General features: G+C 37.6%; 1 protein-coding gene and 2 non-coding genes across 3 annotated transcripts; 2 read left to right on the top strand and 1 right to left on the bottom strand.

Annotated features, from left to right (window-relative positions):
- The first annotated feature begins 12,605 nt into the window (after window positions 1-12,605).
- Window positions 12,606-12,712, top strand: LOC141679636 (small nucleolar RNA R71). The gene has a single exon (XR_012558148.1). It is a non-coding gene; the product is annotated as a small nucleolar RNA R71 (small nucleolar RNA).
- Window positions 12,713-43,505: 30,793 nt separating this feature from the next.
- On the bottom strand, window positions 43,506-43,970 carry LOC141707278 (uncharacterized). The gene has a single exon (XM_074510344.1). It carries the CDS (start codon window positions 43,968-43,970, stop codon window positions 43,506-43,508), a length of 465 nt encoding a protein of 154 aa, XP_074366445.1.
- A 6,942-nt stretch (window positions 43,971-50,912) lies between these two features.
- Window positions 50,913-51,019, top strand: LOC141682547 (small nucleolar RNA R71). Its single transcript, XR_012559822.1, has one exon. It is a non-coding gene; the product is annotated as a small nucleolar RNA R71 (small nucleolar RNA).
- Window positions 51,020-72,089: the final 21,070 nt, after the last annotated feature.

Below are 72,089 nucleotides of genomic sequence, written 5' to 3'. Positions count from 1 at the left end.
CACTATTCATAAGGGTTTCAAAAATTTCCAAAAACTGGGGTTATTACAGTCTCCCCTCCTTAAAAGGATTCCGTCCCGGAATCAGATAGAAAACAGTTCAGGATGTTTTTCTAGCATTGTGCCTTCTAACTCTCTAGTCAATTTTCCACATTATGGTTCTACCACCAAACTCTGACTAGTTTGATAACCCTTCTCCTAAGCACTTGTCCCTTTTCGATCTATAACCCTTCCTGGTTGCTCCATATAGGTTACGTCTGGTTGCATGTCTATGCGCTCATATGCCCCTATTTATCTGGCATCCGAATTACATTTTCTTAACATTGATACGTGGAACACGTTATGAACTTGCTACATATTCGGGGGTAGGGCTAGCTCATATGCTATCTTCCCAATATGTCTTAATATATCCAAGGGTCTAACAATTCGTGGACTTAGCTTCCCTTTCTTTCCGAACCTCATCCTTCATTTCCAAGGGAATACCTATAACAACACTAGGTCCCCCACTTCCTATTCCTTGTCCTTTCGTGTCAAATCAACATACTTCGAGTTCCCATCTTGGGCTACTACCAGCCGTCCTCTGATTAAAATCTATTATATCCTTGATCCTTTGGACTACTGCGGGTCCGAGCATCTTGCGCTCTACAACTTCATCCTAACATAAGGGAGATCGACATTGTCTTCCCTCAAGGATCTCATAAGGCGATATCTCAATACTGACATATGATCTATTATCGTAAGAAAAATCAATCTGTGTTAAGTGATCATTCCAAATTCTTTCAAGTCTATTGCACAGACTCTCATTATAGCTTTTAACATTAGAGCTTTTGCTTCTCAATACCCATTCTTTTCCAGTTCGTAATCGCTACTACCTTCCGTTCCTAATATTATACTGGTTATACTTTTGCTCGTTAGCGTTTTATAACCTTTTAATAACCATGCCAGCCTTAGTATCACGAATGTGTTTCCATTCCGAATACTACCACAACTTTATTACTCCTTTTTCAGCTGTTTCTATTTTCGAAAGCTTAATCCTTCATATAGAAGTAAAAGAATTTATTGAGAGATCACTATGATCATGAACACTTGTTATATCGCATAGTTAATACAGAAGGTGGCCAGCCTTTAGTACTTGACAAGCAATTAAACAATAGATGGTATCCTACTAGGCTTCTATCACACAGATAGATAGTCATTCGGCAATACCTCCCCTTTCTGGAAGGGTTGTTCTTCTCAGCTTACATGAAATGAAAAGAAGAGAAAAGAACGAATTGAAGAGAATTGTATATATGAAAAAATATACTGCCACAAAATATCTGGCTTGGAACCTACCTCTGAACTATAGAGGTTTGTCATAGGAGAACAAAATATATATGTATTTATATCAACATCAAGTATTATAGCATCGCATTTCACATGCCTAAATATTTTCGCCATTCCGTCCATCATTCTATGGACCCATGCTCTTCCTCGAGCTTATACACAATCACCTTTGAAACTCCCTCGACATCGAAAATCGAATCTGGGATCTCATTCTAGACATCATCGTTACTAGAATTCTATGCTTGCACCGCAACCTTCCTCATATAGTAATACGACTCTCTTTTCATAAGAAGGAATAAATATTCAATAGGTAGATACTCTACTTAATTAGTCTATCAATGATAACTTATACATTACCACGACCCGATTAGTGGTACTCAATCTCAACATCCATTCCAATACAACTCTCATGGTTGTAATCAGCTCATTACTCGCAGAATCATTGCTGCATTACTATGGTCCACCACTGACCTACTGTCGTCATTCACTTTCCATGAAATCTTAATATCTAACCATACGGAGTCCATACATGTCGTATCAAATCCTTCTAAGGAGGTAACATAATCACCATTCATGATTCATGAAGAACACTCCTTATCCTGCCATACATACATGACATGAAGCAGATAAAATTGCAGAAGAGTTTCAATCAAAGCAACGATAGCAGGTTAATACCATTCTTAATCATATGCCTTCGATAGAAGACTTAACTCAAAGGTTCGTCTAGTCCTTTTTGAAATATTGTCCTGGATTATTCTCAAGATAGTACCTTCTGAGATAGATAGCCCGCTCATGGCGATTACACGAATTAAACCTTTACCAACTACTATTACGGTTGGGTATTGCACAGTCATCAGAAGGAATGTCAATCTTTCAAACCATAATACAACCTGCATAGCTTTAACCATCATCACTGTATTCCTTTGGCACAAGCGCCTATAATTATCCTCTTACCTTTAAAGTGTCGGCCACCTCTTTGGCCTTTCCTGATAGTAAAATTTCCTTACAGTCAATGTCATTTTAACCACCTCCAAATAAATTTTCTACCTTATTTCAATCACAGCTTATGTGAAGATGTTTTCCTTAAAATCTGATGAGTAAAAAAAATATTACCATTTTTCTATAAGTTATTGCCTCAGTCTTTAGAGGTTAATCACTGTCATGACTGACTCTCAATCATAATTAGAACATCTTTTATCTTAAGTCCTAATTGCCCTGAATAATTTCGACCATTACTGGTTCGATCCATACTTTCTCGTGGTTTAACACGTGCCCCACTTGGCAACATTATAATTATGTCATATTTCCTTTATCAACATTTCTATTCTTGAAAATTTTGAATATTACCTTTCTCATTATAAAACCTCTAAGGTTATCCTTCAATCGTTCCTCCTGTATTCCCTAGATACAGGGCATATTAAAATACCATTTACTATTACTAGAACCATTGTCTATATACTTCTGAAAAATTTCTCCACTAATTCTTAAAGGTTGTTGCTACATTAACCCTTTCCAAATCATAATGTCAAAACTCATACTGTCCCTATTAAGGGTGAAATTCCAACCTTTATGCATTCCCCTAGGATTCATTTTAAGTTACCGATGTTCTATCCTTAATTCCACCTTTAAAAGGTACCTGCATTCTTCCATGGATAAATCAAGTCATATATCCCTGATAAGGGTGTCTTATTCAATCATTCCCACCTCGATAGTCTATACCTAACTTCATAATAGCATCCTTATTCAAATTGAGGTCAATCCATATGGCCTCCAAAAGATAACAATGGTCATCCACTTTTCTTTCTTGATTTGGTAATGATAACATGGATGTTCTGGAAGATATTGGTCATGTTCAACGTGAACTTCTTCTTAATAATTCCTTATTTACTTTTGTTATTTATCTCAACAGTCATCTCAATGTTGGGATATCTTTCATATCTGGCGTCTCCCTTTCTGGGTATCATGCCACCGGTCTTACACTTTACCTTCTTGAAAGTCACTTCCTTCACCCAATTTTCTTAATTTCTTACTTTCTTGTCTCCTCAGTCTATCCGCGTCTCATTATTTATCCTTCGAATTATCTCAAGGTTTCCTCGAATCTTCCCAACTTACAGGGGATAAAATATATGTATCTCTTATACCTTCAACCATCAATTTAACTCATGGTGAATCACTCTCATCCGGACGATTACCTACTTTTCTATTTCTATTTCTACGAGTCTTTAGGGTTTCCTCATACCCAACTCCCTTATCATTCCTCAAACTCTCTTGCCTTTATATTCCTTTCTCTTATCGTTATTTCATGAACCAACACAACATAAGCATTGATTTCAAACATCCCGTCATTCTGGATTCGTGTCTTCAGAATGAATCTTGATAACTTTTACAACTTAGATTCATAATTCATCATACTCGTCTGCCTTTGTTCTGGCTCTTAAGCTTTTACACTATCTCCATAACCTTGGGAAGTACTTTCCTGAAAACAATTGACTGAACTTAAATCAGTTTATTATAATCTCTTGCTCCGTGCCTTCCTTGGCCTTTCACCAGCGGGTGGTCTCTCTCTTAGGAGGGTAAGTGACAAAACAGTCTTTTGTGGTTCGTCAATCATTTAGAATCTCAAATGATTCATCTATTTCCTTTATCCAGGCTCTTGCCTCGACTGGGTCAGCTTGTTCCTTGGAAGTCTGAGAGCTTAGCGACTTAAAGGTCATGAAAAAATTTCCCACCGCACTGTCTCCTCAGGGTGGTGGTTGGGGATAATAGTCTAAGTTCTCTTTAGACAGGTCCATGAATTGCCGTATAGGGGTACCATCTCGGGTCTCCTGTCCTTACTCGACTTTTGTTTCCTCAATCTAAATATTTCTTCCTACTCCCCATAATTGGGGTCATCTTACATAATTTAAATCCTCATTTTCCACTTCATCATGTTATGGGTTCCTTTTGTCTTGGTGGCAACCTCCCTGACTATCACGTTCAGGGTTTGCTCTAACTCTTATTCCTCAAACTAGCTTTCATCTAAGATTTCATCTTTAAGCTCTTAAACCTTTGGAACCCAAATTCTATAGGAATACCTCATTATTCCCTTATCATCACTCTCGGTATTAATCTCATACCTATTTGTTGGCTCTCTGCCTTCATTCATCACTTTTACTGGCACAATATGTTCTTTTCCAATACTTCGGGCTGTATTGCTATCTCAAACAGCTTTTCGGTACCGGCTCCGGTTACCTTCACTACTATTTCCATTTTCTCAAAATCTCTTATAAACTCTCCAAAAGACATTATCATCTTGAGTCTCTCCTTTTTACTAAGGGCATCAGCCACCATATTGGCTTTCCCCGAATGATAAAGAATCTCCCAATCATATTTCTTGATTAGCTCTAACCGCCTCCTCTGGCGTATGTTGAGCTCTTTCTACGTAAGAATGTACTAGAGCTCCTATGGTTTGTGAATCTCACACTTCTCTCCATACAAGTAGTGCCTCAAATCTTTAGGGCAAAACTATTGCCACGAGCCCAAGCTCATGGGTGGGGATATCGAATTTTAAATTCCCTTAATTGTCTTGACGCAGACGCGATTATCTTGCTGTGCTATATAAGAAGCACCCTAATTCCTTATGCGAAGCGTCACTTACAAATCACAAAATCTCATTTTCCATCCGGCAACGCCAACATAGGGAACGTCACCAACCTTTGCTTCGGTTCTTAAAAGTTGTTCTCACATTTCTCTGTCCATTCGAACTTCTCAGTCTTACGAGTAAGCCGCGTTAAAGGGGCTACTATCTTTACAAACTTGAACGAACCTCTGGTAGTGACCGGCCAATCCTACCTCTAGTAGTCGACCCAACCAGGGTCATCAATTCATCAGTGGTCCTTTATCCAATCTCGTCAGGATCCTTCATGGGATCCTCCTCAGCAACTATCCCTTCTAGGACAACATCCTCAACCGCTACATCCTCAATATCAACATCATCCGGTCCTGCGTTAGGACGCTCTATCGGATCCATAATCTGATCTCCAATAAGAAATAAAACATCATCGCGTTGTTGCTCCTCAACCTCAGGGTTCGGAGTCCCGCTACCATACACGATAACGAACTACGCTTCTATCACGATATTTATAAGGGTTCACATAAGGGTTTTAACTGTCAGTACTACGTTAGGTAGCCCGACTAGGAACTTGGCAAGAGTTCTTATTATCTTAGTGAACTTATTATCTTAACGTCACATCATCTCTGAGGTTTATAACGCTTAGCTCTGATACCACTTCTGTAACACCCCCAAATCCGGGGTCGGGGATCCGGGTTGTCACGAGTTCCATTTCCCTTAATAACACCCAATCTTAATAAATAATCAACTACTCTGTACTGTGACCCCACAATAAACACACACACCACACGTTATAGTCTCAGAGATGAACACTCAAAAATAACACAAGTCCTTATATTCCACAATTATAAACCGTTACACCTTAAAAAGGTTCTGAATAAATTTACATATTCCTTGCCATTATTACAATTCATATTATACATAAGTCTGGTTTATCAATAGTTGAAAACCTAGCCTATTGGTAGCTCCTACCTCAGCTACGGCGGCATCAACGCTTTCAGAAGACTGCATAACGTTTTCTAACCGCTTGCGAATCGGGAGCTTGGTCCTGTTCATCTTTTCTATCTGTTGTTGTGTGATGAAAGAAGAAAGCAAGGGTGAGCAGCAAGCCCACCAAAATAATATGTATAATGATTAACAATATATGAGCCTTCTCATAGTACTCATGAAAGTCTTGGTCAAAAGAAATGAACCAAGTTTAATATCTTAATGCGATAAAGTCGCAAAATATTCAGTATATATACATATATACTTTTCAAAATCTTGGAAGTCCTCTTCCATGCATAATATACACAGAGTTCCAGTTTATAACTGTATAAAAATATCGTTGCAAGGTGATCTCATATATCTACCCTTGTCTCAACGTTTTTCTGAAAATCTTTGTCATTCATAAGACAATTATTAATTAGATATAAGTTTAAAAGATCAAGTTACAAGATACCCCAATATACTTATATCTTTCCCAAATACTACTTGAACTACCACCGTTCAAGTTATAATTAGCTTCAAAAGTTCATCACATAGATGAGACTATAAGGCAAGATTTGAATAGATTAAATCTTTAAAATATTATCAAAATAAAATGAAGTTACGAGATACTTCATTTGATGTAAACATCATTTTGAAAACTTGACCCTGCCAACACTCAACAATCGCCCAACCGTAGCCTTTCTATCGAAGTGCTCTGGGTAGTGTTGCAGAAATTATCCAATTGGATGATGAACTCATTACGGGAGTTTGCCGCGCCAGGAAGACCACTTACGATGATCAGTCGTAGTAGTACAACCCCACCATTTTCTACATGTAGAGGAGAACCTGTCGGATTTACTTGTCAACCGAACACTGAACTCCTAAGGAATGGACCGCCTTAGCGGAACTTCCAGGCCATTTGGGCCAATATAATAAGGATGGGCCGGCGCTACTCGGCCACTTACGCCACTCCTAGTTCAGATGAAATCCATGACTCTGAAACGTAAAGCTTGTCCCCACTTTCCCCAAGTAGAAACTTGTTGATACGGCTCCACCAAGAAGTCGTATCTATTTGGAAAGGAGAACTCACCGATATTTCCCAGGCGATGCCTGTTAATGGATTAACTTGTTCCAAGAATTTTACTTCCCGAGTGTTGGGTAAGTAATCAATTCATTTATCAAAACAGCAACCTTGTTACGAATATAAAACACACCACAGAGCCGGATCCCTCAGGTTTTGAGCGAGTATTTAAATCCCCTTCGAAAGGAGGATCTTAAAAAAAATGAGTTTTGGGATCCGCTCTAACTTTTAAAAAAATCATTTTGAAGACTCGCAAAACATTTTTAAGAATGTTTGGAGTGAAGCTGATTTAATGAAGTAAATCAGTCCCCAGAATATTTAGAAAATGTCTGAATATTATTATTTAAATAATATTCCCATAAAGAATAATCTTTATAAAATAATTGAAGTAGAAGTATTAAAACTTATACTTGAAATGAATAGCAAATAATCAAAGATATACTTATACGAAAGTAATATCTTTATTTGAATAATCAAAAGTAAGTTTGATTATCGACACCTTATTCTTTAATACAATAAAGAATATTATTAAGTAATAAGCGGAGTCATAATACCTCGAATGAATACTATAAATAATATTCATAAAATAAAGGAGTCATACATCCTCAAATGAATATCCAAGTAATATTCAATAATAATATAAACTGAGTCATAAGCCCTCGAATGAATATTCAAATAATATTCAAATAATAAAATAAACTGAGTCATAAGCCCTCGAATGAATACTCAAATTAATATTCAATTAAGTAAAATAAAGGTATTGAATAAACCTTATTCGATCCATAGTTTTAAAAACTATATCCATATATATATAAATATATATATATATATATAATATACTCGGGAACATCGACTCCCGGTTTAGAAATATGTTCACCTTTTATCCCCTATACTAAGGGTATACGCAACTACTTGCTTATTTCTAGCATAGGTATTATGCAACTATAAGCATTGAAATCAACAGATAGATAACCAGATTATGAAACAGACATGCATATATACCATATCAGCATGCTCCAATATATCGCAAAATTTGCTAATAACAATCATGCACTATCACAAGATAATGCATATACATATATTTATATCACAACAACAGTATATCGGGTAGAAAACTTGCCTGAGCGACTGGGGGTTACGAATGGCTCGGGACGAGTCTGGTAACCTATAAACAACAAGTAAGTTGGAATTAAACCAAAGTCACTTGTAAATCTATACTCTAACCAACTCAGACTCTAACGCTCATTTTGCGCTTACTGATTCTCTTAAGTGACTCGAGTACCCTCGGCTCCACCATTTTTTATAATTTAACCATTACAAGTTTTAATGCGATTCCTTCACGAGTGTCTTACCAACTGCCTAACACTCTTACCATAATTGTTTCATACACTAATTAACCCTTTTTGGTCTTTAACCTATGTTTCAAACTAAGGTGAGAGGAAAAGTTTCGTTCGCGAAATGCCGTTACTTAAAACGGTCGTTTCTCCTAAACCGTACATCAGAATCAAACGAACTACATATCAAAACGAAGCTCGTAACATGAGCTATCTAAACATGGCAGTGGTCATAATCTAGCAGGGGGTTCTCGGGTCCTAATGTTATGCACAAAAACAGTCCAAAGAAAATCGGACGTTACGACGGCTATGTTTACGCGATTACCAATGTTTAAACTACTCCAATTAACCACCAACCAACTCATAACCATCAATACAACAAAACTTCACCTAAACCATACCACATCAGTCCATAATCTCCAAGGTTTTCAACTCAAACAACCACAATCACGACCTATGAACTATAATCAAGCTTCAATTACCAAAAACACTTCCAAATCAAACCAAACTACTAATAATCACAATCCATGCTTCTCATTTCACAACACCAACCATTAAACTTACTAACAAATAAAGTAAAGGCTAGGGTTTGAAGTTTATACCTTCCTTGGGAGGTGTTAAGTTGCTAGGAAGCCTTAGGGAGCCTCCTACAAGCTTGATCTTTCCAAAGAAATCAAGAACACAAAGTTAGGCTTTGAAGTTTCTAAAAGTCCGATTTAAAGAACTGTAAAAATGAGGATCTTACCATGATTATTTTGATGAGACTTGTGAACAAAAGTTGTAGGCCATCTCAATACCTTTCCAATGAGATATAGAACACAATATTTGAGTGAGAAATGAAGGAGATACAGCAGTTTTAGTGTTCTGGTTCTGTTTTGGCCGAGAGCATGAAGAACAATGCCTTGGTTTCTTTTTGATTTTGATGAAAAATGATTTGCTTGGCTTGGTTGTTTTGATTTTTGTGTTTGTTTTAGTAAATTACCTAGTTGCCCTTGATTTTGTGTGGTTAAAAAGCCACCACATCTCCTTCCTTCCCATGTCATGCTTGTGTCATCCTCATGATGTCATCCTCCCCTCCTTGTCCTCTTCTCATTGGTTGGGTGACATCATCCTCTCTAATCCCTTTGATTAACTTCCTAATTGTTTGCCTAATGACCGCTAATCTGTTATACGGTTCGCTTAACTTTCATTTTCGTTTATCGTTTGAAGGATCATACCCGGGATCTTATTACTTAGGTTCCCTTAACCTTTCTCAATATATTATATTCCTTTTATGATCCTCTCCTATAATCCTTTAATTTAAATCCTTTTTATCCTGTTACCTTTTTCTCAAATCTTTCCGTATCTAGTGTATTTCCGGGAAAAATCAAAGTGTTCGGATTTGGATTCTGACGATCTTTACATACACTTATATCCCATATAAAGTACTAATAAAATCTCAGAATATCCATATCAGAACCCCTACATAGTGTGGCATGAAAAGTTTTCTCATTCAGCAAAAACACTATTCATAAGGGTTTCAAAAATTTCCAAAAATTGGGGTTATTACATCCAGACCCTTGCTAGAGACCTTATGCCCAAGGATAATGCCTTCACGCACCATAAAATGACATTTCTCCCAATTAAGCACCAAATTAGTTTCCACGCATCTTTTGAGTACGGCGCGCAGATTATTCAAACATTCATCATATGAGTGTCCAAAGACGGAGAAGTCATCCATGAACACTTCGACGTTATTTCCAATCATGTCAGAGAATATAGCCATCATACATCTCTGAAAAGTGGTCGGGCGCCACATAACCCAAACGAAACTCTGCGAAAAGCAAATATGCCTAATGGACAAGTGAAGGTAGTCTTTTCCTGATCCTCTGGTGCAATACAAATCTGATTATACCCGGAATAACCATCCAGAAGACAAAAATACTCATGTCCCGCCAATCTGTCAAGCATCTGATCAATAAATGGAAGAGGGAAGTGATCCTTCCTTGTGGCTTTGTTCAATTTTCTATAATCCATGCATACTCTCCATCCTGTAACTGTTCGAGTAGGGATGAGCTCATTCTTTTCATTTGCGACCACAGTGATACCTCCCTTCTTAGGTACACATTGTACGGGGCTCACTTACGAGCTGTCAGAAATAGGATAAATGATGCCTGCATCTAGCCATTTCAGAATTTCTTTCTTCACCACGTCCTTCATGATGGGATTCAGTCTTCGCTGCTGTTCCACAGTTGGCTTACTACCTTCCTCTAGCAGAATTTTATGCATACAATATGAAGGACTTATCCCCTTGATGTCTGCTATGGTCCATCCTATAGCCGATTTGAATTCTCTCAAAATCCTTAAGAGCTTGTCTTCCTCACTACCTGAAAGGTCAGATGAAATAATAACAGGTAACGTAGATGAATCACCTAAAAAAGCATACCTCAAGTGTTCAGGTAATGGTTTGAGCTCCAAGGTAGGTGCTTCCTCTATTGATGGTTTGAGCTTTCCATCAGCATTCTTAAGGTCAGAAGTACCAAGAGATTCAAATGGTATGTCCAGCTTTCGCTTCCATGGAGAAGCGTTTAGATATTGTAATTGCTCATTGCTATCTTCATCATCGCTGTCAAAATCCCCTACTAAGGCCTTTTCCAATGCATCAGACATTAGCATGTGATCGAGTTCCGAAGTAACCGCAGAATCAATCACATCCAGTTTTAAGCACTCCTCATCTTCTGTAGGGAATTTCATTGCCTTGAATACGTTGAAGGTCACATCCTGATCTTGGACCCGCATAGTAAGTTCACCTTTTTGCACATCTATCAAGGTACGGCCAGTAGCCAAGAAAGGCCTTCCCAAGATTACGGGAATCTTCTTATCTTCCTCAAAATCCAGAATAACAAAATCTGCTGGAAAGAAGAGCTTATCCACCTTGACGAGCACATCCTCAACTATGCCCCTTGGGTAAGTAATGGAACGGTCAGCCAATTGTAGCGACATGTATGTGGGTTTTGGATCAGGCAGATCCAGCTTTTTAAAGATCGACAACGGCATGAGATTAATGCTTGCTCCCAAATCACAAAGGCACTTGTCAAAAGTTAGATTGCCAATGGTGCAAGGAATGGTGAAGCTTCCTGGATCTTTCAGTTTTGGTGGTAACTTTTGCTGCAGAACAGCGCTGCATTCTTCCGTGAGAGCAACGGTTTCAAGGTCATCCAGTTTCACCTTCCTTGCAAGAATAGTCTTCATAAACTTCGCATAACTAGGCATTTGTTTCAGAGCCTCAGCGAAAGGTATATTGATGTGAAGTTTCTTGAACACCTCCAGAAACTTCCCGAACTGTCTATCCAGCTTTTGTTGCTGCAATCTCTTAGGAAAAGGTGGTGGAGGATAGAGCTGTTTCTCCCCTGTATTAGCCTCAGGCAGAGTGTGTTCAACAGTAGTCTTCCTTGGTTCCGCCGCTTTCTCCTTTTGCTTAGATTCTTCATCTCTAACTTCAGCTTCGACTTCCTTTGCCTTTTCAGCATCAGCCACTTTTCCAGACCTTAAGGTAATAGCCTTGACTTGCTCTTTAGCTTCCTTCCTTCCTGGTACTTCCGTGTCACTGGGAAGAGTGCCAGGTTGACGATTGAGCACTGCATTGGCTAATTGACCGATTTGATTTTCCAAGGTCTTGATAGAAACCGCCTGACTCTTGCACAACAGCTTAAGTTCCTCAAAATCAGCACTAGTGGGTGCAGCTGTACTTCCCTGTTGAGGATATGATTGCCTTGTAGCATACTGCTGTGGTTGCTGGAATCCAGGTGGGTTAAACTGTTTACTCATTCCTTGCTGATATGGTGGTTGAATAGCATTCTGATTATTCCCCCAGCTAAAATTTGGATGATTTCTATTATTAGGATGATAGGTCGCTGGCACAGGCTGCTGTTGTCGCTGGTAATTATTCACATACTGAACAGATTCGTTGACAAGAGAACACTGATCCGTAGCATGAGAACCTGCACAAAGCTCACAGACCATAGCTATTTGATTAACTCCATACGTAGCCAGAGAATCAACCTTCATTGATAGCGCTTGGAGCTGGGCTGCAATAGCGGTGGCTGCATCAACTTCCAGAATACCTGCTACCTTGCCTGACGTCATCCTCTGAGTTGGGTTTTGATGCTCATTTGCAGCCATCGTCTCTATAAGATTATACGCCTCAGTATAGCTTTTAGCCCATAAGGCTCCTCCAGCTGCTACATTGAGCATGGGCCGAGATTGGGCCCCCAAACCATTATAGAAACCAGTGATCACCATCCAATCCGGCATTCCATGATGTGGACATTTTCTCAACATTTCCTTGTAGCGTTCCCAAGCCTCGCACATAGATTCTGTAGGTTGCTGCGCAAACTGAGTAAGAGCACTCCTCATAGCAGCAGTCTTTGCCATTGGATAAAACTTCACCAGAAATTTTTGCGCAAGATCTTGCCACGTAGTGATGGACCCAGCTGGTTCAGAATGTAACCAGTCTTTAGCCTTATCCCTCAGTGAGAATGGGAAAAGCCTCAACTTGATAGCCTCATCAGTCACGCCATTATACTTAAAAGTGCTGCAGATCTCGACAAAATTCCTTATGTGCATGTTGGGGTCTTCAGTTGCCGCTCCTCCAAAAGAAACAGAATTCTGCACCATCTGAATAGTGCCCGGCTTGATTTCAAAGGTGTTAGCTTGAATAGCCGGATGAAGGATGCTTGACTAAATGTCATCAATTTTAGGCCGAGAAAAATCCATAAGAGCTGGATCAGCTTGAACAATACGATCTCCCATGTTTACTGGTTCTTTCTGCTCAGTTCCTGAATCCGAATCCTCAAAATCTAACTTCTCCAGAATATCAAGAACTTCGTCTGTCTCCTCAGCTGTATCTAAAGTCCTCTTGCGAGCACGAGAACGAGTTTGCATAAACGCTTGCTAAAGTACCTGAAACACAACCGAAAAGAGTAAGTAACTACTACGTCCTAATCACTGAGTCCTAATGACCAATGATGGTAAGTACATAAACTAAACAAATACGCCGAGTCCCCGGTAGCGGCACCAAAAACTTGTTAGGGCGAAAACACGCGCTAATATTCACGCAAGTATACGCGTTCGCAAGTAATATAGAATATTTTCTAGTTCGTTCCCTCAGAGACTCAGACTAAATTATTGTCTAATTAAACTCACTCACCAATGTATGATTACTTCTCAATGTTAAGATAATAACACTTAAAATTGTTGATTAACTATTAACTATAATTAACTACTTAATTAACCACTTAACTAACACTTCAATTTATCAATAATAAAACACTCATGAGATCACAACTTCATTATTACTTCCTTCTATAGCCATTGTGATTACCTTTAGCATGTGACAGTGATGATATTAATCGAATAACACTAAACTGATAAAAGCCAACTTTCATTGTACTAATACCATTCTACCAAGCATCCACAATTAAGATAGAAGTTGAATAGTCATCAATTATGTTGAGTTCCTATATGTCTACAGAAATTGACAACACAACGATTTAAGCTCAAGTTATTCCTTTTGATTACATAGGGCAAATAAAACTGTTAGAGTTACCCACTAATCATGCTCAACGTACATGAACCTATGCTAGCATGGCAAGTTCTAAATCTCAAGATCCACCGTCGCTTCACAAGAGATTAACACCCTATCTTATATGTTCGCGACGCACATAAGACGAATACGCACAACCAATACTAGATATCATGCAATCATCATACACTAAAGTATTAAACAATTAACTAAAGAATTCCATAATAAATCCGTTACAACCCCATGATCACGATTAGCCCATAATAGAACTTATCGCCATCATGGGTTCATATGAAATCATGATAAACAAACACAAGAAAATAATAACTAAACTAATTATATTAAAACAGAGTACGTCACAAGAGTAAATAAGTCAAAGCAAGAAAACTAGCATCCAACGTTACAACGAAACAAGAATCATAAGAAAATATGCTTCCTCTTCGTTGCGGTGTGCTAAATCGGTCTTCTTCCTTATCTCTTTCGCTTCTTGCGTAAAACACAATCTAAAACATAATCCCCTTAATACTCTCCGTGAAAACGTCTCAAATCTACCTATATAATAGTCCCATAAAACTCAGATTACATAGAAGTTGGAAGCTAAACAGAAGTAGAAGTCTAAAATAATTTATCTTTTTCCCCGACCCTGCGCGGCCGCTCAGCATAGCTGCGCGGGCGCGCAGGTTGCTGCGCGGCCGCTCAGCATTGCTGCGCGGGCGCGCAGGCCTCTACTGGAAAAAATCCAGGTTTGCTCCGTTTCTTCGCCGTAATCTGCCCATTCCTTTCCTCTCGCAATGGTGAACACATGCCAAGGCTTATTCTTGATGATTCCTCCCCCGAAATGCAACTAATACCCTGAAATGCATAAACACTAGAAACACGCATCAAATACACAAAATACTTGATTTCAAGACACCAATTTAAGCCATTTTAAGATGTTCTAAGTGGTATAAAATGCCACTTATCACACGCTGCTTCAGCGCGGGCATGCCGTCCTTCTGGATAAAATTCTGTTTTCTTTTCTTATTGTTAATTTGAGATGGTATTTTCACAAGACCTTATTCTAGACACCATCTTAACACCGAATTAGCACTGAAACCATGCTAATTCACCTGATTACCTGGAAAATGCCTGCAATGTAAAAACACTACAAAAATATGTTAAAAATATAACAACTTGAGTACAAAACAATAATTCAAAGTTTTACGGAGCGTAATAAAGTGTCATAAATTCCACTCAACGTACCCCGAAACTTGAACCAATGCTTGTCCTCAAGCATAAACAGACTCAAAGAACAAGAAATAAAAATGCATGAATGTAAAATATATGAATGCAACGATCTCCATAGAATAACTAAACCAATTAACAAGCAACATCTCAACAAATGCAGTTATTCGCACAAAGATCAATCAACCCCACAAATCAACTTACAAGCCAAAAACGTGCATGTGTGCAAATGCTTACAAATATACTATCGCAACTAGATCAATAATCATGACTCACTACTCATCAAAGCAATCGCAAGGTTATAAATAGAATGAAGCTAGACTAAAAATAACTTATAACACTTCAATTCTTATATCAGAGGTTTACATGGATTCATGCTTTTCACAACACAAAATATCACAAATATGCTTATTTGATTGTGCAATGAGTGAGGTCCAAAAAAGACTTATACAATATTACCCATGTAGTGAGCGTTAGGTTAGTGGATCCCAGACTATAAAAAGCCTTAGGTCACTAGGCATAAAAGTCCCCTAAGAACTTAGTAACTCGAGTATTAAAGCGCCCACTCATGATCAATTATGCATAAACACATATTTTTTTCTTTTTTTTCTTTTTATCTTTTTTTATATCTTTTTTTCCACAAATTTCTGAACGAGTGCGTTTCGCTCCATCTCGTTCAACCCTAGACTACTCATATAAAATGAGCTGGCTACTAGCCATTTGACACCTAGCCACAACAACTAGCAATGAAATCCAATTTTCTCTAATTTTTAAATATCCATGTTAATTTATTATCAAGAGAATATCCTAAATTCTAAATATAAACAAGCAAATAAAAATCGATAAATAAATAAACCATGACCATGATCTAGCCCTCAAGCAACCTATAAGACTTAGTGAAATACAATTGTCTCTAGCATGCAAATCAACTCGATAAGACTTAATATCACTAAATACGACATCACTACACTAGCATCAATATCACAAATCAATCGGAAAAATCATCTAAGGGATCATGTTATTATGCAAATGCATGAACTATATGAACAATATATCATAAAAACTACAAAAATAAAAAAACTACTATATGGCAAATATGCAAATATATGAACTAAACTAGCATGAATATGTAAACTACATGCGACTCACACAAAACACATACTCCTTAACAACTATCCTCAAACTTAAAATATTCACTGTCCTCAGTGAAGGTAATAGCAAGGAATCAAGCATACCTAATCCGAACCAGGATCATCACCCTCAAGGGGTAGAGTGTCAGGAGTGTCTGGAGGTGGATACACCGAATACTAGCCACTGGATGTCAACTTCTGTGGCTCTGAAAGTAGTCCCCAACACCTCGGTGAGGTCATGTGCAAACCTGCTATGAATGTCAAGCATAACATCCATCCTCCTAGCTAGACGCCTATATTGTGTCGAACTCAAACCAGCACTGCCCTGTGCTTCCTCCTGCTGCTACTGTTGCGATCCCGAAGGACCAACCTCCTCTCCCAATTGAGCTCTCCAAGCTGCTCTCCTTGCCTATTGCGTCCCACCAACAAAAGTCTGATCCGCTGGCCTACCACCTGGTAGATGATCATATGAATAATAAAGCCCCTTAGTGTCTGGCTTCCCACCATACCACTCAGTCATGTTTAACAGCATTGAACTATCAATCGGAGCACTAGGCAGCTGTATCTGCTCATGTGCGGGCCAACAAACTCCAACCTCCACGCACAACTTCATCACAATGGACGTATAGGGTATCGAACCCATAGTACTCCCTCGCAAGAACCTCAGAATACCCTTATGGATAACCATCCCAAGATCAATATAGTCTCCTTGTAAAATACCCCATAGTAAACGAGCATGCTCCACAATGATCTCATGCATGTGAGAAGATGGCATGATGTTAGCACAAATAAAAGCATTCCATGTAGGTGCAAACCTATTCATGCACGATGCCGGAAACGTGGTATACTCATCCCTGCCCTTCTTGAACTTCCAATGAGTCTCAGGCACAAAAAGGGTCGCAACAATGAAATCCAAGTTAAACTCCTCCGGAGTCTTCTCATTCCGGTTCTCTTGATCCGCCCTCCTCTCAGGCTGCTCAATCACCCTACAAATCGCCTCCGCACTATAATCCACTGTCATTCCCCTCTCCACCGTGAAACCGTTCTTCTCCGCCTTAGCATTAGCATAGAACTCACGGACCACACTCACGGGCATAACAGCGGGTGCCTCGCAGAAAACCACCTAACCCATCTCCAAGATCATCTCCAATAACTTACCATCTTTCCCCAATGGAAGAAAACCATGCTCCTTGGCTATAGGCTTCGAAAGAAGCCTCAAATACTCCGCCTCTGCATCAGGAATTGAAAACCTTGGCCTCAAACAACCCGTACTCAAAGAATCGGTGGTACTGCTGCTAACTTGAGTTCGTTGTCTTTTTGGTGCCATTGAGATTGAAAGAGATTGAGAGAATATGAGTTTGTAAGAGAAATTGTATGTTTGAGAGTTTTGAGAAGTGATGGAGAAGTTTGTGAATAATTGTGTATACATATAGGAGATTGGGAAATAATTAGTTATAGAAAAGGAGTGGGCATTGATTATGGGAATAATGGGTTTGATTTGGAGAGGGAAATTTGGGATGTGGAAGAGTAAAAATCGGGCGGGAATTGATTTTGTATTAAAACCCCGATTTTCTCTTCAAAATCTGCCTTATATTTTTTTTTCTGAATACGGACCCCAGCGCGGGCGCGCGCTGTCTTGGCGCGGGTGCGCCCAGTTTCTGGAGTTTCAGCGCGGGCGCGCCCAGTTATTGGAAAACAGCGCGGCTGCCCCACTTTTCAGCGCGGGCGCGCCGTGCTACCAAAGTTGACCCTGAATTTTTTTTGTTTTTCTATTTTTTTTATGTTTTTCTCTTTTCTTTTAGCTTCCTCTACCTACTAATATACAACAAACTTGGGTTGCCTCCCAAGAAGCACTTAGTTTAGGTTGTTAGCTCGACATAGAATACCGAGATCAAGTAGTCAATAAAAAGGCACTAACCACCTCACGGTTTGCCGTATCCCCATAGTAGTGCTTCAACCTCTGCCCATTTACTTTAAATGTCTGGCCTGGATTATTCTCAAAAATCTCCAGAGCTGCATGCGGAAACACAATTTTGATTATGAAAGGCCCTGAACATCTCGACTTCAATTTTCCAGGAAAAAGACGGAGATGAGAGTTAAACAATAGAACTTGTTGTCCCGACACAAATGACTTAAGCACTAAACCTATATCATGCCACTTCTTAACTATCTCCTTGTACATTTTGTTGTTTTAATACGCTTGAAGCCGAAACTCGTCGAGTTCATTCAATTGAAGCATTCTCTTCTTACCAGTTGCATCCAAATCAAGGTTCAACTTCTTCAAAGCCCAATATGCTTTATGCTCGAGTTCCACGTGCAAATGACACCCCTTACCATAGACCAACTGAAATGGCAACATTCCCAATGGAGTCTTGTATGTTGTTCTATATGCCCAGACAGTTTCATCCAGCTTCAAAGACCAATCCTTCCTTGATGGACACACAACTTTCTGTAAGATACGCTTGATCTCGCTGTTAGACACCTCTGCTTGACCATTAGTCTACGGATGGTAGGTTGTTGCAATGTGATGATTCACATTATACCTTTACATCATGGCAGTGAATTTGTGATTATAAAAATGCGATCCCTCATCACTGATTATGACTCTTGGAGTCCCAAATCTTGTGAAAATCTTCTTATGAAGAAAATTAAGCACCAACTTTGCATCATTTGTCGGCAAATCCTTGAATTCCACCCATTTCGACACATAATCGACCATCAACAAGATATACTAATTATTGCAAGATGAGACAAATGGCCCCATGAAGTTTATTCCCCACACATCGAAGACTTCAACCTCGAGAAGCACATTAAGAGACATCTCATCCCTTTTAGACATATTACCCACACGCTGGCATTGATCACACTTCAAAACAAAGTGATGCTCATCCTTAAACAATGTAGGCCAGAAGAATCCCGCTTGAAGGACACGAGATGATGTCTTCTCTCCACCATAGTGGCCTCCATAAACAGTTGAATGACAGTCTCGCAAGATCCCCCTGTTTCACTATACGGAATACATCTCCTAATGATTTGGTCAGCTCCTTGCCTAAACAGATATGGTTCATCCCACATGTACCACTTCACCTCATAAAGAAACTTCTTCCTTTGACATACGATACGTCGGGAGGCATGATATTACTCACAAGGTAGTTCACAATATCTGCAAACCACGATTCTTCCTCTTGCACTCTAAACAGCTGCTCATCGGGAAAAGACTCATTTATTAATGTCTTATCCAGTGAAGTTGCACTTGGATTCTCTAAACGAGAGAGATGATCAGTAACTTGATTCTCAGTACCTTTTTTGTCCTTGATCTTCAACTCAAATTCCTGAAGCAAAAGAACCCATCTGATTAATCTAGGCTCGAGTCTTTCTTCGAGACAAGATATCGAATTATAGCTAGGCACCCATCATCCAACTTGAATGGGACATCCTTCTCCAGAAGATAGTACAAAGGTTTAGAAATTTTTTAGAAGTCCTTGATGAACCGCCTGTAGAAGCCCGCATGACCAAGAAAACTGTGAACTCCTTTAACAGAAATTGGTGGAGGAAGATTTTCAATGACCCCCACCTTGGCTTTGTCCACCTCAAGACCCTTACTAGAGATCTTGTGACCAAGAATAATCCCTGTCGCACCTAAGAATAACCCTTACTATTGATCGATCCAATGAGGGTCGAGATTGGTGAAAACAAGAAGGACCCAAGATAAGAGACGTCCTAAGTATGATCGAGAGTCAGTCGTGGCAATGTTCACATCTAAAGACTAAGGCAATGACTTATGGAAAAATGGTGATTTTTGTTCTCACCAGGACTTAAGAGAAGCATTTTCACATAAGCGGTGATTGAAATGAGGTAGAAAATTTAGTTGGAGGTGGTTAAAATGACATTGATTGTAAGGAAATTTTACTATCAGGAAAGGCCAAAGAGGTGGTCAACACTTTAAGTGTAAGAGGACAATTATCAGCGCTCGTGCCAGAGGAATACAGTGATAATGGTTAATTCCGTGAAGGTTGTATTATGGTGTGAAAGATTGACATTCCTTCTGATGACTTTGCGGTACTCAACCGTAATAGTAGTTTGGTAAAGATTAAATTCATGTAATCGCCGTGAGCGGGCTTTCTATCTTAGAAGGTCCTATCTTGAGATAAGCCAAGAGCATGTTACGAAAAGACTAAATGAACCTTTGAGCTTCACGTCTCCCAGTAAAGAAATATGGTTAATAATGGTATTAGCCTGCTATCGTTGCTTTGATTGAAACTCTTCTGCAATTTTATCTGCTTCATGTCATGTATGTACGTCAGGATCAGGAATGTTCTTCACGAATCATGAATGGTGATTATGTTACCTCCTTAGAAGGATTCGATATGATATGAATGGACTCCGTATGGTTAGCTATTAAAATTTCATGGAAAATGAATGACTACAGTAGGTCAATAGTGGGCCATAGTAATACAGGAATGATTCTGCGAGTAATGAGCCGATTACTTACAACCGTGAGAGTTGTATTGGAATGGATGTTGAGAGTGAGAACCACTAATCGGGTCGTGGTGGTGTATAAGTTATCATTGATAGGCTAATTAAGTCGACTATCTACCTATTGAATACTTATTCTATAACGACTCGTACATTTTTGTAATATTTAAATGTGTAATTATTAAATAAGTTATGTGTATGGGATCTGTCAGTTGAATATTATTTTTATTAATATTTTATTAATTATGTGTGATTATGGGTGTTCGAGGATCGTTGGTGTAATTAGTTGTGGCGTTGTGTTATTTGTTTTATGGTTAAAAGTGGTTATATTCAAGATTTATTTTCATAAATATGGGGATTATCTCTAAAATTATTTTTATGGCTTCATAACTTTATTAATTATTTCTAGGAGTTTTTAAAATTGAGAAATCAATATTTTATTGATTATTTACCCTTAAATGATTTTATGGAAATTTTATTTTATTATTTTTTAATTATTTCAAGAATTTTAAAATTATTCCGGTAAATTTTTGGCTTTTATTTAACCGTGCGTGAACTCGTTAGATTGTTAAATGCGGGTCTGGTGTGCGATTTCAAAATGATTTTAAAAAAATTCTAAAAATGTTGTGTATTATCAATTTTAAATATTGTTGGAATTTTGAGGTTTATTTTAAGACTATTTCAATTCGTTCTGTTCGGGAAGTGTATCATGATTAAATAGATCGGTGTGTCAGTTGCGGTATTAAGGAAAAGAAACCGGGTAAATAAACCCGATATCATTCCCTTTCCCAGTTAATCCCTAGTTCCTCTCTTTCTAAACATCAGCTTCTTGTCTCTCTCGCCTCTCGATTTCACTCCGTCTCTAATCTCTTTTCTTTTGAATTTCTTTGCTCCCTTAATCCCTCTCGTTCTTTGTTCTCCTCGATTTATTTTCTTCCTCTCGCTGCTTGCTTCCGGTAAGTCACCGCGCCGTTCTGTTTTCCGGCGAGATCGTCGCCCTTCTTTCTATTGATTCACCGATTGCTTCATGTTTATGTATATACATACTTGCTGTATGTATACGTTTCTGTGTGTGTGAAATCGTGTGTGTTTCAGGCTGTCAGAGTGTGTGTGTTGTGTGATATTTTCTGGCATGTTCTGGTCGTGTTCTTCCCCGTTTCTGTTGTGGTGGCGCGTGCTTAGCACGCGAGTGTGTTGCCCTGTGTTGCCTTGGTTCGAATTATTCTGATTAAAAATTTTATTTTATTTTATTTTATTTTTTTTTCTTTGCAGGAAAGATTATTTGATTGATTTCGTGAAATAAATAATTTATATGCGAGGATTATAGATTAATCGATGGAATTTACGTAGGATACCCGGTATAAACGGTAACCCGTAAATTTTATCGCCGTCGGCGATGAGCTTCGGCGAGCCGACGGTGGACTATGATGATTCGATCTGAGTCCTACAATTTAAAATACAAAATACGATCTAAGGTGCGAATTGCGAATAAAATACTATTAAACCATAAAAACACGGCTAATAATTAATAATTATATTTAATTGGTAACTGAGAATTTTGGACTGATATTGATGACTGAAATCGGTGGTTGGGTTTAAATTGCGATTGATTGTAGTTGTGTTTGTTTGGACGTCGGGATGTTCGACGGGTAGTCCGATAAATAAAGGGGTGCTGCCCGATTTTCGGAAAATTAAATTACGGAAATACGAGGCCGTACCCAATGGCTATCGGAACGTCGATCGATTATATGTAACTATTTTGTACAAAACCTGATTATGTGTTGCGATGGAATACTTTTCGAAACCGATAACCCTAATTTCGTAAAAGGACAAATATACCTATATTACGAACACGAGCACTGAACCGGCTTTTGAAGACGTGAACCCTAATTGATACGTGTATTATTATATTGAAAATGTTACGAGTTGGGTTTGTTAACATATGGGTAGATTGTTAGCAAGGATAGTCAAGCTTATTCGGACGTCTAATTTAGGGTATTTTGGTTCCTGTAGATTCCAGTTGAAATCCTTAGCATCCCGGTCAGTGCAAAGCCAGTCAGAAATTAGTGTTAAAGCGTATTAAGGCAAGTACCCCTGATCATATCTTTATGGTTCAGTATATATGAATATAATGTTGTCTTATTCTCGTACTGGAACAGAATGATTTAAGTTACGTATTCCCTGGGTTTCAAATTATTTTATTAACTTGTGTTTTGGGGGAAAAGTAACTTCTGAAAATACCTATCTCTAAGCTTTGAATAAAATGGAAATGTTTTGGGAAAATGTGCTGTGTTATAATTGTTTTAACAAGAGATAGGTAAGTGAATTGGAAAACTGGATAAAAATGATCAGATAATTGGATGAGTGTGCGCAGAAGGCCCGTAACGGCCTGGAAGTTAGCGTAAGAGGCGAAGTGGTTGCGCACCCTATTATAACCACCAGCCCAGCGTGACAGAGACCTAGCTAGTCTCTGAGTTCCGGAACAAGTTTCATATGATAGCCTGATCAGCTGTCTCACCAGGAATCATCCAATGCATGTATATCTGAGCAAGCGATTTTGAGGTTCCCGGAAAGGGACAAGTTTTATGGTTCCCGTAAAGGAACAATTAGTTTTATAGGTCCTGCGATGGGACAAATGATTTGGAAATGTAAGTAGCATGCTAAATTTAATCCTGCTATTTACACAGCACTATTAATAAAATGTTTAGAGAGCATGCTAGCTATTAAAGATCCAGTTTCAACAGTTTATCAGTTTTTATCTATTTACACTTGTTTTACTTGTTTTCCACTATCAAGTTGTAATTTCTGTTCCTACAATTGTTTATTATAAACTGTTTTAGTTAGTAATCATATAGTGGTACTGCTGAGCGGTTGATCGCTCACTCTTACAAATGTGTTTGTATATTTTCGCATTGCAGACGCTTAGGGGATGTTGCTGTTTTGCTAAGGGCCAGTTTCCAACTCCTCCTGTGTCGAGCTCCTCTGAATAGGTTGTGTCTGGGAAGTGTGGTCTGTGAGATGCTATAGAATAATAGTCACAGATGGCAGGTTGTTTTTAATAAGATGGTTTGTAATAAGTGTGTAACCTAAGTTATACTTGAACCTGGAAAAGGTCTTGTGGAAGAGTTGTTTATATTGAAATAAAGTAAGTAGTTGTCTTATAATTATAGTTTCATTTTGTTAGTGACGTCAACTCATAACCCGGGGTTGAGGCCGTTACAGGTTGGTATCAGAGCTACAGGTTTGAGTCCCTGATTTAGGTTAGGAGTAGAGTCAGAAAGGGGTAATATTGGTATATAGGGAGTGAATCAGCAACTCACATCTAAAGGAGCAAGTTTAAAAGTCTAGTTGAGGGTTCGAAGGCGTAACCCTGGCATATTTTGAGGATTTTGGAACTGCCCTAATCTTTAGTGTGTTTTCCCTGGTATATGTACCATTGGTAGTAGCCAATAAGGATTCCTAGATAGTTTTCCACCAGAACGAGTTCGACCATGTGAATTTAGTTAGTGTTATATTATAGGTGTTGTTGCATGCTGCTAGTGTCGTGTTGTTATTACTGTTGTTATTTTATTGTTGCAATTGTTGCTGATTTTGTTAAATCTAGCCACTCATTACAGTCGGACCCCAACTCAATGAGGGTGGGAATATTTTTTTTTGCGGCAGTATTCTCTTGGCACATGAAAATGTTGCTACCCGGGGGCAATTCTTTTAAACTAAAATCATTCGCTATATTTCAGGAGAATGCCGCCCAAGAAGAATATCCCACCCAATTCCTCTAGCAGAGCTTCTGAAGGGGGCCCAGTTATGGGTGAGTTTCTAGATTTGCTGCGCCAACAATCTAATCAAATGGCTCAGCAGCAAGAACAATTTCAGCAGCAACAACAGCTATTTCTACAACAACAGCAACAACAGCAGCAGTTCATACAGCAGCAGCAACAACAAATTCAACAACAACAGCTGCAGCTTCAGCAGCAACCTCAGCAAAGAGAAGTGAACCAAACTGTGAGTTTTAAATCTTTTCAGTCGGTAAAGCCTCCAGAATTTAAGGGCGAGGTGGACCCAGTTGCTGCTAGGATTTGGCTAAAGGAAATAGAGAAAGCTTTCACCCTTACGCAAGTAAGTGATAATCTTAGATCAGACTATGCGAGCTATTTTCTCAAGGGTGAAGCGAATTATTGGTGGGAATCCACCCGTGCCGTGGAAGGAGAAGGCCCTGTCTTGTGGGCCAGGTTTATAGAGTTGTTCTTGGAAAAATATTTTCCGGACTGTTTGCAGAACCAGTTAGAAGTTGAGTTTTTGGAATTGAAGCAGGATGAAAAGAGTGTGGCTGAGTATGAGGCAAAGTTTACGGAATCGGCCCGATTGGTGCCTGTGTATGTGAATACTGAAGCTCAGAAAGCAAAGAGGTTCCAGCAGGGACTGAAGCCAGAAATTCGCAGTGGGGTTGTAGCCTTGCAGCTCAAGACATATTCCTCCATAGTTCAGGCCGCGCTGGTAATTGAAAGTGACCAGAAGTTGGCTGCCAAGGAAAAGGGCGATAAAAAGCGGAAATCTGAAAGCATCACTGGTGAAACGAATCCAGGGGGATCCGGTCAGAGGTTTCAGAAGAGGTTTGGCCAGAACAGAAATAAAAGATATAGAAGACCGAATTTTTCTCAGGTTAGGCCTGCTACCACCTTAGTTGCCTCCACTCCAGCTCAGTCATCAAATTCCGTAAGAGATTGTAAGGTATGTGGGAAGAGACATAGTGGCCCGTGCAAAAGGGATGTTCAGTGCTTCAAATGTCATCAAAAGGGTCATTACGCATCTGAATGTAATATAGAGAAACCCGCAGTTACTTGCTACAACTGTGGGAAGGTGGGACATGTTGCTCGGTATTGTAAGGCAGCTACTCAAGGTACTGCATCTCAAGGACCGGCATCCAGCACCGCTAAAGCTAGAACTTTCAAAATGACAAAAAAATCCAATGCTCAGGACTCGGACGTAGTGGCAGGTACGCTCTCTCTCAACTCCGTACCTGTTAAAGTTTTATTTGATTCAGGAGCATCTAAGTCTTTTATATCAAAGAATTGTGTGGTTAAGATGGACTTAATGTTAGAAGATTTGGTTGAACCTTTGACTATAGAAGTAGCCAATCAGGATAAAGTTTCAGTGAGTCAGTTTTGCCCTAAGTGTCAATTGGAAATCCACGGATACTCTTTTTCGGCTGATCTAATACCCTTCGAGCTAGGAGAGTTCGACGTGATTTTTGGAATGGATTGGTTGTCCCAGTATAAGGCTAACATTGATTGTAAGAAGAAGAAAATTTTGATGGTTACTGGGGATAATATTAAGGTGACTTATCAAGGACAAAGGCAAGAAAAGAAATTTCTCTCGATACTCCAGACGAAGAAATTGTTAAGACAAGGATGTGAAGCTTACTTAGCACATGTGGTGGACGTGGAGAAGGAAGTACTTGATTTAGATAAGATTCCAATAGTAAGAGAATTCCCAAACATTTTTCCAAATGAATTGCCCGGATTGCCACCAGATCGTGAAATTGAGTTTTCCATAGACTTAGTTCCCGGAGCAGAACCAGTTTCAAAGGCACCCTATCACATGGCTCCAGTGGAAATGAAAGAACTAGCTAAGCAACTCCAGGAATTATTGGACAAAGGCGTGATTAGGCCAAGTATATCCCCGTGGGGTGCTCCAGTGTTATTCGTAAAGAAGAAGGATGGAAGTATGAGATTGTGTATTGATTATCGGGAATTAAACAAGTTAACCATTAAAAACAAGTATCCCCTGCCAAGGATAGATGTCCTGTTTGACCAACTTAAGGGAGCGTGTTGTTTCTCGAAGATTGACTTGAGATCAGGCTACCATCAGTTAAAGATTAAGCCTGAAGACATACCAAAGACTGCATTCAGGACCCGATACAGACATTATGAGTTCTTAGTAATGTCGTTTGGATTGACCAATGCACCAGCTGCCTTCATGGATTTAATGAATCGGGTGTATAAAGAATACTTGGATAAGTTTGTGATTGTATTTATTGATGACATCCTCATTTATTCGAAGACTAGAGAAGATCATGCTAATCATTTGAAGATTTCCCTGCAAAGGCTAAGAGAGAAGCAGTTGTACGCAAAGTTTTCGAAGTGCGAATTTTGGTTGGAGGAAGTTCAATTCTTAGGTCACGTAATAGGAAAAGATGGCATTAAAGTGGATCCCGTAAAGATTGAAGCTATATCCAAAGGGGAACAACCAAAGACTCCAACAGAAGTCAGAAGCTTTCTTGGGTTAGCAGGTTATTATCGAAGATTTGTAAAGGATTTCGCCAAGATTGCAACTCCATTGACCAAGTTGACCCGGAAGAATGAGAAGTTTAATTGGACAGAGAAGTACGAGGAAAGCTTCCAAGAATTGAAAAAGAGGTTAGTAACAGCTCCAGTATTAGCATTGCCAGATGAGACAGGAAACTTCGTGATCTATAGTGATGCTTCCTTGAAAGGTTTGGGTTGTGTATTAATGCAACATGATAAAGTCATTGCCTACGCTTCCAGACAGTTAAAGCCTCATGAGCAAAAGTATCCAGTGCATGATTTGGAATTAGCCGCAATCGTGTTCGCGTTGAAGCTGTGGAGACATTACTTATACGGAGAAAAATGCGAAATTTATACAGATCACAAAAGTTTAAAGTATATATTCACTCAGAAGGATCTAAACATGCGACAACGGAGATGGCTAGAACTGATTAAGGATTACGATTGTTCTATTAATTACCACCCAGGCAAGGCCAACGTAGTGGCAGATGCCCTAAGCAGGAAGGAAAGATTGAATACAATCAAAATTTCCAAGGACCTCGCCAGAGAATTGGAGAAGCTGGAAATTGAGGTTCGAGTAACAGACGAAAATCAAGGACAATTGTATGAGATCACTTTTCGGCCAGAATTGATGGACAAGATCCAAAAGTGTCAGGAAGAAATGATGAATCGAGAGTTAGATAGTTTAACTGGAGAAGAACTCTGCACACAAAAGGATAGCAAGGGTATGTATAGGTTTTCCTCGAGGATATGGATTCCCAATGTAATTGAACTAAGAAATGCGATATTGCGGGAAGCTCATAATTCCAAGTTTTCCATTCACCCGGGAAGCACTAAAATGTATCAAGATTTGAAGATGCACTTTTGGTGGCCAGGAATGAAAAAGGAAATTGCAAGTTGGGTTAACAAATGCCATGTATGCCAGACAGTGAAGGCGGAACATCAAAGACCAAGTGGATTGTTACAACCGTTGGATGTTCCACAGTGGAAATGGGAAGAACTCGCGATGGATTTTGTAGTAGGACTGCCAAAGATGAAATCGAACCATGATGCAATTTGGGTAATTATTGATAGATTGACCAAGTCTGCACATTTTCTTCCGATCAATGAAAAGTATTCTTTGGACAGGCTAGTTAAATTATATTTGGATGAAATTGTTACCAAGCATGGAGTTCCTGTTTCAATCGTATCGGATCGAGATCCAAGATTTAATTCCAGATTTTGGACGAAATTTCAGGAGTGTTTAGGGACTAAATTGAAAATGAGTACCGCCTACCATCCCCAGACAGATGGCCAAAGTGAAAGAACCATTCAGACGATAGAAGACATGTTAAGGGTTTGTGCTTTGGATTTTAAAGGAAATTGGGACGAACACTTGCCCCTGATTGAGTTCTCTTATAATAACAGTTATCATGCCAGTATAAGAATGCCGCCCTACGAAGCCCTGTATGGACGTAAGTGTAGGTCCCCTCTTTATTGGGATGAAGTAGGAGAAAAGAAATTATTAGGCCCTGAATTGGTTCAACAGACTAAGACTGCAATTATATTAATTCGAAAAAGGTTAGAAGCAGCTCAAGATAGACAGAAAAAGAACGCAGACCTTCATCGAAAAGACGTGGAGATGGAAATAGGATCGTTGGTATTGCTAAAAGTGTCGCCCTGGAAAGGATTGGTTAGATTTGGACAGAAAGGTAAGTTAAGTCCTAGATATATTGGACCTTTTGAAATATTGAGGAAAGTTGGTAAGGTTGCCTATGAGTTGGCATTGCCACCACAATTACAACATATCCACAATGTATTCCATGTGTCCATGCTGAAGCGTTATATCCCTGATTCAAATCAAGTTATTGAATATGAACCAATCGATCTTCAACCAGATTTATCCTACGAGGAACGGCCGATCCAGATCCTAGATCGTAAAGAGCGAGTTCTTAGAAATAAGTCTATTCCTATAGTTAAAGTACTGTGGCGGAATCCTCGAGTAGAAGAGTCCACTTGGGAATTAGAGTCAGATATGCTTGACAAACATCCTCATTTGTTTAATTAGATCAGATTCTGAGGACATAATCTTTTTAAGGGGGAAAGAATATAACGACTCGTACATTTTTGTAATATTTAAATGTGTAATTATTAAATAAGTTATGTGTATGGGATCTGTCAGTTGAATATTATTTTTATTAATATTTTATTAATTATGTGTGATTATGGGTGTTCGAGGATCGTTGGTGTAATTAGTTGTGGCGTTATGTTATTTGTTTTATGGTTAAAAGTGGTTATATTCAAGATTTATTTTCATAAATATGGGGATTATCTCTAAAATTATTTTTATGGCTTCATAACTTTATTAATTATTTCTAGGAGTTTTTAAAATTGAGAAATATATATTTTATTGATTATTTACCCTTAAATGATTTTATGAAAATTTTATTTTATTACTTTTTAATTATTTCAAGAATTTTAAAATTATTCCGGTAAATTTTTGGCTTTTATTTAACCGTGTGTGAACTCGTTAGATTGTTAAATGCGGGTCTGGTGTGCGATTTCAAAATGATTTTAAAAAAATTATAAAAATGTTGTGTATTATCAATTTTAAATATTGTTGGAATTTTGAGGTTTATTTTAAGACTATTTCAATTCGTTCTGTTCGGGAAGTGTATCGTGATTAAATAGATTGGTGTGTCAGTTGCGGTATTAAGGAAAAGAAACCGGGTAAATAAACCCGATTTCATTCCCTTTCCCAGTTAATCCCTAGTTCCTCTCTTTCTAAACATCAGCTTCTTGTCTCTCTCGCCTCTCGATTTCACTCCGTCTCTAATCTCTTCTCTTCTGAATTTCTTTCCTCCCTTAATCCCTCTCGTTCTTTGTTCTCCTCGATTTATTTTCTTCCTCTCGCTGCTTGCTTCCGGTAAGTCACCGCGCCGTTCTGTTTTCCGGCGAGATCGTCGCCCTTCTTTCTATTGATTCACCGATTGCTTCATGTTTATGTATATACATACTTGCTGTATGTATACGTTTCTGTGTGTGTGAAATCGTGTGTGTTTCAGGCTGTCAGAGTGTGTGTGTTGTGTGATATTTTCTGGCATGTTCTGGCCGTGTTCTTCCCCGTTTCTGTTGTGGTGGCGCGTGCTTAGCACGCGAGTGTGTTGCCCTGTGTTGCCTTGGTTCGAATTATTCTGATTAAAAATTTTATTTTATTTTTTTTTTTCTTTGCAGGAAAGATTATTTGATTGATTTCGTGAAATAAATAATTTATATGCGAGGATTATAGATTAATCGATGGAATTTACGTAGGATACCCGGTATAAACGGGAACCCGTAAATTTTATCGCCGTCGGCGATGAGCTTCGGCGAGCCGACGGTGGACTATGATGATTCGATCTGAGTCCTACAATTTAAAATACAAAATACGATCTAAGGTGCGAATTGCGAATAAAATACTATTAAACCATAAAAACACGGCTAATAATTAATAATTATATTTAATTGGTAACTGAGAATTTTGGACTGATATTGATGACTGAAATCGGTGGTTGGGTTTAAATTGCGATTGATTGTAGTTGTGTTTGTTTGGACGTCGGGATGTTCGACGGGTAGTCCGATAAATAAAGGGGTGCTGCCCGATTTTCGGAAAATTAAATTACAGAAATACGAGGCCGTACCCAATGGCTATCGGAACGTCGATCGATTATATGTAACTATTTTGTACAAAACCTGATTATGTGTTGCGATGGAATACTTTTCGAAACCGATAACCCTAATTTCGTAAAAGGACAAATATACCTATATTACGAACACGAGCACTGAACCGGCTTTTGAAGACGTGAACCCTAATTGATACGTGTATTATTATATTGAAAATGTTACGAGTTGGGTTTGTTAACATATGGGTAGATTGTTAGCAAGGATAGTCAAGCTTATTCGGACGTCTAATTTAGGGTATTTTGGTTCCTGTAGATTCCAGTTGAAATCCTTAGCATCTCGGTCAATGCAAAGCCAGTCAGAAATTAGTGTTAAAGCGTATTAAGGCAAGTACCCCTGATCATATCTTTATGGTTCAGTATATATGAATATAATGTTGTCTTATTCTCGTACTGGAACAGAATGATTTAAGTTACGTATTCCCTGGGTTTCAAATTATTTTATTAACTTGTGTTTTGGGGGAAAAGTAACTTCTGAAAATACCTATCTCTAAGCTTTGAATAAAATGGAAATGTTTTGGGAAAATGTGCTGTGTTATAATTGTTTTAACAAGAGATAGGTAAGTGAATTGGAAAACTGGATAAAAATGATCAGATAATTGGATGAGTGTGCGCAGAAGGCCCGTAACGGCCTGGAAGTTAGCGTAAGAGGCGAAGTGGTTGCGCACCCTATTATAACCACCAGCCCAGCGTGACAGAGACCTAGCTAGTCTCTGAGTTCCGGAACAAGTTTCATATGATAGCCTGATCAGCTGTCTCACCAGGAATCATCCAATGCATGTATATCTGAGCAAGCGATTTTGAGGTTCCCGGAAAGGGACAAGTTTTATGGTTCCCGTAAAGGAACAATTAGTTTTATAGGTCCTGCGATGGGACAAATGATTTGGAAATGTAAGTAGCATGCTAAATTTAATCCTGCTATTTACACAGCACTATTAATAAAATGTTTAGAGAGCATGCTAGCTATTAAAGATCCAGTTTCAACAGTTTATCAGTTTTTATCTATTTACACTTGTTTTACTTGTTTTCCACTATCAAGTTGTAATTTTTGTTCCTACAATTGTTTATTATAAACTGTTTTAGTTAGTAATCATATAGTGGTACTGCTGAGCGGTTGATCGCTCACTCTTGCAAATGTGTTTGTATATTTTCGCATTGCAGACGCTTAGAGGATGTTGCTGTTTTGCTAAGGGCCAGTTTCCAACTCCTCCTGTGTCGAGCTCCTCTGAATAGGTTGTGTCTGGGAAGTGTGGTCTGTGAGATGCTATAGAATAATAGTCACAGATGGCAGGTTGTTTTTAATAAGATGGTTTGTAATAAGTGTGTAACCTAAGTTATACTTGAACCTGGAAAAGGTCTTGTGGAAGAGTTGTTTATATTGAAATAAAGTAAGTAGTTGTCTTATAATTATAGTTTCATTTTGTTAGTGACGTCAACTCCTAACCCGGGGTTGAGGCCGTTACATATTCCTTCTTATCAATAGAGAGTCGTATTACTATACGAGGAAGGTTGCGATGCAAGCATAGAATTCTAATAACGATGACGTCTAGAATGAAATCCCAGAATCGATTTTCGATGTCGAGGGAGTTTCAAAGGTGATTGTTTATAAGCTCGAGCAAGAGCATGGGTCCATAGAATGATGGATGGAATAGAAAAAAAAAATTTAGGCATGTGAAATACGATGCTATAATACTTGATGCTGATATATATATACGTATATGTTTTGTTCTCCTATGACAAACCTCTATAGTTCAGAGGTAGATTTCAAGCCAGATATTTTGTGGCAGTATATTTTATATATATACAATTCTCTTCATTTCGTTCTTTTCTCTCCTTTTCATTTCATGTAAGCTGAGAAGAACAACCCCTCCAGAAGGGGCGGTATTGTCGAATGACTATCTATCTGTGTGATAGAAGCCTAGTAGGATACCACATGTTGTTTAATTGCTTGTCAAGTACTAAAGGCTGGCCACCTTCTGTACTAACTATGCAATAGGACAAGTGTTCACGATCATAGTGATCTCTCAATAAATTCTTTACTTCTATACGAAGGACCAAGCTTTTGAAGATGGAGGCAGCTAGAGATGAAGTGGTACCAAGTATGGTGGTATTTGGAATGGAAACGCATTCGTGATACTAAGGTTGACGCATTTATTAAAAGGTTATAAAACTCTAGCGAGTAAAGGTATATCTAGAATAGTATTCTGTACGAAAGATAGTAACGATTATGAACGGGAAAAAAAGTGGGTATTGAGAAGCAAAAGCTATAATGCTAGAAGCTATGCTGAGAGTCTGTGAAATAGACTTGAAAGAATTTGGAATGATCACTTAACGCGGATTGAGTTTTCTTATGATAATAGATCATATGTCATTATCGAGATGTCACCTTATGAGATCCTTGAGGGAACACAATGTCGATCTCCCTTATGTTAGGATGAAGTTGTAGAGCGCAAGATGCTCGGACCCGCCGTAGTCCAAAGGACCAAGGATATAATAGATCTAATCTGAGGACGGCTGGTAGTAGCCCAAGATGGACATAAGAAGTATGTTGATTTGACACGAAAGGACAAAGAATAGGAAGTAGGGGACCTAGTTTTGTTATAGGTATTCCCTTGGAAAGGATGGATGAGGTTCGGAAAGAAAGGAAAGCTAAGCCCACGAATTGTTGGACCCTTGGATATATTAAGACATATTGGGAAGTTAGCATATGAGCTAGCCCTACTCCCGAACCTGTAGCAAGTTCATAACATGTACCACGTATCAATGTTAAGGAAGTGTAATCCGGATGCCTGACATATAGGGGCATATGAGCGCATAGACATGCAACCAGACGTAACCTATATGGAGCAACCGGGAAGGGTTATAGATCGAAAAGGAACAAGTGCTTAGGAGAAGGGTTATCAAACTAGTCAGAGTTTGATGGTAGAACCACAATGTGGGAAAATTTACTTGAGAGTTAGAAAGTACAATGCTAAGAGAGTATCCCTATTCATTTTCCATCTGATTCCGGGACGGAATCCTTTTACGGAGGGGAGAATGTAATAACCCCAAAAAAAAATTTGAACTTTTTGTAACCCTTATGAATAGTGATTTTGCTGATTATGTTGAATAAGAAAAATTTTCATGCCACACTATGTAGGGGTTCTTTTATTGATATTCTGAGATCTTATTAGTACTCTATATGGTATATAAGTGTATGTAAAGATCGTCAGAATCCAAATTCGAACACTTTGATTTTTCCCGAAAACCCACCAGATACAGAAAGAATTGAGTATAAGGTAATATGATTAAAAGGATTTTAATTCAAGGATTATAAGAGAGGATCATAAAAGGAATATAAAATATTGAGAAAGGTTTAAGGGAACCTAAGTAATGAGATCCCTAGTATGATCCCTCAAATGATAAACGAGAACGAAAGTTAAGTGAACCGTATAACAGATAAGCGGTCATTAGCCAAGTAATTAGGGGTTAATCAAAGAAGCTAGTGGGTGATGATGTCATCATACCAATAAGAAGAAAACAGGTGTAAGAAGATGACATAAGAAAGATGACATAGGCATGGTGACATAAGCATGACAAATAGAAAGGTTAGTTGGTTGATTGTGAGCCATGTAAATTTTACCATGGTAAATTTAATTAGCAAACAAGAGAAGCAACCAAGACAAAATAAATCATAACACAAAAATTGAGAAGTTGACTTTGTTTTTCCACAAGAAGCTCTCGGCCAAAACCAGAGCAGCAAATTCAAACTACCATATCTCCTTCAATACTCACTGAAATAGTATGTTCTATAGCTCTTTGGAAAGGTATTGAGATGGCCTACAACTCTTGTTCACAAGTCTCGTCCAAATAAGCATGGTAAGACCCTCGTTTTGACAGTTCTTTCAATCTGACTTTTAGAAAATTTAAAACCTAACTTTGTGTTCTTGATTTCTTTGGAAAGATCAAGCTTGTAGGAGGCTCCCTAAGACTTCCTAGCTACTCTAATCACTCCAAGGAAGGTATAACACCTCCAAACCCTAACTTTACTTTGAGTATTAAGATGGTTTTGATGGTTATAATAAATGAGAAGCATGATGCTTGTGTGTTTAGAGTTTGGATTGGATTTGTAGTGATTTGGATGTTGAAATCTTGTTTATAATTAATGAAACTTAAGTATAGCTAGTAGTTCATGTGTGTGGTTGTATAAATTGGAAAATCTTGAGGTTTGGGGACTATGTAGTAAAGTTTGGATGAGGGTTGGTTGTATTGTTAGTTGTGAGTTGAATGGTGGTTGTTTGGAGTGGTTTAAAACTTGGTAATCGCGTAAACATAGCCGTCGTAATGCCCAATTTCATATAACTGCTTGTTCTTAGTGTTCGGGACAGAGAGCTAACTATTGAATCTGTTACTTTTCCATGTTTAGTTAGATTATGTTGTGAGCTTCGTTTTGATTTGTGGTTTGCTTGAATCCGATGTACGGTTTAGGAGAAACGACCGTTTTAAGTAACGGCATTTCGTGAATGAACCATTACCCCTCGCCTTACTTTGAAACCTTGGTTAAGGCCCTTAAATGACTAATTGGAGTATGAAACAATTATGTAAAGTGGACTAGGTAGTTGGTAGGGTATTCATGAAAGCGTCGCCTTAAAATTCATAACGGTTAATTTATTAAAAATGGTGGAGCCGAGGGTACTCGAACAACTTATGTGATTTGTTAAGCGTAGAAATGACCATAAGCAAACGTTAGGGTTCAATTGGTTAAAGTCTAGTTTCTTAAGCGACCGTGGTTTAATTCCGGCTTATGTTGTTGTTCATAGGTTACCGGACCCACTCTAAGCTTAAGTCTACCCCGGAGCACTCAGGCAAGTTTTCTACCCGTTATACTGTTGTTGTGATGTAAATATATGTATATGCATTATTTTGTGATAAGTGCATGATTGTTATTAGCAAATCTTGCGATATATTGGAGCATGCTGATATGGTATATATGCATGTCTATTTCGTAATCTTGATATCTCTTTGTTGATTCAAATGCTTGTAAGTTGCATAATACCTATGCTAGAGATAAGCAGTAGTTGCGTATACCATTAGTATAAGGGACCCAAAGGTGAACATTTTCTAAACCGGGAGTCGATGTTCCCGAGTATAATATATATATATATTATATATAGATAGATATAGTTTTCAAAACTTTTAATCGAATAAGTTTTATTCGATAACTTTATTTTATTTAATGAATATTATTTTGAATATTCATTCGAGGACTTATGACTCCGCTTATTTTATTAAATGAATATTATTTTGAATATTCATTCGAGGACTTATGACTCCGCTTCTTTTATTAAATAATATTCTTTATTTTATTAAAGAATAATGTTTCGATAATCAAACTTATTTTCGATTATTTTAATAAAGATCTTACTTTCGTATAAGTATATCTTTGGTTATTTATTATTCATTTCAAGTATAAGTTTTAAAACTTCTACTTCAATTATTTTTATAAGGATTATCCTTATGGGAATATTATTTAAATAATAATATTCAGATATTTTCTAATATATCGGGATTGATTTATTTCATTAAATCAGCATTAATCCAAACATTCTTAAAAATGTTTTCAAGTCTTCAAAATGATTTTAAAAGTTAGAGCGGATCCCAAAACTCGTTTTCAAATTTAAGATCTTCCTTTCGAAGGGGATTTAAATACTCGCTTAAAAATTGAGGGATCCGGCTCTGTGGTGTATTTTATATTCGCAACGAGGTTGCTGTTTTGATAAATGAATTGATTACTTACCCAACGTTCGGGAAGTAAGTCCATCTAATTGAGTCGGCATAAGCGACAGGTCGGGGTACGGTCTATCAAAGTGTAAGTGGTTGGGTGGCAGCCCATCAACGCGTAAGAGGCCGGGTGGCGGTCCCGCACAAGGTCCTAATGAGGCCAGGGTGATGACCGGTGGGGGATTCATCCATCTACTAGTAGAAAAGGTTACTTATTGGTATCTTTGCCTGATCAGCAAGATATCAGGTTTATGCCAAAATTCTTTTCTTTCCAAAATTCATTGGATATTGCAACTCTGTTCATACTTTACATGACAGAGGTTTTCAGGAAATGTATGAGAGATATATATGGATATATATATATCGGGACTTAATGAAGTATCTCGTAACTTCATTTCATTCAATAATATTTCTAAGATCGAATCTATGCAAGTCTTATCTTGTAGTCTCATCTATGTGATGAACTTTTGAAACTGGTTATAACTTGAACGGTGGTAGTTCAAGTAGTATTTGGAAAAGATATAAGTATATTGGAGTATCTTGTAACTTCATCTTTTCAACTTATATCTAGTTAATGATTATCTTATGAATGACAATGATTTTCAGAAAAACGTTGAGACAAGGTTAGATATATGAGATCACCTTGCAACGATACTTTTATACAGTTATAAACTGGAACTCTGTGTATATTATACATGTCAGAGGATTTCAAAGATTGTGAAAAGTATATATGTATATATATACTGAATATTTTGTGACTTGGTCGCGTTAAGATATCAACTTGGTTCAATTCTTCTTGACCAAGACTTTCATGAGTGCTATGAGAATGCTCATATATTGTTATTCATTATACATATTATTTCGGTGGGCTTGTTGCTCACCCTTGCTTTCTTCTTTCATCACACAATAACAGATAGACAAGATGAACATGATCAAGCTCCCAATTCCTGAGCGGTTAGGAAACGTTCCGCAGTTTCCTGTAGGCGTTGATGCCGTTGTAGCTGAGGTAGGAACTACCAGTAGGCTAGACTTTCAACTTTTGTTGTACCGGACTTATGTATCCATATGAATTATAATAATGGCAAAGAAATGTAAATTTATTCAGGAACCCCCTTGAGGTGTAATGGCTTATAATGTGGAATAAAATGACTTGTGTTATTTTTGGTATTCATCTCTGATACTATAACTTGTGGCGTGTGTGTGTATATTGTGGGGTCACAGTACGGAGTAGTTGATTGTTTATTAAGATTGGGTGTTATTAAGGGAAATGGGACTTGTGACAACCCGGATCCCCGACCCCGGATTTGGGGGTGTTACAGAAATGGTATCAGAGCTAAGCGTTATAAACCTCAGAGATGATATGCCATTAAAATAATAAGTTCACTAAGATAATAAGAACTCTGGCCAAGTTCATAGTCGAACTACCTAACGTAGTACTGACAGTTAAAACCCTTATGGGAACCCTTATAAATATCGTGATGGAAGCGTAGTTCGTTATCGTATATGGTAGCGGGACTCCGAACCCTGAGGTTGAGGAGCAACAGCGCGATGATGTTTTATTACTTATTGGAGATCAGATTATGGATCCGATAGAGCATCCTAACGCGGGACCGGATGATGTTCATATTGAGGATGTAGCAGTTGAGGATGTTGTCCTAGAAGGGATTGTTGCTAAGGAGAATCCCGTGGAGGATCCTGACAAGAATAAATAAAGGACCACTGAGGAATTGATGACTATGGTTAGGGAGACTACCAGAGGTAGGATTGGCCGGTTACTACCGGAGGTTCGTTCAAGTTCGTAAAGATAATAGCCCCTTTAACGCGCTTACTCGTAAGACTGAGAAGTTCGAATGGACAGAGTGATACACAATTCAAATGGCATTGCATTACAAAAGAAATTAGGACTCAAAAGTATTTTTATTGAAAGCGAAATATTTTTCTGAGTCTATACGCGCTCGTTTCGTATTAAACGGACGAACGGTTTATTTATTACGAATGAAATAAGAATAAATGGGAATAAACCAATTAATAATAATACTAAATAATTTTTAAATACCTAAATATAACTTTTTAAAAGTTTAAAAATAATTTTTAGGAATTATTTCAATTAATTATAAATAATTTATATTTATTTAAGTATTTATAAATAAAATTAATTAATTAAATAATTTAATCAATTAATTAAATTCATAAATATTTAACTAAAATAAATTAAAAATAATTAAATCAAATTGAAATTTTGAAAATAATAAAAGAAAAGAATTTTTGGAATTTAAAACAATTAAGTAAATAATTTTTAAAATTTAAAATAATACTAAAATGATTTTTGAAATTAAAAGAAAATATTTTAGAATTTAGAAAAAGAGTTTTTAAAAATAAAAGTAAACAGAAATTGGCATAACGGGTTTCAAATTCGGGTTTGGGAAATAAAGGATTAAAGCCGGGTTTTTCTGAAACAAAACGGGTCGGGTTATGGGTCGGAGCCGGGTAGGGGAAGAACACCAAGAACACTGTCGATTTTTCCCCAGATTCCGGCGAGGCCGAATCCGGCGAAACTCCGTAGGTCTCCCCCCGCCAAACCAGCACCAACCAGGCTTAAATACAGCCGATTTAGTATCGTTCTTCAGCAAGTATCAATCAAAACTTCCTCCAACACTCCGAAACAAACAACAGTAATAACCATAAACCCGGAGCTTGATGATTTCCGGTGAAATCACCATGAAAATCGGTGAGTCGAGCTCCAGTCCGGCAAACCACAATCTCGACAATTCCTAACCCAAAATCAATTCCCAATACACGAAAATGAAGCTTAACTTATTTATAATATGTTCCCAGTAACCATAACATCAAAAATTCAAGAACAAATTCAGAAATCCACAAACAAATATTGATTGAAATTAAACCTCGGGTCACCCTTCTCGTTATCGATTTATACCAATTAAACCATGAATAAACTCTACATACTACCAAGAATCTTTATACATCAAGACAATCATCTAACAGTTAACAATAAAAAAAACTCGAATTTGGCGATTATGACGAACACAGAATTCACAAAATAAAGAACCTCAAATAATGATTCGGGTACCAACATAACTGTCTCTTCAAGGGCTTGAGTTCGGTATAAAGAACGCAAAGAACGGAGGTCTACAACTCCAGGTATCAGAAGATTTCTGCTAAGAACAATCGTTAACCCCCAAACTATGTTCTTGAGTTTTTTGTTTTAATTTTCTGATTTTTTTCTAAATAAAAATGAATAAAATAAATTTGTTACAGCTATTTATATTAAATCAAAAATTGTACCCCCAAAATTAATTAAGGGTGCTTTATTCCCATAACTAAAATAACTAAACCCCAAAATTATAATTACGAGGAATAATTTTAAAAGTAATGAAATACAAATTTTATATTAAAACTCCCCAAAAATTGTGAATAATTTAAAAATGCAAAAATAATGGGTATTTGAAATACGAATAATTTTATAAAAATAAAAACACAGGTTTTGTGGGGTTTGACGTCCCGGTGGGGACCCGGTCTGCTCGTTTTCGAAAAACACAATGATACTTAAACTAACAGAAAATTCCAAAACACGTAAAATACAATCAAATGCACGTAAACGAGATAAAACATGTACATTGATGAAGACGTAATTAAATATCAGTCCAAATTACATATCTTTTCATATAATTGTAGTTTAACACATAATAATTAATCGAAAATTTTCTAGTTCGCATGGAAACACAAATAGCATTTTGAAACACGTAATATCATGGTAGTAAACATTTTAACTTATATAAACACATAATATTATTCATTTAACATATAATATTCACATAATTTTCCCGAATATCACATCTTCCCCCCCTTAACAGGATTTTGTCCTCAGAATCAGTCTAGGAAAACAAGTGAGGATACTTGGATCGCATTTCGCTTTCCAATTCCCAGGTCGACTCTTCAACCTTGGGATTCCTCCAGAAGACTCGCACTAAAAACACAAACTTATTCCTAAGTACTCTTTCTTTCCTACCTAAAATCTGCACTGGCCGCTCTACAAAAGACAATTCTGGTTGAATCTCGTTTGGCTCATACTCTATCACATGATTCGAATCAGGTAAATAACACTTCAATATTGATACATGGAACACATTGTGGATATGCTGCATGTGAGGTGGTAAAGCTAACTCATAAGCAACCTTTCCCACATGCCTCAAAATCTCAAAAGGGCCAACATAGCGCGGACTCAGCTTTCCTTTCTTTCCAAATCTTGATAAACCTTTCCAAGGGGAAACCTTCAATAGCACTGCTTCACCAACTTCAAATTCCATATCCTTTCTGGTAGGATCAGCATATTTGCGTTAACGATCTTGAGCTGCCACTAATCTTTTCTGAATGAATTTTATTTTCTCTTTCGTCTGCTGGATCAATTCTGGACCTAAAATCTTTCTCTCACCAACTTCTTCCCAACATATTGGAGATCTGCATCTTCTCCCGTACAAATCTTCATAAGGCAGCATTCCAATGCTGGCATGATAACTGTTGTTGTAGGAGAATTCAACCAATGGCAAATGTTCATCCCAACTTCCTTCAAAATCTAGCGCACATACCCTTAGCATATCTTCTATAGTCTGAATTGTCCTTTCACTTTGACCATCTATTTGCGGGTGATACACGGTACTCATATTCAGCTTCGTTCCGTGACATTCTTGAAAACTTCTCCAAAATCTAGAATTAAATCGAGGATCTCTGTCTGAAACTATGGATACTGGAACTCCATGCCGAACTATAATTTCTTTCAAGTATAGCTGAACCAATTTATCCAATGAGAATCTCTCGTTGATAGGAAGAAAATGCGCTGACTTCGTCAATCTGTCTATTATAACCCAAATAGCGTCATGATTTTTCTTGGTCCTTGGTAATCCAACTACAAAATCCATCGCAATATGTACCCACTTCCTTTTTGGAATGTCCAATAGTTGTATCAGTCCACTGGGCCTTTGATGTTCTGCTTTGACTCGCTGGCATGTGTAACAGTTACTCACGCATTCCGCAATTTCTTTCTTCATATTTGGCCACCAAAAGTTTTCTCTTAAGTCTTTGTACATTTTCGTACTCCCGGGATGAATCGAATTTCTGGAGTTGTGAGCGTCTCGGAGAATTTCATCTTTCAGCTCGGCTACGTTGGGTATCCATATTCTGGAAGAAAATCTTAATATCCCTTTATCATCCTTTTGACTCCCTATCTCTTCCCATGTCAAACTGTCTCGTTCATGGCTCATGACTTCTTCTTGACATCTTCTTATCTTCTCTAATAGTTCTGGTTGAAAAGATATTGCACACAACACATCTATAGACATACTTGGAGTACTGACCTCTATTTCAAGCTTCTCAAATTCCTTGATCAATTCCTCAGATGAAGTTATCATTTTTAACCTTTCTTTTCTGCTCAAAGCGTCTGCCACCACGTTCGCTTTACCTGGATGGTAGTTGATAGTGTAGTCGTAGGTCCTTGATCAATTCTAGCCATCTTCTCTGCCTCATGTTCAATTCCTTCTGGGTGAAAAATATACTTCAAACTCTTGTGGTTCGTGTAGATCTCACACTTTTCCCCATAAAGATAGTGCCTCCATATCTTCAATGCAAATTCTATAGCTACCAATTCCAGATCATGAGTTGAATACTTTTCTTTATGTGGTTTCAACTATCTTGAAGCGTAAGTTATCACCTTGTCGTGCTGCATCGAAACACATCCCAATCCTTTTTATGACGCGTCAATGTAGATCACAAAATTTCCTTGATCATCTGGCAAGACTAGTACTGGTGAAGATACAATCTATTCTTTAATTCCTGGAAACTCTCCTCGCACTTCTCATCCCATTCGAACTTATGGTTCTTTTGGGTGAGCTTTGTCAACGGCATAGCTATCTTTGCAAAATCTTGCACGAATCTTCTGTAATAACCTGTCAATCCCATTAAACTTCTTACTTTCGTTGGTGTCTTTGGTCTCTCCCAGTTGATTATGGCTTCAATCTTTGCCGGGTCCACTTCCACTCCTTTATTGCTTAATCACGTGTCCAAGAAATCGTACTTCTTTTAACCAAAATTTACACTTGGAAAACTTTGCATACAATTTCTCCTGTCACAGTATTTCCAGAACTATCCTCAAGTGCTCTGCGTGCTCCTTTTTTATCTTGGAATAGATCAAAATGTCTTATATGAACACGATCACGAATTTATCCAAATACTTCCTGAATACTCGATTCGTCAGATCTATGAAAGTTGTTGGTGCATTGGTTAATCCAAATGCCATCACTAGAAACTCATAATGCCCATATCTGGTTCTGAATGCGGTCTTCAGAATGTCTTCTGGCTTGATCTTCAGTTGATGATATCTGGATCTTAAATCAATCTTAGAAAACCATACAGCGCCTCTCAATTGGTTAAATAAATCATCAATCCTTGGTAACGGGTACTTGGTCTTAATGGTTAGCTTATTCAATTCCCGATAACCGATACACAATCGCATATTTCCATCCTTCTTTTTGACAAACAGTACTGGTGCACCCCACGGGGATACACTGGGTCTTATAACTCCTTTTTCCAAAAGATCTTATAACTGAGTTGCCACTTCTTTCATCTCCACTGGTGCCATCCGGTACGGAGCTTTAGAAACTGGTTATGTTCCGAATACTAGATCAATTGCAAACTCAATCTCTCTGTCGAGAGGTAATCCTGGAAGATCGTCTGGAAAGACATCTGGAAACTCATTGACGACTGGAATTGCTTCTAGTGCTGGAACTTCCTTGCTGGTGTCTATCACATGGGCCAAATACACCTCGCAATTCTGACGCAATACCTTCTTCGCTTGAGCTATCGTTAAGAACTTCTTCTCTTGCTTACTCCCTCAAAATATTACCTTCTTCTTACTATCCAAAATTTGAAGTCTTACTTTCCTATTCTTATAATCACTCTGAGCGTTGTTCTCTGACAACTAGTCCATTCATAAGATAACATCAAATTTTCCCAACTTAAAAGGTATTAAGTTGACATAAAATGATGTCTCCCTATCTCGATATCACACCTCGGGCACACTCGGTTGACAGAAACTTGGTTCTTATTAGCTAGTTCTATCATTAACGCTTGTTCTAACAGTTCAACTTCGTAATGCAATTTATCGACAAAATTTTGAGAAATAAACGACCTTGTAGCTCCAGACTCAATTAAAACTTTAGCACCTACGGAGTTGATTAGAAGCGTACCTACAACCACGTCGGAACTTTGAACAGCATCAGGCATGGTCAAATTGAATGTCCCGGTTTTAGGTTGAGCTGATGGTCCTTCACTCCTTGGCATCATCTGAAATGATGGTCCTGCAGTTGTTGGCACATTTGTTCCTGGAGCTTGCTCCTTACAGTTGTTAATATAATGCCCTATCTTCCCACATCCGAAACATATAATGTCTGGCATCTGGTTACGGCACTCATAAGCATGATGTCCTTTCATGGTACACCGACAAAAACTAGCGTTAGCCTTGCAATGTCCATAATGCTTCTTACCACACACTTTACAATCTAGAACTGATGGACAATTAGTCTTTGGTTGATTCGGGTTCCGAGACTGATTACCTTAACCTTTCTTTCCGGCTGCTAGTCGTATAATTCTTGGTGATACACGGCAGTTCCTGTAAAGATGTCCAACCTTCCCACATTTGTAACATGTAATCCTCGACTTTTCAACAGACATTCGATTTTTATATTTATTCGCATAGTTTCCTTTCTGATTGCACTTAAAACATGATATATTAGCCTTACAAACCCCAAAGTGCCTTCTTCTACAAGTTCTGCAATATGGCTGCGATGGATAGTTGGAATTCTGCTGATTGGAATCCTGAAATTGACCTTCTGCTAGCTTACTCTTCTTTTTTGAACCCATTATTCTGGTAAAAAAACAAGAAACTTATATAATAATCTATCAAGCATGGTGTCAAATATGTAGCAATCTTTTAGCATATCAAAATTCTCAAGCATTATCTCTTTCCAAAAATATCATAAACTTGCTACCATATTAACATATGTGACATGATTATCACATAACCTGCTTATTATCTCAAAGAATAATAACACAAAGAAAATTGACAAAGAATTATCCAAACCTCTCAACTCTTGCTCAAATCTCAAATAACCCAACAAACAATGGATAGGGTTGCAACACAACCTTCTAACCTCTTTTTCATCATTTCTTACCCTCCTCAAAACCAACAAAATAGCAAAGCAATGGCATAAAAGGCAAGAGCTAAACACAAAACAGGGAACCTGAACAACTTAACTATAACCCAGCCCAATAACCTAAATTTAACCTTATAAGAGCTAAACTACACGCGCCTATCTTATGTGATCTTCCTATGGCTCATCTATGATAATCCTAAGCCTGTTTCAGTGACCATAACCTGTAGCTCTGATACCAACCTGTGACGCCCTCCAAACCCGGGGTCTAGATTCGGGGGTCACTAGCCAATAAACCATAATAATATAATCACAGCGGAATAATATAATAAATATGACCCCTTGCATGCAACTGGATTGATCACAAGTTATAGTGTGGAACAGGCACTAATACAAACCAACTTTTATCACCAACCATAAGTCTAATTAGTTTTACAACTTATTCAAATTTTATTACAAACCTCCAGACTAGCTAAGCGTCCCAAACTATCTACCTGGAAAATAGACCACACTATCTACAAGCACACAACTTCTGGTCATACCTGGAACTCAAGCTTTCCCTGGCCTAGCTGAAAAAATCAGGATATGAAACAAGTATGAGTGAAAGAAATACTCAGCAAGCAGTATATAGCTTATGATTTAGAACAAAAACAACAATATATCTGAGGAGCAAAACCAAACAACAATACCTGAACAGTATCAAAAATTGATATAAGTGTTGATAATAAAAATTACTTTTATAAATCTTTTTGTTTTAGATTAGAATCCTCGAACGACGGTATGTTGCCGCCGGTGATCAGCCGCGGAGCAACACCGGTATCCCGAAGCATATCCAACTAAACAAACAGGGCATCCAAGGCACATATTGGCCTAGCGAGGTATTATAATCAAGTATAATACATGGCTCACACTGGACCACCGCCGCGGCCTCTTACGCTACCATCCAATCCATAAAAACAATTTTCAATCAAAGGAGTCGAATCAAATGACATCCTTAACTATATAACTCCCCACTTCTCATGGTCCAGAGTTATCTCAACAACCGATGGTGAAGTAATTAGAACAATTAGTTATTCGCTAATCTCAAATCAGAGCTTCACTGTATAGAGTAAGTTGTAGCGAAAGGTAAAAATATTTAACTATTCTGAACTTAGAATAGTAGAGAAATTGAAAGAATAAAATTTAGAGTCAATATCACTTGAATGATAAGTAAAGATATAAATACTTGCATAATATGATTTGAAATAAACGTCTCTTGAATGATAAGTGAAGTTAGGGTACTTGCCTGGTGTGCTTGATAACCTCTTACTATACCTCTACTTATAGCTGTTGGCTACTATCTCCGTCTAACACTTGACCACACTCCTTGCTACTCGATTCTATAAACAAAAGGACTATCTTAATTGACAAAAGCAAACTCAATCGACGTAACTATATGTCTTGAAATCTACCTGATCGTTTCTAACTACTCATGGCATTTTAAAACTATAAACAGATAGCATACATATCACGTAACACGTAATCATGTAATTTATATATCACGTAATCATATATTTCATGTAACACATAAGTCAGATCGTCAAAATATAGGTTTTTGTACGTTAAGAATTAAATTAGATCAATAATAGTGTTTAGCGATTAAATACCGACTCAGACTGATACATAATTCAAATGACATTGCATTACAAAAGAAATTAGGACTCAAAAGTATTTTTATTGAAATCAGAATATTTTTCTGAGTCTATACGCGCTCGTTTCGTACTAAACGGACGAACGGTTTATTTTTTACGAATAAAATAAGAATAAATGGGAATAAACTAATTAATAATAATATTAACTGATTTTTAAATACCAAAATATAATTTTTTTAAAAGTTTAAAAATAATTTTTAGGAATTATTTGAATTAATTATAAATAATTTACATTTATATAACTATTTATAAATAAAATTAATTGATTAAATGATTTAATCAATTAATTAAATTCATAAATATTTAACTAAAATAAATTATAAATAATTAAATTAAATTGAAATTTTGATAATAATAAAAGAAAAGAATTTTTGGAATTTAAAATAATTAAGTAAATAATTTTTAGAATTTAAAATAATACTAAAATGATTTTTAAAATTAAAAGAAAAGATTTTAGAATTTAGAAAATGAGTTTTTAAAAATAAAAGGAAACAGAAATTGGCATAACGGGTTTCAAATTCGGGTTTGGGAAATAAAGGATTAAAGCCGGGTTTTTCAGAAAACAAAACGGGTGGGGTCATGGGTCGGAGCCGGGTAGGGGAAGAACACCAAGAACACTGCCAGTTTTTCCTTAGATTCCGGCGAGGCCGAATCTGGCAAAACTCCGGCAGCCGGTCTCCCCCCGCCAAACCAGCACCAACCAGGCTTAAATACAGCCGATTTGGTCTCGTTCTTTAGTTAGTATCAATCCAAACTTCCTCCAACACTCCGAAACAAACAACAGTAATAACCATAAACCCGGAGCTCGATGATTTCCGGTGAAATCACCATGAAAACCGGCGAGTCGAGCTCCAGTCCGGCAAACCACAATCTCGACAATTCCTAACCCAAAATCAATTCCCAATACACGAAAATGAAGCTTAACTTATTTATAATATGTTCCCAGTATTCATAACATCAAAAATTCAAGAACAAATTCAGAAATCCACAAACAAATATTGATTGAAATTAAACCTCGGATCACCCTTCTCGTCATCGATTCATACCAATTAAACCATGAATAAACTCTACATACAACCAAGAATCTATATACATCAAGACAATCATCTAACAGTTAACAATTAAAACAAAACTCGAATTTGACGATTATGACGAACACAGAATTCGCAAAATAAAGAACCTCAAATAATGATTCGGGTACCAACAAAACCGTCTCTTCAAGGGCTTGAGTTCGGTATAAAGAACGGAGGTCTACAACTTCGGGAATCAGAAGATTTGTGCTAAGAACAATCGTTAACCCCCAAACTATGTTCTTGAGTTTTTTGTTTTTATTTTCTGATTTTTTTCTAAATAAAAATGAATAAAATAAATTTGTTGCAGCTATTTATATTAAATCAAAAATTGTAACCCCAAAATTAATTAAGGGTGCTTTATTCCCATAATTAAAATAACTAAGCCCCAAAATTATAATTACGAGGAATAATTTTAAAAGTAATGAAATACAAATTTTATATTAAAACTCCCCAAAAATTGCGAATAATTCAAAAATACAAAAATAATGGGTATTTGAAATACGAATAATTTTATAAAAATAAAAACACAGGTTTTGTGGGGTTTGACGTCCCGGTGGGGACCCGGTCTGCTCGTTTTCGAAAAACACAATGATACTTAAATTAATAGAAAAATTCAAAAACACGTAAAATATAATCAAATGCACGTAAACGAGATAAAACAAGTACATTGATAAAGGCGTAATTAAATATGAGTCCAAATTACATATCGTTTCATATAATTGCAGTTTAACACATAATAATTAATCGAAAATTTTCTAGTTCGCATGAAAACACAAATAGCATTTTGAAACACGTAATATTATGGTAGTAAACATTTTAACTTATATAAACACATAATATTTATTCATTTAACATATAATATTCACATAATTTTCTCGGATATCACATGAATCGCCAAACACAGAGAAATAGTCCATGAACACCTCCATATTATGACCAATCATGTCAGAAAAGATAGCCATCATACATCTCTGAAATATGGCAGGTGTCCCACATAAACCAAAAGAAACCCTTCTAAAGGAGAAAGTACCATATGGACAAGTGAAAGTAGTCTTCTCCTGATCTTCCGGAGCAATGCAAATTTGATTATAGCCCGAATAGCCATCCAGAAGACAGTAGTACTCATGCCCAGCCAACTTGTCAAGCATCTGATCGATAAAAGGCAGAGGGAAGTGATCTTTTCTCGTGTCCTTGTTCAGCTTCCTGTAGTCCATGCAAACTCTCCATCCCGTGACTGTTCGAGTAGGAATAAGCTCATTCTTCTCATTAGCAACAATGGTGATACCTCATTTCTTTGGTACACACTGAACTGGACTCACCCAAGAACTATCAGAAATGGGATAGATGATACCTGCATCCAGCCACTTAAGAATTTCCTTCTTCACAACTTCCTTCATGATGGAATTAAGCCTTCTTTGTTGCTCAACAGTAGGCTTGCTACCTTCCTCTAGCAGAATTTTATGCATACAATAAGAAGGGTTGATTCCCTTAATATCTGTTATCATCCATTCAATTGCCGATTTGAACTCTTTCAGAATTCTTAAGAGTTTTTCGTCATCACTACCTGAAAGGTCAGATGCAATAATAACAGGAAACATAGATGCATCACCTAAAAAAGCATACCTTAAGTGTTCAGGCAATGGTTTAAGCTCAAGTGTAGGAGCTTCCTTAATAGATGGCTTGAGGCGCTTAGGAGATTTATTCAGCTCCTCAATTCTAAGAGATTCAAAAGGCATATCCATCTTCCTCTTCCAGGGAGAAGCATTCAGATATTATAACTGCTCATCACCTTCATCATCTTCACTATCAGAATTCCCCAACAAGGCCTTTTCTAAAGCATCAGACCTTAGCAATTGATCAAGTTCTAAAGTAACCACAGAATCAACCAACTCCACCTTTAAGCACTCCTCATTTTCCGTAGGGAACTTCATGGCATTGAACATATTAAAAGTTACATCCTGATCCAACACTCTCATGGTGAGCTCACCTTTCTACACATCTATCATGGTTCGGCCAGTCGCCAAGAAAGGTCTATGGGAATCTTCTTATCCTCCTCGAAATCAAGAATTACAAAATCAGCAGGAAAGATGAGTTTATCCACCTTGACCAAAACATCCTCAACAATGCCTCGTGGATAAGTAATAGAACAATCGGCCAACTGCAGAGTCATATAAGTAGGCTTTAGATCCGGCAAGTCTAACTTCTTGAAGATTGACAAAGGCATCAGATTGATGCTAGCTCCCAAGTCACATAAGCATTTATCGAATGACACTTTTCCAATGATGCAAGGAATAGTGAAGCTTCCAGGATCTTTAAGCTTCAGAGGCAACTTCTGTTGAAGCACAACACTGCATTCCTCTATGAGAGAAACTATCTCTAAGCCATCAAGCTTCACCTTTCGAGAGAGAATACCTTACATAAACTTCGCATAACTAGGCATCTGCTCAAGAGCTTCAGCGAAAGGTATGTTGATGTGAAGTTTCTTGAACACTTCTAGAAACTTCTTAAACTGCTTATCCAGCTTTTTCTTCTGCAGCCTCTTAGGAAAGGGAGGTGGTGGATAGATTTGTTTCTCCCATGTATTACCCTCAGGAGGAGTGTGTTAGTCTTCCTTGGTTCCACTTTAGCGTCCTTCTGCACTACTTCTTCAGCCACAACTTCTTCATCTGAACCATGAGAATGTTCAAGGTTTGCAACCTTCCAGACCTCAATGTAATTGCCTTTATCTGCTTCTTTGCTTCCCTTTTTCCTGGTACTTCAGTGTCACTAGGAAGCGTACTAGGTTGACGATTTAACAAGGCATTGGCAATTTTCCCAATTTGATTTTCCAAGGTCTTGATAGAAACCGCTTGGCTCTTACACATGAACCTCAACTCCTCCAATTCAGATTTTTCATTCGACTATTGCAGCTGGAGTTGCTGCCTTGGTCCATTTTGCGGTTGCTGAAAACCAGGGGGGTTGTACTACTTTGCTGGGTACTGCTAATAAGGTTGCTGAACCGCACTCTGAGTATTACTCCAGCTAAAATTAGGATGATTGCGGCTGTTAGGATGATAAGTGGATGGTACCGGTTGCTGCGACCTCTGAAAGTTGCTCACGAACTGTGCTGATTCACTAAAAATGGCACACTGATCAGTCTCATGGGCACTAGCACAAAGCTCACAGACACTAGTGATCTGATTAACTCTATAATTAGACAGAGAATCCACCTTCATCGTCAAAGCCTTAAGTTGAGCAGGTATAGCAGTAGCTGCATCCAACTCCAGAATCCCTGCTATCTTAACCTGAGATAGTCGCTGAGTAGGATTCTAGTATTCATTAGCAGCCATCAGTTCAATCAATTCATAAGCTTCATCTTAACTTTTAGCCCACAAGGCTCCTCCTGATGTTGCATCAACCATGGGTCTAGAAGTAGCACCCAAACCATTATAGAAACATTTATTGATCATCCAGTCAGGCATCCCATGATGAGGACACTTCCTAAGTATCTCCTTATATCGATCCCAAGCCTCGCATAAAGATTCTCCAGATTGCTGAGCAAATTGAGTAAGTGCGTTTCTGATTGCAGCAGTCTTCGCCATAGGAAATAATTTTGTTAAGAACTTTTGAGCATGATCCTCCCATTTGGTGATAGACCCTGGTGGTAAAGAATGTAACCATCACTTAGCTTTATCCTGCAGAGAGAATGGAAAAAGCCTTAACTTAATAGCATATTCAGAAACTCCATTGAACTTGAAACTGTCGCATATCTCGATGAAATCTCTGATGTGCATGTTGGGGTCTTCTGTCGGAGAACCCCCAAACTGAACTGAGTTCTGTATCATCTGAATCATGCTCGACTTGATCTCAAAGGTATTAGCCGAGATGGATGGCCGAACAATGCTAGAATGAATATCATCAATCTTCGGTTGAGGGTAGTCCATCAAATTCTTTGTATTTGCTTCTGGTTCTCCCATTACAACATAAGCCTCTTCTTCTTTCTCAACTAAGATCTCTTCCTCGACTTTATCCTCTACTACAACTTCTTCCTCCGCTTAATCCAGTGTTCTCTTACGAGACCGAGAACGCGTATGCATACACGCTCGCTAGAGTACCTGAAACACAATAAGAAATTAAGTAAGTAATAATGTCCGAGTCACTGAACTTTAACTACCAATGATGACAAACATATAAACTAAAAATTAACACCGAATTCCCCGGCAGGGGTGCCAAAAACTTGTTAGTCACTAAAACACGCGCTTAAATTCACGCAAGTATACACTATCACAAGTAATATAGAATAAATTCTAGTTCGTTCCCACATGAGTAGGTTTAGGTTAATTTCAATCAATGTATTTATGCAACACTAATATGGTTATTATCCAATGCTAAGACGAGTAACAGATTGTGGTTGTTTATAATAAGATTAACTAAGAGATTATACTAAAGAACATAAACTAAGAGATTAAAGAGAATTGAATAATATATGACACAAATATGGGATTCTAACTTCATTAAATACTTCATTCAATAGCCTTTTCGTTCTTAACCTTAGCATGTAATGGTGATGACACTAATCAGATAACACGAAACTGTTAAATGCCAACTTCCGTTGTACGAATACCATACTACCTGACATCCACAAAAGAGATAGAAGCTTAATAGACACCAATTATATTGACACCCTGTATATCTATAGAATTTGACAACATAACATAAGTTATCCCTCGTGATTACATAGGGCAAGTAAGATGGTTAAAATTACTTACGAATCATGCATAATGAATACATGAACCTTTGCTAGCATGACAAGTTCTAAACCCTTAAATTCACTTTCGCTTCATTGAAGATTAATACACTATGTTATAAGTTCGTGACGCTCACAAGACGAATAAGCGCAACTAAAACTAGGTTATCATACAATCACCACACACTAAGGGATCGAAACAAATTAAATAAAAAAATCCATAAATAAATCCGTTAGAACCCCACGATAACGATTACCCCATGATTGGACTCATCATCAACGTGGGTTCCAATGAAAGCATGGTATAATAAACGTAGTCTTTATACTTAATAAAACCAAGTATGAAACAAAAGTAAAGGTTAAATAATAAGAAAACTAGCATCCAAAGTTACAACTTAAAATAAAGAATCACAAGAATAAACTAGATCTTCTTCGCCTTGGTTGAATTTTGCTCTACGGTCTTCTTACGCCTTCTCCTTAGCTCTGGTACGTCTCTCTTTCTAAAATGACCTTTATTTATGTATATATATGTTGTAGAATTAACCAGGGCTTCAAACTCTCAAAATCCCAATAGAAACAGAATTATGTCACCCCGACCTGGTGCGGCTGCGCGTTGCTTCGGCATGGGCACGCTGAGTTTCTGCTTCTTGGGCGCGTCCGCGTGCTGCTTCAGCGCGGCCGCGCCGTCCTTCTGGATAAAATTCTGATTTATTTTCTTCTTGTTGATTTGAGCTGGTCTTTTCACGAGCCCTTATTCTAGACACCATCCTAACACCAAATTAGCACTAAAACCATGATAATTCACGTGATTACCTGGAAAATGCCTTTAATGCAAAAACACTACAAAACACGTCAAAAATACTAACAACTTGAGTACAAAACACTAATTCAAATCTTTACAGAGCGTAATAAAGTGTCATAAATTCCACTCAACATGTTCATGTACATATTTTTCTGCAATGGAACCTTCAACTCGTTCTTTGCTGCCTACTTTTTTTATTCTGCGTTGTAATCTTTCAATATTATACATCCACCATGATGGGAAGGGGCCGCCGAGTCTGCACTCTTCGGGTAAATGAATGAGAAGATGCTCCATTGGATCAAACAAAGCAGGAAAAAGTTTAGTCTCTAAAGTACAAACGATCCCAGCTATGTTTTTTTCCAATTGGCTAACATTTAATGCAAGCGGTGTAGTTGAGCACAAACCCTTGAAAAAATTTGAAAAGATCACAAAGTACTTTGTGTGTGTCATTAGAAAGAAGTTCACGAAATACAGAAGACAACGACTTTTTTATAAATACGTGACAATCATGTGATTTCATGCCTTAAAATTTCAACTGAGCTATCTTACAACATCTCTTCAAGTTTGATGAACAACCATCTGGGAATTTCAATCGATGCACCCATTTACATAACAATTTCAGCTGATCTCTTCTAGCTTTAGGCATGTGTCTACCATTCATCCATAGCTCTTACATGATGCCCATTAATTTCAAGTCTTCTCTTGATCTTGTGGTATCCTTTATTTTGGCACTACATAAAATAGTATGAAATATATTGTCAAATACATTTTTCTCCATATGCATAACATCGATACAATGACGTAGGCACAATAAATCCCAATAGGGAAGATCAAAGAAGCTAATGATATGTGTCCAAATGTGTAAAACCCCAAATCCATCTGCCCTTTCTTTGCTATGTGGTTTCCTTGGTGGTGGGAATGTGATACCAGCACACATGTTACGGATAATTCGACCTTTTTGTTGACTTCTTCGGCGTCTGTCTAGGAACCCCATATGTAACCCATAAAACTGGACTTCCTGTTGTGTGGTAGTTGCTTAGCTTTAACTTCACCCATACAAACATGACAAGCCATCTTTCCGTGGGTTGACCATCCTCTAACCATACCCAACCCAGGAAAGTCACTAATAGTCCATAATAAGCTACCCGCATCATGAAATTGGTCTTCGAAGAAGTATCATATGTCTACACATCAACCTGCCATAAACAAATCAGCTCATCAATCAAAGGCCTAAGATAGACATTCAGATTCCTCCCAGGATCATTCGGCCCAGGTACTAGTAGTGTCATGAACATGTATGGATCCTTAATGGACATGGTATGTGGAAGGTTGTACACAAGTAGTACAGCTGGCCAAACTAAGTATACAGTAGAAGTAGCATTACTGCAAGGGGGAATCCATCAGTTGCAAGACCAAGCCTTACATTACGAATATCCGCTGTAAAATTTGGATAGTTCTTGTCAAATTCTTTCCATTCTTCTCCATCTATAGGGTGACTAAGGCCGTGTGGGTAGACATGTACAAACGCTGTAGACGATGAGTGATCTTAAAATATCTTAAGATCTTCCTCGAAATGGTATCCCTCCCGCCATTAGTTGCATCTTTGAATCGGTATAACTCACAGTACTTACAGTTTTTTCGTATCCCAAACTCAGCTTCTTGACCATCTTCTTGACACCATAATAGTTAAAAGGAAGTTTATACCTTGCCGGAAACACATCTCCAAGTAAGAGGAGTAGCTCATCAAAGGCCTTATCACTACATTTATTTTGATTCTTCCAATGTAGTAATCTTGTAATAAACTTCAATTCCGTGTACTTGGTATTGCCCGGATATATTGGTCCTCCGCCATTATTCACATTGTATAAGAATTTAGATGCTTGTTCATTCGGCTCCTCGTGGATATTATTGATATCTCCAAAATCTTCTCCTCCAAAGGCATCCCTCAACATCTCATATTCATCAAATATATCTTCACGATCATTCATTTCTTAATAACAATGGTTGAATAACAATTCACATTTAAAGGTAAATTGTATTGTGTACAAGTTTTAGATATGATAAAACTGTATCTTTAAATATAATCTACAACCTTTTATATATTGTCATTTGCACCACTCCACCATAGATGGTCTGATATAATGCCTTTCTACTGTTACAATAGGCCAGAAAAGCATTACAATAGACCTATTGTAATAGTAATGGGCATTGCACTTGCGAGCATTACATCAGACCCCCTATTGTAATACTTTAGCTATCAATTATAACAGGAAGAAAAGTATTACAATAGGCCATTAATGTAACACTGTATTGCCAATTATAACAGATTATAAATGTTACATTAGGTTAAAATTATTTTGCAGAGGTGTGTCCCATTGTTGGTCCACGAGACCCACATGTGGGACCTACATAGTCTAATGTAACACTCTGCTTGTGTAATGTAACACTAGTATGTTTTTATTATGCAATAGTAGGTTTCATTAATATTAGACTACAATATATAAAATTACACGAAAATAAGTGCAAAAGTTAATTTTATAAAATATGAGATACATCCTCTGTTTAGAGGACAATTCCCGTAATAAATATGCTTTGTTAGCAACATAAATAAACTAATAAACTAAAATTTGTGAAGCTAAATATATCAAATCTTCAATCAACAAACATGTTAAAAGCTCTTGAGCAATGCACCATACTAGTGGACTTTGAGCTTCACCTAAGACTTCATTCATAAGGCATTGAAGAACCTACAATTGAAGAACCTACAAGAACATTTAGTTGTCTAATAGTGTAATATATAAAATTATGACAAATATTTTGTTTGAGAATCGTTAATAAATAAATGCTTCTTTTCTAAGTGAGATAGATATTTATTCATTGGATTTTTTAACATTCAAATAGAAATCTACCTCATTTAATAAAACTCGTAAACCATAGACTATGAGGATATGAAATACTAGATTAAGAAACAAAAATCTAAAAGGAAGTTTCACTTACATTATTATCAACTATGTTTTAGGAAGAAAGGCACGTAAACCCTGTGAAACCAACTTAAGTATTATGGGAATAATGCATATGTGTACACCTGGGATATGATGAAAAAAACGTTTGAAAAGATGTGTCGTATAATATAGAACAAACCTCGATTCTTGTAAGCAGACCCGCAATATTCCACTCTGTAATTTTAACCTCTATAGGCTCATTTAGCTGCTTAATCTGCATATTAATATATACACAGAGGGGTGAATGTATTTTTCTAATTTTAGGTTTTTCTTGAAAATCAATAATTGAACAAAGTAAATTAAATCTTATATAGAAAAGTGTTCATAAAGAAATTAAACTTGCATAAAATAAAGAACACAAATCTTCAAAAGTCACTTAATTTTTATATTAAAAATTAAGACTATTTTGATATAAAAATTTTAAGCTCTTTGATGTTAAAGAGCCCAGCTTCTTCTTGAGAGTGATACAAGAGATTTTACCTAAATTGTTACGCCTAACTAGAGGACCAGTTTTAACTTTATAACTTAGTTAACTGCTCGTTTACACAATGGATAATAAACATGCTATTAGCTTTTTTAAACTGTCACTTATCATTTTTATTTATAAAAAAACAGATCTTCCATTTCTGGCTTAGCATATCTTTAGCAGCAGACTTTCCTGCTTCATACTACTCTTTTCTCGGAGTTTAGTTCGACAGAAAGAAGGGAGTTTTTGAATTTCCTTTGTTTGTTGACTGAATCCCATCTTTCTCAATTACATGCCGATATTTTACTTTTGTTTTGGCTTTTAACAAGAGTAGGCCCGAATCGCTCCCCTTCTTCTGTTAGTTAATCTTTTCCATTGATCTTGCACACTCTTCAAGCTGCTTTTTGTAGACTTGTCAATCCAGCTATTGGATTGTTTGTTGATTATTTATCTTGGATATTGAACTGATCTGCAATTCTGTACTTTGAGACTGTACCTCGAGATCTCCATTTTGAATTAGTAGCACACTTGACATCTCGATAAGTACATAGGCTCATCGAGATCTCTAGCACTCCATATTGAGTTTGACTTGTAGAGGTCTTCAGCTTGTCAAGATTTCTAGTCTTTATATCTTCACTATGACTTATCGATAACTCTGAGTTCTCTAGTGAAGAAATGACTTGTCGATATCACCAATCTTTAATTCTTTAGAATTGGCTTGTCGATACCTTCTTGAGTTCTCGAGTAGCTTTTCTGACTTCTTCACTCACGGTGGATATTGCTCATCCGTCGAGTAGATATATAGCTCATCTGTCGAGTAGATATTGCTCATCCATCGAGTAGATGTTGCTCATCCATCGAGTAGATATATAGCTCATCCGTCGAGTAAATATTGTTCATCCGTCGAGTAGATATTGCTCATCCGTCGGTACTCTCTGGAGTTCTCGAATGACTTCTCTATAACATTAAATATGTGACTTGTAGAGATCTTGACTTATAATATTTCCAAACAGATTTATTCAACTCCAAGCTTCTTCAAAATTCTTCTGAGGCATGATCTTCTCGATCTTCTTCCAAAATAACTGTTCATTAATCTTCTACTCAGATCAGATGTCGGATGCCCATTTGATTTGTTTCATACTATGATCAGAGATGCTAATGACATTGTTAGCTCCACTAATCTTTGACATCATCTATTATATATTGCAATCTCCCCCAGCTTGTTCATTATGAAATTATGCACAAGTTCTGATTGATGATGTCAAAACTTTAACCAAATGTAGAAACCAAAGTAAATGCAGAAACCAATCTTCCCATCTGATCTTTTTTGTTGAGTTGCATTTAGATTTATTATTCTCTCCCTCTGTGAAGAATTGAATATTTTATTATCTGGAAACATCCATCAGCTGTTTTGGCAAGCACTTAGATATATTCTCCCTTTTTTGACATTATCTCCAGGTAGAAAGATCCAGCTTGATGCACATTGTTCAAGCTACTATCATTGTCCATTTAGAATACTGTCTGCAGCTTAAAGCTCCAATGAGATTTGTGAAGATGGGTTTATCAAATAGAATAGAGCTTCCACTTATTTCTGCAGAAAGAGTTTGTCAGAAAAAAAATCCTAAGCTCTCTGTTCTTTTGAATAAGTAGTCTCACTACTTCTCACTGCACTAGTCTCATGACTGTTGAGAGTCAGAGTTCCCTCAAGAGGATTGCTAAATCCATGCACTCATCTACCTCTCCTTTTGCCAGGAAGGATCCTGCCTCTCTTATTCTCTATTTTTCTCTCAATCTTTTCTCTTATTCTCACATGAAAGGCTCAGTTATTGTTTGACTTACAAAAATAAGAAGTGGTTGGGAAGAGTTGTATGTGATCATATGATTAGGGGTAATCCATATAGGTCTAATCATACTCATTTCAGCATAAAAGAGAATATTAACTTGAAGTTGTGAGGTGAATGAATCATTTAGAACACCTGTGACCAGGGTCACAGTTTGACTCACAGATTGCTCTGTGATTTTGATAGTGTGTTGTTCTCCACTTGTAGTGGGAACCTCCAACTGAATTATAGGGGATTTGACTAGGTTACTATCATGTATACTAGCCTCAAACATTTTTGAATCTTGCAACACACTGGCACATAAATGTGCTATACTTGCCCTTCTCATGACATTGTCATAGGCAATTGTACTTCTAGCTTTGACTTCTAAGGCAGCTTGTGCTAGAGTTTTTGTCACACCCCCAACTTAAACAGCAAAATAAATATAGCTATTACATCATTTTAATGAAGAATACACAACCAAATCCAAGATCTTACAGTTTAGGGTTTGGAACAGCCCAACACTACCAACTATTATATCTGAATACAAATACCGAGTCCTCACATAACTATTAATACTTATTCTACCTGAGCTCGAACATAAGCATCAGCATCACAGGTCTTACGGGCAGTCTGCTTGAATCTAACCATAGCTGCTAGCTGTAATATCAGGGTAAAGCAAGAAGTGAGCCGGATGCTCAACAAGTGCTAACAACACAACACAAAACATAAATCGAGATATACTTTTAAGAAAAGATATAACTAATGATAACGAGAGATAAAACTATGTGAGATGGCATCATTTTGCTTGCATCAAAACAATTTTAAAAAAAATCATGTCTTAATCAAAATCATTTTATGACGCTACGGATTACAGCCGGTGATCGGCCGCGAAGTAATCCCGAACCTCGCTGGGTTCTAAAACATTAACGGGAATCCCTAGGCAACTTTTAAGCCTAATATAAGTGTGGAAAGGACTCGCGTCTCAGTCCAGATCCACTATTCAAGAAAACATTTATCCTCCTTTGGGACTGAAAACCCATATTTTATTTATTTCAAAAGCTGATGCCGAATTGTAACAAAATCTCTTTTAATAGTACATATTTTGATTAAGGGAATATAGATCAACTCGAAACACGGGAAATATGGTACTAAATCTCAGGGCCATGATTCACAAAACTTTACTCTATTAGGGTAACCAAAAGGTTTTCATGTGTCAGAACTTGGACAGGAAAATATGGTGAGACTAATGGATAATATGAAGGGGTAATGCCAAACTGGGCTTAAAGCAATGGTTTCTCGTCAAGGTACAGGTGTTGGATCATTAAGAAGATAAGCTTCACGAATACTATGGGTATTAAGGTAATGATCTCTAGCTCAGGATGAATGTATATATATCAGAATTGTCAAGCTTTAGGATAGGAAAGAGGGTATCAATCAATGAGGAATCAGGTTGGTAAGTTTCTGACTATCAAAGATCAAGGTAAGGTTCTATAGGGGTTCAAGTATCAGGATGAGATATCAATACTTAGGAATCATCATCATGTTAATCAAGAGGATCAATCAAGTAATATAACAACTCTTTATTTTATCATGGCATTTAACTATCATGAAGAGACTTTTGAACTACTTGCAATACATACTTGAGGGTTCATGGCATCTCTATGTAATTCAAAGATAAGCAAGAGATACGCTTGATTTAAATATATCAAAATGACTCAGGATAAATTGCATCGATAATTATGAACTGTTTATAGTAAATATGAAGGTCAAGTTGAATCACTTGCCTTGAGATAGGCTGGTCTGGTCTGACTGGTAGGAGCAACTGGAGCTTCACTCGACTTTTATGGAAAGTTTTCCCTCGTCTTGAGATCCTACATAAATAATAATAATCCTCATTATAATATATTCTTACCATCTCAACCTATTTACAACCCGAAATTAAACACGGATGGCACTTAGGCCTATATGCACTTAATTTATATCCACCTTTATATTTCAATTGTACACACGTACCCACATAATCACATATCGTATATTAATATCAAATAACACCATATATACCATAATGCAACACTAGGCTTGGATGATCTCGACTCACCACTTAAGTTACTTGGTCGCTAAACTAGACAAAGTCCTCTAATTTTGGCTTCCTAACTCGATGTGCCTTTCCTAAATTATCCAAAACTTATTGACCCTCACTTGTGCCTTTTGCTCTACTGACCTTATACTATCTTACAACTATGGTTGTCGACCTAATACTCACTTCTAAGTGTTCTAAAACTATGTGATAAGTGAAAGTGCTCGCTGGTGCAAATTTCAGAATGACAACTATGGTTTCTTGAGTACATTAGACACTCTTAAACCACAAGCTTTCCTTCAAAACTTTTACACAAGACTCTCCTGACCTAAGGGCATCTCAAAAACTTGATGTGGCTCAAGGGCCTGGCTTGGGCCTTCTTGGGCCTAAGCTAAAAGTCCAAGGTTCCCCTATTTTTCTGGGCAGAAAATGCCCTGACTTGAATTAACTTGCGACACATGGTTATAACTCATATCCTATGAACTATGGTTGGAAAAAACTTCTCTGATACTCCCTCTATTTAAGGCCCAATTGGGCCTAATGAGGGCCTACCCATGACATGATCAAATCTCCCTATTTCTAAGTTACAACATAACTGTCCCCTGCTGGACAGATTTTGTTATTCTACTTGTGCCCCTAACCAAATGACATGCAAACCTCCAACCAACTCCTAAAAACTTTTATATACTCCCAATACTAACTTCTGGTAGCTTGGGCCTCAAAGTGCACACCAATGACATGGTCAAAACTCACTCTAAACCTCAGGGTGCTATACTGATTTTTCTGCAGAAACTATAACTCTCATTTTCGAAGGTTTTGACTTGATAAACCCAACTAACAACAACTAAATACTTAAACCAAGACTTATACATGGTATTCTACTGAACTAACTCCCTTATTCTCAAAATAACCTTGGTGAGATCATCCTTACCTAAGGTACAATTATGGCAAAACAAAAGAGACTACACTTCACAAATCACAAATCTTCATGCTTTTAAAACAACAAGTTATATATTTTTATAAAAGATAACCATGAATTATTACCATGCAACAAGAAGCATAAATCAATATTAACACATTATTCCTACTGAAATTAAGTCTCAATAACAAAATCTTTCCAAATGATCAAAATCTTACAACATTCTAAGAGAAATCCACATGCATGCATGCCTTCGGGTTTTTCAAACCAAAACAACACATTTTCTACATATGTTCTATCATAAAATTGACATGCAAGCCTAGCATAAGATATACCTAGATGATCACTTAGCATGCAAAGAGTTTTATCAAGACTTCACTAAGATTTTAATGTTATCATCACAAAAACACACAAAGTGGAACATGACAACCAAAACACCATCCATTCGGCTCCTATCAAGTCATGGCCGAATGGATTAGGGTGAAAACAACAATTGCATGAGTGTAGCATACTCATGTCTAGCCATTCTCAACCCTTTCCTACTATAACTCATGGTGAAAGCCTTGAATTCACAAGAATCAAGGATATTCACTTGGAGTTTTAACAAAACACCACCATGCAAGGTCAACACATAAGTTTTTCTACTCTAAACTCTTAAGATATACAAGAAAAACATGTAGGGAGTAGGATTACTTGATAATAGGATGATTGTTTGAGTGAGAAATGAAGAAAGAAGGGGATGGGGGCTCGTTTTTTGGGAATTGCCGAGAGGGGAGGGGGAAAAACCGAGAGGAGGGGGGAGGAAAGGAGGAGTGTGGAAATGGTGGGATGAATGTGGAGTAATAATCATGTTAGTTTGGTTTTTATTTGGCCAAAAGTGAGTGGATTTGAGATTTTACAAGAGTAACCTTCCAATATAGTTAGGTAGATTTGCATGCAAGGGTAAATGGGTAATTTGGTTAGTAGAATGAAAGTGAGTGGGGTTGGAAATGTCTTCCTTGCCCCTTAGTTGAATTGGAAGAGTATTTGCATGCAAGGGTAGCCATGTAATTTTCTAATTATAACAAATAAAATTTATAAAGATTTATTTTTATAAAATAAAATACAAGTTCAAAAATTATAAAATTTATATCATAAAATAACTTGGATTTTTAGAGACTTTATAAAATCATTTTCAAAATTTGTGAACAAAATACCTTTTAAAAGAAATTTTTTTCAAAGCTTAGAATATTCCTTATAAATCAAAAATAAAGAAATTAAATAAACTCTTGCTTTGAAAAATCATATACTACACAAAGCAAATTTATAATGCAGAAATTTTCACTCACACTAGCGTACAATCACTGAATATATTTTCATTTGACTTTAATATTATACCCAATCCACAAATAATATTACATAAAATGCCGGTCGTAACATCCTCTCCCCCTTAAGGGATTCTGTCCCCAGAATCTAAGAGAAAAGATGAGAATGCCGGGAACGCATATCAAACTCTAACTCCCAAGTCGACTCTTCGACCTTAGGGTTCCTCCAAAGTACTTTTACTAACTTTACTGACTTATTTCTAAGACTCTTTACTTGCCAGTCGAGTATTTTAACCGGTTGCTCCACAAATGACAGGTCTGTCTGAATTTCTACAGGTTCATATTCTATCACATGGCTAGTGTCAGGATTGTACTTCTTAAGCAACGACACATGGAATACATTATGCACATGCTGATACTGAGGTGGTAAGGCCAACTCATAGGCCACCTTTCCCACTTGACTCAAAATCTCAAAAGGACCTATGTATCTAGGTGCTAACTTCCCTTTCTTGCCAAATCTCATCAAACCTTTTCTAGGTGACACCTTCAGCAACACAGCTTCGCCAATTTGGAATTGAGCGTCCTTACGCGCTGGATCCGCATACTTCCTCTGTCTATCTTGAGCAGCAAGCAACCTTTTCTGAATTAACTTGACCGAGTCATGCAACTGTTGTACCAATTCTGAGCCGAGAATTCTTCCTTCTCCCACTTCATCCCAACTTGTTGGTGATCTACATTTTCGCCCGTACAAAGCTTCGTATGGTGGCATGCCGATACTGGAATGATAGTTGTTGTTGTAAGAGAATTCAATCAACGGCAAATGGTCGTCCTAACTTCCTGCAAAATTGATTGCACAACTGCGCAACATGTCTTCAATCGTTTGAATTATCCTTTCACTCTGGCCATCAGTCTGCGGGTGGTACGCCGTGCTCATATTCAACTTTGTGCCAAGACATTCCTGAAATTGCTTCCAGAATCTCGAGTTAAATCGGGGATCTCTGTCTGAAACTATTGATACAGGTACTCCATGCCTTAGTATGATTTCGCGCCCATACAGATGAACCAACTTGTCCAGTGACGACTTTTCATTTATTGGAAGGAAATGCGCCGACTTTGTAAGACGATCAATTATAACCCATATTGCGTCATGTCCGGATTTCATTCGTGGTAGTCCCACTATAAAGTCCATAGCGATATTTTCCCATTTCCATTCTGGAACCTACAGGGGCTGAATTAATCCGCTTGGTCGTTGATGTTCTGCCTTTACTCTCTGACAAGTATAGCACTTCGCAACCCATTCTGCCACGTCTCGCTTCATATTTGGCCACCAAAAGTTCTTCTTTAAGTCTCGATACATCTTGGTGCTTCCCGGGTGGATTGAAAATTTCGAATTGTGGGCTTCATGGAAGATCTCATTCTTTAATTCAAGTACATGGGGAATCCATATTTTGGATGAAAACCTTAGTATCCCTTGATCATCCCTTTGAGTATTAATCTCCTCTCCAGATAACTGATTCTTCTCTTTTTCCATTACTTCCTCTTGACACTTCTTTATCTTTTCCACTAGTGTTGGCTGAAAGGTCATTGCACGACAAACTTCCTCGACTTTTCCATAAGCACAAAGTTCCAATTCCAATCTTTCGATTTCTTCAGATAACTCTTTTGATGTTATCATCATATTCAATCTCTCCTTCCTACTCAGAGCATCGGCCACTACGTTCGCCTTTCCAGGATGGTAATTTATCGAACAGTCATAGTCCTTGATCAATTCCAGCCATCTCCTCTGCCTCATATTGAGCTCTTTTTGAGTAAAAATGTACTTTAAACTCTTGTGATCCGTGTAGATTTCACACTTCTCTCCATAGAGGTAATGTCTCCAGATCTTGAGTGCGAACACTATGGCGGCTAGTTCCAAGTCATGCGTCGGGTACTTTAACTCATGCGGCTTCAACTGTCTTGACGCATATGCGATCACTTTACTGTGTTGCATTAACACACAACCCAAACCCTTATCTGAAGTATCGTTGAATATTACAAAATTCCCTTGATCATCTGGAAGTACCAACACCGGAGTTGTTACCAACTTCTGCTTTAACTCTTGAAAGCTATCTTCACATTCTGCACTCCATTCAAACTTTTGATTCTTTCTGGTTAACTTGGTCAATGGCATGGCGATCTTCGAGAAATCCTTGACGAATCTTCTATAGTATCCGGCCAATCCTAGAAAACTTCGCACTTCCGTAGGAGTCTTTGGCCTCTCCCAACTCATAACTGCCTCAATCTTTTCAGGATCCACTTTAACTCCCTCATTTCCAATAACATGCCCCAAAAATTGAACTTCCTTTAACCAAAACTCACATTTGGTAAACTTGGCATACAACTTCTCTTGTGAGAGTATCTCCAATGCTATCCAGAGGTGCTGCTTATGTTCTTCTTCCGACTTAGAATAAATAAGGATGTCATCAATGAACACCACGACAAATTTGTCCAAATACTTCTTAAATACCTGATTCATCAGATCCATAAATGCAGACGGAGCGTTGGTCAATCCAAACGGCATTACTAGGAATTCATAATGCCCATATCTGGTCCTGAATGCGGTCTTAGGAATATCTTCTTCTTTGATCTTTAATTGATGGTATCCCGATCTCAAATCAATCTTCGAAAAGCATTTTGCTCCCTTCAACTGATCAAAAAGGTCATCTATCCTTGGTAGCGGGTAGCGGTTCTTGATTGTCACCTTATTCAACTCCCGGTAATCTATGCATAGACGCATACTCCCATCTTTCTTCCTTACAAACAGAACAGGTGCTCCCCATGGTGACGTACTTGGTCGTATCACTCCTTTATCCAATAATTCTTGCAGCTGGCTCGCCAACTCTTTCATTTCTGCTGGTGCCATCCTATATGGGGCCTTTGAAACTGGTTCCGTGCCTGGAGCAAGGTTGATCTCGAACTCAATTTGTCGATCTGGTGGTAAGCCTGGTAGTTCGTCGGGAAACACATCGGGGAACTCGTTAACTACAGGAATATCTTCCATTCTGAGGCTGTCTCTCTCTGAATCCACTACATATGCTATGAACGACTCACAACCTTTTCTAAGTAACTTTTTAGCCTGAACAATCGTAAGAAATAGTTGCTCTTGCCTCTGCCCCTTAAATACTACCTTCTCTCCACTCTTCCTCTTTAAATACACTCTCTTAGTCTTATAATTTATCTGAGCGCTATTCTCTCCTAACCAATCCATTCCTAAAATTATATCAAACTCTCCCAACTTGAAGAGTATCAAGTCGGCTGAAAACTTATACCCCGAAATATCAATCTCACACTTTGGACAAAATTGATTCACAGGAATCTTCTCTTGGTTCGCAATTACCATATTTACTACCTCACTCATAACCATTTTATCACATTGGAGCTTATCAACCAAAGATTCTGATATGAAAGATCTTGTTGCTCCCGAATCAATCAATACTTTAGCTTTGACATTATTGAGTAAAAGTGTACCTGCTATCACCTCAGAATTCTGAACAGCATCCTTCATCTTCAAATCAAATGTCCTTGATGTTGCTTGCGGGGTTGGTGCAGGTGGTGGAGGTAATGCCAATATCTCAGTTGGCACGCTTGCACTGGTACTTGCCACGTTCATCAGAGCTTTGACTGGTCCGGTTGCCTTACACTCCCTAGCCATGTGTCCAGTCTTCCCAAACTTGTAGCACGTAACTCCTGGCTTCGGCATCTTGCACTCATTCGCCAAATGTCCCTTCTGATTGCACCTATAACAGGTCATGCTCAGCTTATTGCATACTCCGGGGTGCCTTCTTCCACAGTGCTTGCATTCCGGTCTCTGGAACCTGTTTTCTCCAACTTGCCCTTGGCTTGCCTGGTTGTTCCCTTTTGATTCTTGCCTTTTGCCCAAATTTCCCTTCTTTTGAAAATTTCCGCCCTTCTGGAAACCAATCCTCTTTATATTCCGATCTTGCGAACTTCCAGCTTCAGACTTTTCTCCATAAAATGGAACCTTCCTCTTCTTGTTATCCCTCTCTTTCCTTGACTGCATTCCATTATTCTCAATCAGAGCAGCTTTCTGTACTACTCCCGCATAAGTTTCAAGCTCAAACATAGCCACCCTATCTCTGATCCAAGGCTCCAATCCTTGCTGAAATTTCTTTGCTTTTCCTCCTCAGTGCTGGTATACTTTGTCACAAACCTTGACAACTCAGTGAACTTTTTCTCATACTCCAATACAGTCATGTTCCCTTGCTTCAACTCAAGAAATTTAGCTCCATCTGATTCTGCATGTACTTAGGGTAATACTTGTCCAGAAATAGCTTCTTAAATCTCTCCCAAGAAACCTGCTGAGTGACTTCCATAGCCTTTACTGATTCCCACCAATAGATGACTTCTCTCTTCAAGAAGTAAGCAGCATATGGCGTCTTGTGATCGTTTCCTAACTGTACCAACTCAAAATCCCTTTCCATATCCTTGATCCATGTGTTAGCTATCACTGGATCAGTGGTATCATGAAATGCAGGTGGATTCACATTCTGAAAAGCCTTGAAGGTGACAATTTGTCTAGGTGGTACTAGTGGTTCAGGTGGTTGGTGTGGCTCACGGTTATCTTGGTTTTCAATTCGTTATTGAAGAGTTAGTTGTTGTTGAGCTATAGCATTGGTTTGCTGTTGCAAGGTTTCCAGTAGTCGAAGAATATTTGGGTCTGTGGTGGAGGTGGTTGTTGGGTTCTTCTTTTTGGGGGGCATGATCCTGAAATAAGAGTTGTATCAAAACATATATGAATGATAAAATGATTCGAGGGCATCACATGGCATTCTCATTTACATATGGGGTCAAGTTTCCAAATTAAGCAGATATGATGATAAAAACATAAAATAACAGTTGAGAGCAAATGGAACAATAGCACATAATTATTGAAATTTTAAAGGTCACAGTACATAGGATTGGGACATAGTCCGATTCTAGGAATAACAGGCTTATTTAAAGGAAAAACGGAAACAACTGGGGATTCCATAGAGTCTGATAGTACAACAACATGAAAGGTAAATGGAAAGAACTAAGGCTCCACTCCATCTAAACGGGGCTTGGTAGTCTTTTCCTCTCGAAGCGTCTTCACAATGCTCTAGAGCTCATCTGCCACCATCTGAATGACATACTGGCTGGTACGGTCCCGGTGCGCTGACATCTCCTCAAGCTTAGTGTTGACGTACTGAACCAAGGTCTCAAGTCTCGCAGTCATCTGCTCCTTGGGCTTTCCTTCTTAGTTTCGGCTGTCCGGATACACGTTCTTCAGTCGGTCTATCAGTCGATCGTACTTTCCCTGAAGCATGTCGAACTCGCGCCTCACTCAGCATACACTGTGAAAGCAATAGTGTCGTCCGACCCAGAGGATGACGAGGAATGCGCCCTTTGCTGACAACCAATAAGAGGAGTATTAATAATAATTTACTTAACCTACTCTCTCGCATAATATCTATAACCTACACACAAATCATATAACCTATTTGGGCTGTCCAGGGACTCTAAACCGTAGCTCTGATACCAAAACCTGTCACACCCCCAACTTAAACAGCAAAATAAATATAGCTATTACATCATTTTAATGAAGAATACATAACCAAATCCAAGATCTTACAGTTTAGGGTTTGGAACAGCCCAACACTACCAACTATTATATCTAAATACAAATACCGAGTCCTCACAGAACTATTAATACTTATTCTACCTGAGCTCGAACATAAACATCAGCATCACAGGTCTTACGGGCAGTCTGCTTGAATCTAACCATAGCTGCTAGCTGTAATATCAAGGTAAAGCAAGAAGTGAGCCGAATGCTCAACAAGTGCTAACAACACAAAACATAAATCGAGATATACTTTTAAGAATGCCAATGGAAAGACATAACTAATGTTAACGAGAGATAAAACTATGTGAGATGGCATCATTTTGCTTGCATCAAAACAATTTTAAAAAAATCATGTCTTAATCAAAATCATTTTATGACGCTACGGATTATAGCCGGTGATCAGCCGCGAAGTAATCCCGAACCTCGCTGGGTTCTAAAACATTAACTGGAATCCCTAGGCAACTTTTAAGCCTAATATAAGTGTGGAAAGGACTCGCGTCTCAGTCCAGATCCACTATTCAAGAAAACATTTATCCCCCTTTGGGACTGAAAACCCATATTTTATTTATTTCAAAAGCTGATGCCGAATTGTAACAAAATCTCTTTTAACAGTACACATTTTTATTAAGGGAATATAGATCAACTCGAAACACGGGAAATATGGTACTAAATCTCAGGGCCATGATTCACAAAACTTTACTCTATTAGGGTAACCAAAAGGTTTTCATGTGTCAGAACTTGGACAGGAAAATATGGTGAGACTAATGGATAATATGAAGGGGTAATGCCAAACTGGGCTTAAAGCAATGGTTTCTCGTCAAGGTACAGGTGTTGGATCATTAAGAAGATAAGCTTCACGAATACTATGGGTATTAAGGTAATGATCTACAGCTCAGGATGAATGTATATATATCAGAATTGTCAAGCTTTAGGATAGGAAAGAGGGTATCAATCACTGAGGAATCAGGTTGGTAAGTTTCTGACTATCAAAGTTCAAGGTAAGGTTCTATAGGGGTTCAAGTATCAGGATGAGATATCAATACTTAGGAATCATCATCATGTTAATCAAGAGGATCAATCAAGTAATATAACAACTCTTTATTTTATCATGGCATTTAACTATCATGAAGAGACTTTTGAACTACTTGCAATACATACTTGAGGGTTCATGGCATCTCTATGTAATTCAAAGATAAGCGAGAGATACGCTTGATTTAAACATATCAAAATGACTCAGGATAAATTGCATCGATAATTATGAACTGTTTATAGTAAATATGAAGGTCAAGTTGAATCACTTGTCTTGAGATAGGCTGGTCTGACTGGTAGGAGCAACTGGAGCTTCACTCGACTTTTATGGCAAGTTTTCCCTCGTCTCGAGATCCTACATAAATAATAATAATTCTCATTATAATATATTCTTACCATCTCAACCTATTTACAACCCGAAATTAAACACGGATGGCACTTAGGCCTATATGCACTTAATTTATATCCACCTTTATATTTCAATTGTACACACGTAGCCACATAATCACATATCGTATATTAATATCAAATAACACCATATATACCATAATGCAACACTAGGCTTGGATGATCTCGACTCACCACTTAAGTCACTTGGTCGCTAAACTAGACAAAGTCCTCTAATTTTGGCTTCCTAACTCGATGTGCCTTTCCTAAATTATCCAAAACTTATTGACCCTCACTTGTGCCTTTTTCTCTACTGACCTTATACTATCTTACAACTATGATGGTCGACCTTATACTCACTTCTAAGTGTTCTAAAACTATGTGATAAGTGAAAGTGCTCGCTGGTGCAAATTTCAGAATGACAACTATGGTTTCTTGAGTACATTAGACACTCTTAAACCACAAGCTTTCCTTCAAAACTTTTACACAAGAATCTCCTGACCTAAGGGCATCTCACAAACTTGATTTGGCTCAAGGGCCTGGCTTGGGCCTTCTTGGGCCTAAGCTAAAAGTCCAAGGTTCCCCTATTTTTCTGGGCAGAAAATGCCCTGACTTGAATTAACTTGCGACACATGGTTATAACTCATATCCTATGAAATATGGTTGGAAAAAACTTCTCTTACACTCCCTCTATTTAAGGCCCAATTGGGCCTAATGAGGGCCTACCCATGACATGATCAAATCTCCCTATTTCTAAGTTGCAACAAAACTGTCCCCTGCTGGACAGATTTTGTTATTCTACTTGTGCCCCTAACCAAATGACATGAAAACCTCCAACCAACTCCTAAAACCTTTTATATACTCCCAATAATAACTTCTGGTAGCTTGGGCCTCAAAGTGCACACCAATGACATGGTCAAAACTCACTCTAAACCTCAGGGTGCTATACTGATTTTTCTGCAGAAACTATAACTCTCATTTTCCAAGGTTTTGACTTGATAAACCCAACTAACAACAACTAAATACTTAAACCAAGACTTATACATGGTATTCTACTGAACTAACTCCCTTATTCTCAAAATAATCTTGGTGAGATCATCCTTACCTAAGGTACAATTATGGCAAAACAAAAGAGACTACACTTCACAAATCACAAATCTTCATGCTTTTGAAACAACAAGATATATATTTTTATAAAAGATAACCACGAATTATTACCATGCAACAAGAAGCATAAATAAATATTAATACATTATTCCTTTTGAAATTAAGGCTCACTAACAAAATCTTTCCAAATGATCAAAATCTTACAACATTCTAAGAGAAATCCACATGCATGCATGCCTTCAGGTTTTTCAAACCAAAATAACACATTTTCTACATATGTTCTATCATAAAATTGACATGCAAGCCTAGCATAAGATATACCTAGATGATAACTTAGCATGCAAAGAGTTTTATCAAGACTTCACTAAGATTTTCATGTTATCATCACAAAAACACACAAAGTGGAACATGACAACCAAAACACCATCCATTCGGCTCCTATCAAGTCATGGACGAATGGATTAGGGTGAAAAAAACAATTGCATGAGTGTAGCATACTCATGTCTAGCCATTCTCAACCCTTTGCTACTATAACTCATGGTGAAAGCCTTGAATTCACAAGAATCAAGGATATTCACTTGGAGTTTTAACAAAACACCGCCATGCAAGGTCAACACATAAGTTTTTCTACTCTAAACTCTTAAGATATACAAGAACAACATGTAGGGAGTAGGATTACTTGATAATAGGATGATTGTTTGAGTGAGAAATGAAGAAAGAAGGGGATGGGGGCTCGGTTTTTGGGAATTTCCGAGAGGGGAGGGGGAAAAACCGAGAGGAGGGGGGAGGAAAGGAGGAGTGTGGAAATGGTGGGGTGAATATGGAGTAATAATCATGTTAGTTTGGTTTTTATTTGGCCAAAAGTGAGTGGATTTTAGATTTTACAAGAGTAACCTTTCAATATAGTTAGGTAGATTTGCATGCAAGGGTAAAGGGGTAATTTGGTTAGTAGAATGAAAGTGAGTGGGGTTGGAAATGTCTTCCTTGCCCCTTAGTTGAATTGGAAGAGTATTTGCATGCAATGGTAGCCATGTAATTTGTTAATTATAACAAATAAAATTTATAAAGATTTATTTTTATAAAATAAAATATAAGTTCAAAAATTATAAAATTTATATCATAAAATAACTTGGATTTTTAGAGACTTTATAAAATCATTTTCAAAATTTGTGAACAAAATACCTTTTAAAAGAAATTTTTTCCAAAGCTTAGAATATTCCTTATAAATCAAAAATAAAGAAATTAAATAAACTCTTGCTTTGAAAAATCATATACTACACAAAGCAAATTTATAATGTAGAAATTTTCACTCACACTAGCGTACAATCATTGAATATATTTTCATTTGACTTT

The sequence above is a fragment of the Apium graveolens genome, chromosome 1, assembly GCF_009905375.1.
Source record: "Apium graveolens cultivar Ventura chromosome 1, ASM990537v1, whole genome shotgun sequence".
NCBI classification, from domain to species: Eukaryota; Viridiplantae; Streptophyta; class Magnoliopsida; order Apiales; family Apiaceae; genus Apium; species Apium graveolens.
The sequence above is the reverse complement of the archived record's forward strand: the minus strand, read 5'-3'. Positions and strand labels throughout refer to the sequence as shown.

Coding starts and splice junctions, on each gene's coding strand:
- LOC141707278 (XM_074510344.1), bottom strand. CDS start 43,970: ATGAAAGGACATCATGCTTATGAGTGCCGTAACCAGATGCCAGACATT.